Below are 71,093 nucleotides of genomic sequence, written 5' to 3'. Positions count from 1 at the left end.
ATCAAATTATAAATCCATAAAAATATAAAAAGAAATATAAAGGGGTAATTTCTCCTCCATACTGAGGACTTTGTCGTGGTGATATTATCAACTATATGATATTCAGAGCATTAATATAGCAGCAAACAACTATTTGATATGGTGTAATGTCTACCAGAGAATGAAGCTGCTCTCCTTCTGTGGGTGTTGAAATCCAAGCTTTTCATTGCTTTGCTTACATGCTTTCTTTGCGCTGTTAGCACCGTTAGCTGCGAGTCGCCGGCTCAGCCGTTGCCATGTTGAGCATTAAGAATCAATGGACATGCTCTCAATTTTGGGTTCAGCACCTGTAAGTAACATTTTGAATGCAGGAGTTTTAAATGCCTCACAGAATTTCCACACTTTGGTGTTGCTACTCTTTAATTTCCTGTCTAAAAGATGTGCAATAGATATCACTTCATTTGATTTTAAACCGTTTTTAATTGTTAATTCATGAATTAGACATTATGCACATAATTATGCAAGGCAAGGCAATTTTATTTGTATAGCACCTTTCAACAACAGGGCAATTCAAAGTGCTTTACATAAAACATTAAAAGCATTGGAGAGAGAAAAAAACATTAAAACAAGCCAATAATAAAATACATTTTAAAATTAAAATAAATTATAATAGAAACAGAAACGTACATCATATTGTTTTATTTAATATGGATATGGTATTTGTTTTATCTGTTAGGTTCATTGTAGACTGAATTGCCTGTCTCGAGGTGCCAGCCCTGAGAGAGGTTGTTACCCCGTCCTGGGTTGACTCTGATCAGCCCAACAGGCTAATCTGTTTCAGATAAGAGATCGTCTCATGCATTCCACTTAAAAGCAGTTAGAACAGGACTGAACTAACTGAACTTCAGCCACAGCAGGGACACAACATAACCATGAAAACATGCAGTCAAACAACATGTGGTGTTAGTGTGAACTGTGACTGTCATGTAATCGGAGCTGGGAGAAGCTGTTGTCGACAAGTAGAGGGGTTATGGGTTTTCCTCAGTAAGAAGCAGGTTTCCTGAGCTCCACACGTGACGGAGAATCTGCCCAGCCGACAGCCAACAAGGTCTGAGTGATGCCCCACTGAAAGAAAATACAGCCAGTAAGTAGCGGACCAAATACAAGGGAGTACTTCAGAGAGAGCTAGAAAGAGAGAAGCATGAAAAGATGAGGTCATACTGCAGCTGGCTGAGCATTCGAGAGACATTTCGATTTTGCAGCTTGTTGAATATCCTCTGCTTTCTCACAGCTCTGCAACCGAATAGATTTTATTTCATTTATGAGAAGCAGGGCAGAGACGGAAAGGTGAAAACCTCCAACTTTGTGAAAATCAAATCTCCCAGCACGACTTTCTTCTTAAAGTGTGCTGAGAGTGATGGAGAGAGCTGGTGCTGCCTTTCAACTGAGTCACTGTAAAAGAAAAACATTTTTGATTCACTGAGCAAGGTACATTAACCATTAAATATGTAATTGTAAAGTTGTATTTGCGCCTCTGGACCCAGGATTATAAGATTCTATCCAACACGTTCACATCGCATCCCTACGCCATCAATTCTAGTTTAGTGTGGCATCAACTTTTACAACATAACATCAACATTTAAGGTATGAAATTAATCCTAGCAGCAGAAAAAAACATGTCCTATGCGATGCATTGCAACATTAAGTTATAAAGAGTTCTGACTCACTATTTCCGTATCCCCATGTTTTCTGATGTAACAAGGCAAGACAGGTTATACTATATAGCACATTTGATTGAATAAACATGGAAATGCATAAAGCAACAAGTAGCATAAATAGAAGAAAATTCAATCCTAACTTAGAATAAATCAAACAGATAAAGATAGGCAATGATTTGAATCTACTTAAAAAGCAATAAACTCCCATTCTCCTTGGAGCAGACAGAAAAAGCATAATAGCTTTGATATTTGTAAGGTGATAACTGTTAAATTCCTAAAAAAGAGTTGGAATATTTTGTTTTCAGACACAAGCCTCCTATTTAAATGCATCAGTAATCACTTTTGACCAGGTGCAATGATTACATTATGCCTCTCAATTAGGTGAAATGTATTTTGATAAAAGTTCACAGAATAACAGTATAATAATAGTTTGACAATATCAAATTGTATCACAACAACTAACATTGCCAAAAAGACTAGGTTCATTTTCAGACCAAAGAGTCTTAGTTTCATGTAAAAGTATCCTTAAGTTGGTGCATGCTGTATATGTGCAGGTGCAACACATTGAATAAAACAACCTGGACAATGCATCAATTCGGAGTAGGACTGTCTTCAGGCTGATTATTAAAATGATGTAAAATATTGCAGAGGCAGAGAGGAAGTGCCGGGACGTTGGCTTACTAATGCGGGCCTTGGGCATAATCCTTTCTGCTGCAGACAGCCTGTCAGCTATATCTTTCAGCCGGAGCTGTTTTTCACAGAGGCTGCCATTGGGAAAAGGCTATAAATGCTCTGACAGAGGAGCACCTTTATTTTATTCTCAAGAGGCTGCACCCGGATGCTGACCACACTGCTGCTGGATAACCTGTCAGCTGTTTAGAGGCAGGGTGGTAGATTTATGTGGGGTGAGCAAAAATTAACATGAAACATTTTAACCCTTGAGTGGTGTTCTCAGCATTGTTCGCGGGTCTGGTGGACCCACTGCATTATTGGCTGGTAAAATCAATACAGCCATAAGAAAATATGCAAAAATACTTTATCTCAATTACAACCAAGATTGCATATACGGCGAATATTTGCCATTCATATTTATAAATGCATGTGCAAATATATATATATATGAGTGGAATAAACTGTGTTTATCTTGAAGAAATATAAATGACAAAATAAACTGACAGAAATTGTTTATCCATGACATCAGATTGTTTAATAACACATTATCATATATTACGTTGAAACTGTTCTGACAATTTCTTGAAAAACTTTGAGAAAACCAGTCATTAAAATATTATTGTGACAAATAGTCTCATCTAATGAGCTACTCAATTCATTGAGCCACATCACTGATTTAGATTTTCTGTCATTGAATTCAAAGTACATTTGAACAAATGGAAAAATAAAATAATATTAAATCATTAATAAAAAAGTATTTGCCTTGAAGGAAAAATGTTTTTTTATGGATTAAAAAAACCAATCTGGTTTTGTCAGGCCAATTCATGAAAAAATAATTTGATTCACTTTCATACTTTCATTCAGTTTTTCATTTTTAATTAGTTTTGCTCTTTTAAGAAATCCATTGATTTATATGACTCCATGTTTGTCAGGTGAGGGGTCGATGTCATGAGGAAAAGAACAAGTTCACTATTTGACAATCAGGTCAGGACTTCAGCTTTGAAAGCAAAACAGTATGAAAGTACTGATATCAGCAGGTCAGAAAAACAATTCAATTCTATTTCATTTCTAAAGCATCCAAATCACAAATTTTACTTTATAATCTGTATCTGATAAGACATTTTCCTCATATAGATTACCTGAAACCATTTGCAAATGAAATGCTGATTCAAACACAGCTATTGTTACATAATAACAATAATTATGTCATTTATGGGGGCTGTTTTTCCTCAAAGAGTACTTTCCCTTAAATCAGTTCATAATCATTTTATTTTCATAGGACGTTAAATTCAGGACTTTTACTCCTAATTGAGTATTTTTATATTAACTGAAGTATAAAGAATTTCAATACTTCTACCACCACTGGTTGAAAGTGACTGTGTATCTTCTGGAAACAATGAGAACATTTCTGGTATTTTATGTAAGAAAGCAAGTTCAAACTATTTTCATCAGTATAATGCAAAATATAAGATTTACTTCACCTCCCTTTTCTCTGTTTTCTCTCTTCTTCTCTTATGGATCTCTCTTAGGATCTTATTTTATCTTAAATATTTAAGTGCACATTTCAGGTACTTTTTACTCCATCATATTTATTTGACGGCTTCTTTTTTACAAATATAGATATTTGCGCACAAAACACCCAAAACTGAAACTATTAGTGCATTAAATCAATGACACTCGACTACATCTTCTAAAGTTAGTATTTTCCAGATGATTTACTGCCATCAGGAATCTAATCAGTGCTCAGCTTAATATTGCTTTTATTTAAACATATCATAGCGTTTGACTGGACTCCGCTGTGGATCAGTCCATAGCAGAGCTCAGCTGCAAATCTTTATTGCAGTCATGTCCTACGACAGGAACTCTGAGGATCCATCACAGCAGAGCAGGATCTTTACTTCCCCACTCTAAATGCATAATCAGTATTCAGCCCAGTCACTGTGATCATTTTCACTTCTTCCGTGTCTATAACTCCTCCCAAATTCACACCATAATGAACCTTTACATATATAACTCCACACAAAGAAGCCCTTTACAAAGTGTCTAGATCACACTGAATAGTGAGGTCAAGTGGACGACAACATTCTGGTTCACATTAGGTCAAAGCTGAGACGTTTCACACAGTAATCTGAAATGCCTTTTTATTGGTATTAAGTGGTGTTTACATTTGAAAATGAAATCTGATGAATACTCCGCTTGTCATGCGTTTGGAAGAATTCAGCTAAATCAGCAGGGAGATACTGAGACTGATGATGAATTCATCGTCATCATTTTTGAAGACTGAGTTCATCATGCAGAAACATACTCATTCAATGTTCGCATTGAATTTCATAACATAGAGCAGAGTGGTTATTAATCATTAAACTTCTTTAAGTTAAACTTGGTCAACTACTTTAAAGGCCAATACAAAGTCAGATTATGGATTTTGTCAAGATTTAATGCCAATAGAATATCATTATCAGGTGAAGCTGTAGCCTATTATGAAACTAGAAATTACTCTGGTGTTACATTAAAAACATTATAGGGAACAAGTGAACTGAGACAAAAGAAAATGGAAATGTTTAGTAGATAAACTCTGAAGTTTCGCCTATTGGCCACTTGGGGGCAGACATGGTGACCGCACGCGTAAGAGTGGGTGAAGAAATGAAAGCGATGAGTGAGGAGTTTTCTCTCTGTGTGGGTGTTTCCCGATTGATACATGATACATGTCCTTACATGAAATCAAGATGAACAGCATTAGCGGTAATGAGTATAAATAGATCGCTATCCACAGTAAGCGGTTCTATGGTGTAATGGTTAGCACTCTGGACTCTGAATCCAGCGATCCGAGTTCAAATCTCGGTAGGACCTTGGTTTTCACGCTCGATAATTACACATCTAGAAATGATGTACTGTTTATGGAACAGGATAGGCGCTAAAATAAAGAATAACTGTTTACAGACTATCCTAAGTAACATATATTTCTGGCTCCCAAAAGTGAAACTTCTGCCAACCAAAAGTGAAACAAGTAATGCTGAAATACAAGTACATAATACAGTGTTCACACACCAGTCCACAGTCATCGGTGTCTTACTAAAGTTCAATGAAAAATATTTAAATAACAATCATGGAAACTGGAGCTTGAAGAATGACTCCCTTTGTTTTACAAGGCTACACTTGAAGGCAACAGGGACACTTTATTTTATGAATTATATTAGCTTGATCTGGTATGTAAATGTTGACCCCTGGCTTTAACAACAACACATTCTCTCACAAGCTTTATCATGTTGTTGTGCTAATGATCTGTAAGCACTCAAACACCTGATGCCTGACCGTCGCCTTAACATACTACTCTTAAAGTTGATAACAGAACACATAAATAAATGTTAAAAGTCACCGCCCTGAAGGTGGCGTGACTTCCACGACATATTATCGCCGCTGTGTTGAGCTTTTTGTATTTTCTGATATACATAATCTTCCGTTCTTCCAGCCCTATTAAAGTTAATTTAAAGACATTTAAAAAAAAAATGCTTGATTCCACTTGACGATGTAAATGACCATCAACAATTCAGCTCAGACCATCAATGGAGCAGTCCATTAGCAGGTAATTGCATCTGTATTTTTCAGCAGGGATATTGGAAGAATTCAGCTAAATCAGCAGGGAGATACTGAGACTGATGATGAATTCACAGGGTGGTCATCATTTTTGAAGACTGAGTTCATCATGCAGAAACATACTCATTCAATGTTCGCATTGAATTTCAGTCAGAAATATTTCATAACATAGAGCAGAGTGGTTATTAATCATTAAACGTCTTTAAGTTAAACTTGGTCAACTACTTCAAAGGCCAATACAAAGTCAGATTATGGATTTTGTCAAGATTTAATGCCAATAGAATATCATTATCAGGTGAAGCTGTAGCCTATTATGAAACTAGAAATTACTCTGGTGTTACATTAAAAACATTATAGGGAACAAGTGAACTGAGACAAAAGAAAATGGAAATGGTTTAGTAGATAAAGTCTGAAGTTTCGCCTATTGGCCACTTGGGGGCAGACATGGTGACCGCACGCGTAAGAGTGGGTGAAGAAATGAAAGCGATGACAAGTGAGGAGTTTTCTCTCTGTGTTTCCCGATTGATACATGATACATGTCCTTACATGAAATCAAGATGAACAGCATTAGCGGTAATGAGTATAAATAGATCGTTTTTTCACAGTAAGCGGTTCTATGGTGTAATGGTTAGCACTCTGGACTCTGAATCCAGCGATCCGAGTTCAAATCTCGGTAGGACCTTGGTTTTCACGCTCGATAATTACACATCTAGAAATGATGTGCTGTTTATGGAACAGGATAGGCGCTAAAATAAAGAACAACTGTTTACGGACTATCCTAAGTAACATATATTTCTGGCTCCCAAAAGTGAAATTTCTGCCAACCAAAAGTGAAACAAGTAATGCTGAAATACAAGTACATAATACAGTGTTCACACACCAGTCCACAGTCAACTGCGGTCAAGCCAGCCGACACTTAATCTCCGTTGTCAAGCCAGCCGACACTAAAATGGAAGTGCCCCCATATACTCACATTGACGGTAGACGCATGCAGATTGCCCAGATCGGGAGCGAGCGTCGATCTTTACAAAGTTAGCGGAAGGAACCAAGAGCGACAACTTCCGGTTTCAAAATAAAAGCTAAACAAATCGTATATTAAAAGAAGCAAATAACAACTTCCGGTTTCAAAATGAAGCCAAACAAACTTTATAAGAAGCAAATATATTTTTATATATGAATTTGAGTTTTTATTCACATTAACTACAAATGTGGTATATTACAAAGTAAATGTCCTACATTTGTACAGAATACGTTGATTTATCAATGTCTGGGGTGCTATAAAAACACCTTTGTCAATAATTCCAGAATGACACTGATATATTTGTATTGAGGACATCTCTGACTACATACACACTGAAAATCAAGCATTTTTACTGTACCAATTAAGAGAAATTACAAAATAAATGTCCTACATTTAACGAAAAATAAGTTAAATTATGAATATTTGAGGTGCTATAAGAATACTTTTCTCAATAATTCCAGAATGACACTGATTGATTTGTGTTGAGGACATCTGTGGCTGGCTTGGCCGCAGTTGACTGTGGACTGGTGTGTGAACACTGTATTATGTAGGCTACTTGTATTTCAGCATTACTTGTTTCACTTTTAGTTGGCAGAAGTTTCACTTTTGGGAGCCAGAAATATATGTTACTTAGGATAGTCCGTAAAGAGTTGTTCTTTATTATAGCGCCTATCCTGTTCCATAAACATCATTTCTAGATGTGTAATTAACGAGCGTGAAAACCAAGGTCCTACCGAGATTTGAACTCGGATCGCTGGATTCAGAGTCCAGAGTGCTAACCATTACACCATAGAACCGCTTATTGTCGACAGCGATCTATTTATACTCATTACCGCTCATGCTGTTCATCTTGATTTCATGTAAGGAGTTGTCGCTCTTGGTTCCTTCCGCTAACTTTGTAAAGTTCGACGCTCGCTCCCGATCTGGGCAATCTGCATGCGTCTACCGTCAATGTGAGTATATGGGGGCACTTCCATTTTAGTGTTGGCTGGCTTGACAACGGAGATTTAAGTGTCGGCTGGCTTGACCGCAGTCACAGTCATCGGTGTCTTACTAAAGTTCAATGGAAAAATATTTAAATAACAATCATGGAAACTGGAGCTTGAAGAATGACTCCCTTTGTTTTACAAGGCTACACTTGAAGGCAACAGGGACACTTTATTTTATGAATTATATTAGCTTGATCTTGTATGTAAATGTTGACCCTTGACTTTAACGACAACACATTCTCTCACAAGCTTTATCATGTTGTTGTGCTAATGATCTGTAAGCACTCAAACACCTGATGCCTGACCGTCGCCTTAACATACTACTCTTAAAGTTGATAACAGAACACGTAAATAAATGCTAAAAGTCACCGCCCTGAAGGTGGCGTGACTTCCACGACATATCATCGCCGCTGTGTTGAGCTTTTTGTATTTTCTGATATACATAATCTTCCGTTCTTCCAGCCCTATTAAAGTTAATTTAAAGACATTTAAAAAAAAATGCTTGATTCCACTTGACGATGTAAATGACCATCAACAATTCAGCTCAGACCATCAATGGAGCAGTCCATTAGCAGGTAATTGCATCTGTATTTTTCAGCAGGGATATTGGAAGAATTCAGCTAAATCAGCAGGGAGATACTGAGACTGATGATGAATTCACAGGGTGGTCATCATTTTTGAAGACTGAGTTCATCATGCAGAAACATACTCATTCAATGTTCGCATTGAATTTCAGTCAGAAATATTTCATAACATAGAGCAGAGTGGTTATTAATCATTAAACTTCTTAAAGTTAAACTTGGTCAATTTAAAGGCCAATACAAAGTCAGATTATGGATTTTGTCAAGATTTAATGCCAATAGAATATCATTATCAGGTGAAGCTGTAGCCTATTATGAAACTAGAAATGACTCTGGTGTTACATTAAAAACATTATAGGGAACAAGTGAACTGAGACAAAAGAAAATGGAAATGTTTAGTAGATAAACTCTGAAGTTTCGCCTATTGGCCACTTGGGGGCAGACATGGTGACCGCACGCGAAGAGTGGGTGAAGAAATGAAAGCGATGACAAGTGAGGAGTTTTCTCTCTGTGTGGGTGTTTCCCGATTGATACATGATACATGTCCTTACATGAAATCAAGATGAACAGCATGAGCGGTAATGAGTATAAATAGATCGCTTCCTACAATAAGCGGTTCTATGGTGTAATGGTTAGCACTCTGGACTCTGAATCCAGCGATCCGAGTTCAAATCTCGGTAGGACCTTGGTTTTCACGCTCGATGATTACACATCTAGAAATGATGTTTATGGAACAGGATAGGCGCTAAAATAAAGAACAACTGTTTACGGACTATCCTAAGTAACATATATTCCTGGCTCCCAAAAGTGAAACTTCTGCCAACTAAAAGTGAAACAAGTAATGCTGAAATACAAGTACATAATACAGTGTTCACACACCAGTCCACAGTCAACACTGATCATCGGTGTCTTACTAAAGTCTACCTGAAAAATATTTAAATAACAATCATGGAAACTGGAGCTTGAAGAATGACTCCCTTTGTTTTACAAGGCTACACTTGAAGGCAACAGGGACACTTTATTTTATGAATTATATTAGCTTGATCTTGTATGTAAATGTTGACCCCTGGCTTTAACGACAACACATTCTCTCACAAGCTTTATCATGTTGTTGTGCTAATGATCTGTAAGCACTCAAACACCTGATGCCTGACCGTCGCCTTTACATACTACTCTTAAAGTTGATAACAGAACACATAAATAAATGCTAAAAGTCACCGCCCTGAAGGTGGCATGACTTCCACGACATATCATCGCCGCTGTGTTGAGCTTTTTGTATTTTCTGATATACATAATCTTCAGTTCTTCCAGCCCTATTAGAGTTAATTTAAAGACATTTAAAAAAAATGCTTGATTCCACTTGACGATGTAAATGACCATCAACAATTCAGCTCACACCATCAATGGAGCAGTCCATTAGCAGGTAATTGCATCTGTATTTTCCAGCAGGGATATTGACTAAATCTCTGGCTATAATTCATAGCGCCCTTATGAATCGTAACTAACGACAGGCTGTCTCACAACTCAAAGGTGACGGATTGTGTTTACATAAAGACAGGCCAAAGTAAAGCTGTCACAGAAATGATTTCAAATCTCAAAATAAGCCTCAACCCACAATTCTTCTTCTCTTTTTCAATCCAACCCCTGACTATCCAAAACATGCTGTTCCTGTGAAAACGCATTGCCTCTGTCACATTAAAGGAGGTACCGACATGTTCAGATTTCCCTGTTGAGCTGAGATCTACTCCTTCTCTTTGTAATCCAAATAGGCTGTTGCCATGGAGGCTGTTTCCCCCTTTTGACAGCAGATGTATTGTGGGTATTGACAAGCCTTCATCACAGAAACTGACTGGTTTTGATCTATAGCTCGGTGTTTCTGCAGATGCTATAATACAGTAACCAATGCAGAATAGTTTGCAGGTAATAGAGGAAGATAATGACTGACCATAACATCAATCGCTTTATAATCTGTCTTTAAAAAATCTGCCCATGAAACCGTTTTTCTGGCTGTTCAATATGGACATTAAGTGATGGCTTATTAACCTGACTCCAGTGTAAGTGATGGGAGACACAATCCTTATTTGGTGCTAAAAATGTATTAAAGCATTTATCTGTAGTTAATAAAAGGCTTTAACAGTCAGAGTAAGAGAGTACACAATGATTCATCCAACTTTTCAGTTAAGAATATTAGTATCTGCCAGTAGCATGAAATCAGATTTTAGTTGCAAAAATATTTGTTGTTAGATCATAAAACAAGTTAGTGATCTTGTCAAGAAAGTGAATGCAGCTACACATAAAAAAACACTGTTCCTTGAGGCTTTATTGAATGTGTTTATGTGTTTATCCAGACAACACTGTCCTAGTTGGAGACTCTGCTGAATATATGACCTGGCTCCCCTCACAAACCCATTTATAGTATTTACAGCAATGGTGCAATCATAAAAGTAATCTTTGAACGTCTTAAATGAAGAAGGTGCTCCATATGATGGAACGTTGGACCTGTCCAGCATCGTGTCTCTCTTCTAATTTGGAGTATTTAGGTTTCTCAACTCAAATATAACAAAGTAACCATGCGAAATGTGATGAATCATTCATATTCCACTTTCTTGTTATTCAATGTTAGTAGCCTACCTCAACATCATTTCTGTCATGTGGATTTCATTGACATCAAAGATGACACAGCAACACCTTCGATCCTCTGCTATACAAATATGCTTATTTTAATATTCTAACATAACTGTATGTCTTGGTGATCACCACACAAGGGCAGTAGAGGGCAAGAAAATAGCCATGATGTCTCTGGCCGCAGACGCCGCTGCTTTTCTGCACCAATTCAGCCTTTCCAACCATAACCATGAGGTCACGTTTAAGCGAAACACTTCATTGGTTAATCATTTGACAGAAAATCTATCTGCAACTATTTTCATAGTTGAATACGTTTTTTTCTTTCATCCAAAGATTAACCCAAAAGTTAACTGTTTTTGTCTTTGTCACAGATGATATCAATTAAATATCTTTGGGTTTAAAGTGTTGATCGGACAAAAAAGCCTTGACGTCACCTTGACGACTGGGAAATTATACAAGGTATTACTAACATTATATTGACAATGAATAAATACATCGACGATGAATTTAAGTTGCAGCCCAATACTGTAAATAGCTTACCTACATCTTCTTGTCCAAAGAAATATCACTCAACGGGTTATCTGGCAGCATAAATACATTTATGAAATTCATATCATACTGGATTTTTTGTTGCGAGCAGGTATTCAGTATTTCCGGTCAAAAACTTCTCTATTCCAGTGCAGTATACATTTGTAAATCTGACCAAACATTTCCTCACAGCCACATACGTGCTTCTCTGTCACAGCCGCCAGCAGAGTCACCAGTGACGTAGGCGAGGGTTGTAATCAGTCACGTGAGCCGCGCAGGTCAGGATAAAGCGCTTCTCGGGACTACACGGGCTATTCGGATTCACCATCCTACTGTGAATTAGATATTTTTTGATTTAGCCTGAGATAAATAAAAATAATAATAAATAGCCGAAGCAAACACCGAGGAATAATATTTCTCATCAACAGAAACCCGGCTTTGGTTTCGACGTTATTCGGCAGATCATCTTTTCAATCGCGATGTGAGTAGATTCGTCTTCTATTGAGAATAAAAACAAACGACGCCCACACACCCAATCTTTGTAATTCTGCTGTTTTAATATGCTTATTTGACAAAATGCTGTGATCTTTTTTATGATTATGTGTGTTCGCGTGCAAACGGCATCCTTTGGTTTATTAGTTTGATGGATGGTTGAAGGTAAACATGTTATATTATTGCCGTGTAGCTTCATGCATTACAATCATTTAAAGCATCCCAGTCTGTGTGTGATTCACTATATTTCCAGTGCCGTCCATGGAATCTTATTTTATTGCATTGCGTTTTGCTCCATAAGATGGCTTCTTGTGATGTGGGCATAAGAGGAAAGCCCTTCTGTAGTATCGTGGTCGCCATGGTCAGTTGTGTTTTTCAAAGGACTAAACGCTGGCTTTGCGGGAGCTGCACGACATGCACGCTTTGCAAGCTTATCACGCAGGGTTCGTTGGCTCCAGCACAGAGTGTAATTCTCCTTCATCGTTATGCTGTATTTATCTTGGGCGTGTGTGGTTTCCTCATCAAGCAGCCAGGGTCCCCCCTGTCAAACATAAGGAATGCAAATGGCTGATGAGGGTGAGGGTTGTCTTCATGGCTAAGAGGGAACAGATGCTGAGTGAAATGTTGTGGTGTTTCCCTCCCCAGATCAGATTGCCCATCCTCCCTGCCCTCCTGCTGTTAACACAGCCCTCTAATCCCTGCACAGCCCGAGTCTGACTGTCCGGCAGTATGCCTTGGTCTCTTGGGCCATCATTTCAGAAATGCTGGTGCTCAAAGCAAAAGTCAAAAGGCCTTTTTTTCTCAGCACAAAATCACATGTAGTGTTCAAAGGTTTCATGTCAAAATCTATCTTAAATGTAGAAAAATAAATGTTCCTTCCATGAATTACCAAAGACAAGACAGGGGGTAATCTAATTCAATCTTTAAATATCTTATCTTAGCATGTTTTATTATTTGTTTTGATTTTTTCAAATGATTTTCCTTTCTTATTTTAGATCTTAGTCAAGACGACATTTCCCTAGATATCACATAAGTCAAGGAAAGGGATTTAAAGTGATTAACTGTTTAGACATGTAATAATGGTGCAACCACAAAAGGCATATTAAAAGGCAATCGTTTAAATGAAGCACTGGAACAAGCAGGATATGAAGTGTGATGTTTTTATTTTATTTAACCTTTATTTAACCAATTCTCATTAACAATGACGACCTGGCCAAGAAGCAGCAAATCTTCTCAAATCGTGTGGGAGAAATCAAAGTTTGTGGCTCCTTCAAGGTGGAATTAAAATATTGGGAACATGGGTCAAGTGGTAAACAAATTACTGCAAAACTGACTCGTTGGAGTTGACTCATAAAAAACAATAAAGGACATGAATAGGGAAGTTGGCTGGTTAACTGACAAGAAGAGGAAATCCGCTGTATCCTTATTTGTGCTGCTCTTATGAAGAAAAATGTGGTCAAAGAAAAGATTGCAATTTCTGGAGAGACCGTCGGTGACTCACTTCCAGTCCTGAGGTAACACCGGATTGCCTGCAATGACAGCAGGAAGAGAAAATCTTGTAGAAAAAGAAATATAAAGTCTGTTCAAGTCAGACTTATTTTCAGCTTTTTGACACTGAAGCAGGATTTTAGAAGTGTTTCTAGATTGATGGCCTAAAAAACACAAAAAGATGCGATACTGTGTACAAACCAAACAAAAGTACAACACGTGATGGCAAAAGGATATCTCTAATGTAGAGCAGACGTTACGCACCATCAGCCGTAGACGTTAATGGAAAACAAAGCCAAACTTAATGCGGCTTGTTCACTGAGAGGTGAGATGAGTTGGAATAACTTCAAATTTAATACAACAAAAAGACCAATAACAAGGGATACACATGTTCTATCCATTTTCACATTCAGGGCACATGTGTTATATAATATAAAATGTTATTCTCAGGCTGTCTCAGAGACGTCTTTCTGAGCAGAACCTGTGGTAACGCCAGTCATTAGTCCACTTGTATTTAACCAGAACAATGTTCCTGGCTCGCTTCTGCATCAGAGTGAGACATGCTCTGTCTTTCATTTTGCCGTTCAGTTTTAATGCTGTTGCCATGGCGAGGATTACGTATAATTTAAGGCCTCTGTGTCCTGTTGAGGGGGAGGAACAGACACGGTGGAGGATGTCGTCGTAGTTAGAACTGCAGATTACATCTATATTTAATCCTGAACCTTCAAAGTATCATACGACACATCTGCCATGTCATCAGCTGCATAGCAGCATTCCTGTGATGCCACCTGAGAGCAGGTGAGCTACAGAACAGAAACATGTTGGCCTTATCTCCTTAAAATAAATTGAATGGGTTGTAAACCCAGATCACAAGGAAAATATGCATCTTGATTTTCATCCTTAATCACTGTTTGAGAGATGTTGTATACAAACCCCATTTACAGAGAAGTTGGGTCGTTTCCAAATGCAATGAAAACTTTCTAAAAGCATTTCATAAACTATCCATACTTTTCTTGGGGGTTTTATTTACAGACATTATCTGCTGTCAAAATAAAGCTTGATTTTGTCGACAAATCTGTAGAGAAAGTTCATTCTTTTTCTGGTACTCTGCTAGAAAAAAAATGTTTGTGCCACTTGTCAAAGGATTAGCAGTAACAGTTAAATCATGTGAAATGTGTCAATACCTGAGACTTTCTGTTTTTTCATCAATCGTTATAACAAGTCATAAACATTCATCTCAACACAACTCAATCGTTTTTGAAAACCAGAGTGAAGCAACAATGAACTAAAAAACCTTGCGTGATGTAGCTCTACATATTTTACCATTTAATAAAATCCAATATTGAAGGAGATCAGAAAATCTCTTGTTGCAGAGTCATCTGGTTGACCCTCAAGGCTCAACATTGCGGAGCACAAATAACTCTCATCAAAACAGCCTTCAACTAATCAGGGGAAACACTCATACACACATGCAGGCCAAAGCACTGCACGACCATAAACAAGCTGATGAGTCATAGTGTGAAAGGATGTCTCTTACTGATGTGCAGAGCAAACCAGCTTGTTAAAAGGGAAATATGGTCATTTGTTTTTGGTGGTCCTCTGGTTTCTGGTAGGCTCACATATGGGTTTGCTGCTATATTATCCTCTGTTTTCACGTTAGTGGGGACTTTCACACCATATGCCGGTAATCAGCCCTGAGCTTTCTGTCCCACCACACAGCCCACAGCTCCATTAGCTCTCAAAGTCGTGGCAGCCAAAGTCCTAAGTGGGTGAGATATGGTCAAAGCTTCCTGCGTGCCATGGTTCCTAGCGGTGACGCATCCAGCACAGAGCAAGGGGAATAACTTTGTGTTCACTCCTTTGCATCCAAGCGGGGTAAATAATAGGCAGCTGTTTATCAGTTTGCTAGTGAGTGTGGAGGAACTGCTGAGAGAGATAAAGCAGGCTCTTCAGCTGAAGCACAATAAGCCGGCCCAGCGATGAGAGGGCTTCCAGGGCTTTGTGTCAATAACAAGCTGACTCACATGCGCTGGCATTATTCCTTTCTTCATCGCAACATTGGTGAGATCAGAATATAGGTTTCCTGAATATCACTTCACTGGCAGCTCAGAAAATACATTTCACCGCACATCTGTACAACATCTCTTCATTTCCCAATGCTCAGTTACAGTTTTGGTACTTTTCATTCCAGCATATTTTTCTTTCTTTTTCTTTTTTTCCCCACAAAGGCATGCGTTTTATTTTACATAATCGGTCATGGCATATAGCAAGGTCATTGGTCGAAAGCCCTCCCATGTTTCTAGTTGAAATATGGTGTTTTTGCAGACAGGAATGCACCCTGAATGCTTCCAGATGCTCTCCTTATATTCTGTTGTTTGTTCAATATAGTATGCATTTGCAATGTAGCTAATGTCTATTTTACAAACTGCATGGCATGCAGCGGCGAGACAATTAACACGCTGCTCTAAGAGAGTAATTATAAAGGTGATTCTGACTTAGCCAGTTTCCTGCTCCACTTTCTGGTGTTTGGACAAGACTAGTCAGCGATATGATTTAAATGCATAATAGAAGCTTTTTCACCGTTCTCTCCTTCTCTATTTTTCAGCCCACAGTTTGGGAATGGGAAATGATGGAGGATAAAGGGCCCCGTGTAGCCGACTACTTTGTGGTTGCTGGCCTCACTGACTCGTCCAAGCCTCTGGAGGAGGAGCTTCACTTCGACGACGCCGGCCCCAACTCTGTGAAACCAAAAGCCCCCATCACTGACGTAGCTGTTGTGATCCGCTCCCTGGGTGAAGAGGTACCCCCGGGCTTCACCTGTGTTGAAAGCACCCCCTCAGGCCTCTCTGCAGAGCTCAATGGAGCCAGCCTCAGGGGCCCGCAGATATTCTTGTGCTTCAAGCGAGGCAGAGATAAGCCTCCACTGACAGATCTTGGGTAAGCAGTAATCCTCAGTCACTGACCCTTCACTCAACCCCACACCACTAATCACTTCTCTGCATTGGGTCAATCTGCTCTTAAACACATCCTCTAGTCTGACATCTTTTTGATGGATATGCTGTCAAACCGCTTTAGTTGTTTTTTCCTTACTACCTTGTTTGGAAAGGATCCTAGAACGTCTAAAATGTGTTTCAGGGTTCTGTATGAGTGGAAAGAGAAGCTGAAACCTGGATGTCACATCGTCCAGACCACGCCCTCAGGTCGCCCTGCCAACATCAGCAGCTCGTCATCACAGCGCATCTACATCACTTACCGCCGCGCGCCGAAGAGCCAGCCCCACACCTCGCTGGCTGTCACCGATGTCTGCATCATCATCCCCGCCAAGGGGGAGACGCCTCCTCACACCTTCTGCAAGGTGGACAAGAACCTCAACAGCAGCATGGTGGGACAGAGCTGAGATCACGGTCATATCACTAACGTGCCTGTGTGAATAATGCTGGTTTTGATTGATCTGTGATGTATTTTCTCTTATTCCAGTGGGGATCCTCAGTCTACGTCTGTTATAAGAAGTCTCTGGCTAAAGCAGACACAATCGCATACAAAGCAGGTAAAGAGGCGCGAGCTAAAGCTGATTCAAAACTGAGGAGTTGACACATTTATTCAGGCCTGTAAAAATAAAGGACTGTGTTTGACTGTGGTGTGTGTATTTGTGTCCAGGTCTGCTGTGTAGGTACCCTGAAGAGGACTACGAGTCCTTCCCACTGCCTGAGTCCGTGCCTATGTTCTGTCTGCCCATGGGGGCAACGGTCGAGTGCTGGCCAGCGCACACCAAACACTCCCTGCCTGTTTTTTCCACATTTGTACTGACGGGTGCCTCCGGAGAAAAGGTAAAACCTCCACCTTACATTAACGCCACCAATAACCTTCTTTCTTCTACATTTTTAGAATAATTCCTCTTTTTACACAGAAACCTGCAAACATGCATTCTAATTCTACCAAGGAAACCACCACTGTCTTCAGAGTCCTGCTTCATTTCATTTACATCATCATTAATTAAGTTGGCATATGGTTTTCTCCCCTTAATGCATAAATCTTCCCTTAATTGCTTCATTTCTGCCAGTGTCTCCATCTGTATCTCAGTCTCTCTCTGTGTATTAGCATCCCTTATAGAATAGTTTGTCAGTGTTTTAAAGAATACCGGACAGTCTTAATCAGTGTTTCAACTCTGACTAGAATCAAACATGTCTAAAGTCTGTGTTTAGAATACTAATGGTCTTCAAGTCTTTGGAAGCAATGCCTCATAAAAGACTTTTTGCAGCTCGTCTATTGAATAATGGATTGCTCATACACCACATGCTTCAGTGCTCTCTCCTTATTCCCTGCAACCCCTTGTCTTCTGCAGACTAGTCTCCTGGTACGTCATGCCTGGGATGATTTGATTATTTATTTGGGAGGAACAACTTCAAAGGACAATTTATCATTCGAATGATTGCGCTGATTTATTATGATGAAAATTCTCTAGCGACGGTTGCGTCTGTCACGTTTGCATCAAGTCTTCTTTGTGTGCGTACTTGTGCATGTGTTGGATATTTTTTATGTGGATCGCCGGACTTATGCAGCGATCCTTTTCCCTGCAGGTGTACGGAGCGGCCATCCAGTTCTATGAGCCTTACTCGGAGGAGAACCTGTCTGAGCGTCAGCGCTCGCAGCTCGGCCTGCCAAGCACTGATCTCGGAGATGATGGGACCAGGAGTGTTTACAGCAACAAGAGCATCTGTCTGCTCTCCCACTGGCCGTTCTTCCACTCCTTCAGGAGCTTCCTCACGTTCCTTTACCGATACTCCATCTCTGGACCACATGCCCTGCCTATTGAAAAGTTAGCAGCGTTTTCTCACTCGGGTTCAAAGGCCCAGGTTTAGTTTTAGTCATGCCCTCACTGCTTTATTAAGTGATTTATTTTATTTTTTTCACCCACAGGCACATCTCTCACTTCATGCAAAATGTGCCATTCCCCTCCATTCAGAGACCACGCATCCTGGTGCAGGTGAGCTTTAAATGTGATTTTAATGAATGAAGTAATATCGGTTCTGTATGCTTGCATCATTCGGCAACCATTCTTAAGCAGAAATTTCGTCACCAACGTTTGCTTATTTGGGATTTGTTCTTAGGTGAGAACAGAATCTAAGCACATTTGAGTGCAGTCGTGTTTGTGCAAAATGAGTGGTTATTGCTTTTTTTCAATTCTACAGTTAAAGTAAAGTATTTTTTTATCAATTGTTTTATCAATAACTTTTTTAAATAGTTATTTTAATTACAGTGGAATCCGTTTATAGTGATCAGGGTTACAGTGATCAGATGTCGAATCACTTTTATACAAATGCGAAGAAAAATGCAGTCACAAGCCAAATGCCCACTGATGCTCTAACACTCTAACACTCTCCTGTGTGTCTTCCAGCTGTCTCCACATGACAGCCTGATACTCAGCCAGCCGGTGTCCTCTCCGCTACCTCTCAGGTAGAGAAACATCACTCACGTGTCTAATTATAACATGAAGACATACTATATTTACCTCAGTCTTGATCCTGGACCACATTGTTTCATGTGTCTAGTGGTGGAAGCCTCTCCACATTACTGCTGAATCTGGGCCCGAAGAATGCAGCCACTCTGCTGGTGCTGGCCGTCACAGAGCACAAGATCCTGGTTCATTCCCTGCGTCCAGCTGTGCTCACCAGCGTTACAGAGGCTCTTGTGTCTGTAAGTCTTTTGTTCTGTTCCTTTATTTTTTTTTCTCATAATACCATTAAAGAGGGTAGCCTTTAATGTGCTTATAACTACAATGGTGGATGAGGTAAGAGGCAGAGCTACGGAGTCAATGAACAACCCATAATCACATCATAGAAGAAGTATTATGGATGCAACAAGCATTTCCTGTGAAAAATGCAAAGAAATATGCATATGAAGGAAATAAGATGTCTGACTAGTGCACTGTTTAAGTCAACCCTGCAGTGTATTGATCATATTATAATGTAGCGATCCTCCCTTTCAGATGATCTTCCCCTTCCACTGGCCTTGCCCCTACATCCCTCTGTGCCCGTTGGCACTGGCCGGGGTGCTTAGTGCACCGTGCCCTTTCATCGTGGGCGTGGACTCCCGATACTTTGACCTTTATGTGCCCCCCTCTGACATCAGCTGTGTGGACTTGGACACCAACACAATCTCCCAGTAAGTGACCTATGACCTATGCTCTGCGATCGATGGCCACCTTCAACTTTAAGACACACAACGCGTGTTTGTTTAATGTCGGATGGTGGATAAGTTCTTCCCATGGTTATCGGTGTCTGTCAGTTAGAGCCTCTTATGTAACGATACAAGCTGGAATGTGAAATGTTCTTACTGTACATAAATGCATATTTGGGTAACCTTCATCCCACACATCAATTCAAGAGCGATTTTAGAGATTAAATTGTCAGCGCCGATGTCAGTGAATCTGTCTCCCTCCTTATATCTTTTTGCAATGTTCCTTGCCTGTCCTCCCAAGTAATGAAAACCATATGGTGTGCTTTCAGAAAAGATGACAAGAAGGCTTTAACGTGGAAAATCTTGCCCAGGAGAGCCTGTAAACATCTTCTGAATTCCCTGAATAAGCTGTATCAGCAGCTCACTGAGGGTAAGTCTGAGTCATTTTGTGTGGTTTCATGAATAATTAATTTAGGCTACTTGAGCCTGATTAGTCAGCCTGTACAGTACATTTTACAAGAAAACTCATTGGATGCTTGCACTGTTATGTGAAACCAACAATGTTAAGTGCATCTCAGCAGATATTAAGTGTTAGTATTTACCATGATTCCCAGAATGACTTTTGTCCCTTTACTCAAGTGTCAGCATATCAAGTGGCTGAATGTCTTGAGATCTATCTGTCTGCCTCCTAGTATGGATTTTAGTTTTCTTCGGGATGATTAAACATCAAAGCAAAATTAAGTCCAACCTAGAAAGAAACTTCTTCAAACAGATTAACATTTACTGTGTGCTGTGGCTACCACACTACTCTGGATGCAGAAATACAATGATGTTATGTCAGTTTGGCCAGTGAAATAAATGACATTTCAACCATTGCTGTACTTTGTGTTAATTGCTAATTACCAAATGCTAGCATTGTAAAACGAGCAGTACAGCCTCACAGAACCTCTCGCTGTTGTGTTTTTGTCACAGCTGTGTGCTGGTTAAATAGAGTAACTGTTTAAAACTCATTTCTGTCTGCACTGTGTTGTTTTCTTCTTGTCCTCCGATTAATATGTTGTGACTTAATATGTGCTGCAGCTGTGTGGTTTTTAATAAGCAATTAATTAGTTGCTGCCATGCGCTCTTTGGTTTGATACGATGTGCTGTTGTGTGCTGTCAGGTGGTCAGCTGGACCGTGAAGACGTGCAGATGGAGCACACAGTGACCGACAGTGAGCTCAACGGTGGGAAGAGCCTCCACACTCTGGAGCTGGAGATCCAGGAGGCCTTCCTGAGCTTCATGGCGGCCATCCTACGGGGCTACCGTTCCTACCTGCTGCCCATCACCCAAGCCCCCTCGGAGAAGACGACCGATGCCAGCTCCCTCTTCGACATCCAAGGTCCACTTCAGTCTTATTATGCAATGTATATCCTTTCCTCATTATAATGCGTATATGCAGTCACAAAAGCACGCTGACAAGCTATTGTTGCTGTGCCTATGCGTGATTCAGTGCTGTAGTAGATCAGGGGGTTGTGGTCTGAGTACTGCTGCACTCAAAGTGAGGCTAAATCACTGCTGTAATGACTGATGCTTCGGCCTCAGCCTCAGTGGAAATTAAGTTTGGATGACAAATCAGAGAAAACCGCCATGATTAACAGCACAGTGTCCCTGCACATCTGTGTGCTCTTATGCAAGCGGAGCAGCAGAGAACAAATTGTTTCATACCGCAGTTTTCATTTCCTGTAAATGTTGTTAAGTCTGCATGTTAACCCCCACAAATGTTCTGTAACAGCTTGATAAGGGGAATGTATAATCCCATATTAACAACCACTTGTCATGTGTGTTATTACATAATGTGTTTTGTTTCGCAGGCTTCCTGAAGAGCAGGGACCGCTCCCACCAGAGGTTTTACTCCCTCATGACCAAGACTCAAATGTTCAGCCGTTTCATAGAGGAGTGCTCCTTCGTCAGTGATAAAGATGCAAGCCTGGCGTTCTTTGATGAGTGCGTTGATAAGGTGAGCTTTGCAGCTGATCCTGACTGGATTTTCTGTGTCAGAGACCATCCATCAGAAGTGCTGCATCATTCTGCTGCCTAGAAACTCCAATAACAATATTTTGACTGGCCTCCACCCGCTTGGAAAAGAAACAAAGCCGGGGCTTTAGGGAAGATTAATAACACGCTGTCTACTCAATTAAGATGTCTTATTAAGGTCTTGGCTTAATGTGAAGCAGCTAATAAGCAAATAACAGGAACTAATACAAATAAACAAAGAGTAATTAACACTCCATCGTTGCATCGCTTGTTAACATAATGAGTTCAGTCCTTTTAAAGTGCTTCTCTACCTTCTGTTTTTGTTTTTCTCCTGCTGTCTTCTCCTTCTTCACTGATTTCCTGCATTTTGTCTTTTCTGCTGCTCCGTTTGTCGTCATGGCTTCTGCCCGGTAGCTATTCACCACTGGAGGCAAGGTAAGCCACCAGAGCTCGTTTTGTAGTTTAAACCTTTTATGTTTGTGATGGTAAATGCTTTTTCCCTTCTTTTCCCTTGAGCTGTTGTTGAATCAGGTACCCAACTAAAGTGTTTTCCATTGTTCTTAGTGCGTGACTCAGCTCCGAGTGTCTTGTGTGTCTGTACTGAATAAATCAAAGTGAGCGGGGACTAAAAGTGCAGGAGAGGTCTTGAATGTGAGGATGTGCATTAGTTGTCTGTGTGTGTGTCAGCAATCTGCATTATTGAACCAGGTGCCATTAACATGAAGCACACAAAGAGGTTATGCAGAACTGTTAGCGACTGAGGTGACACTGAGACAGTGAGATTATTTATTTGTGCTTGCCTTTCCCTGGGATGACTGTGCACTATCCCAACTCTCTGAAATATACCATTGAAGAATGATGGCGAAACCCTAATTTGTCAAAATGCAATTATTATTCTTGAAATTGCACAGGATGTGGACTCGTCTTGCTCACTGTCAGTCAAACACAAATCCTACAAAAAGAAACCTCTCTGTGCTCGCAAACTTGTGCAATCAGGAAGTTTACATCCTGCGCGAACAGTGGGAGCTCCTGTACGAGCGGTCACTTGCGGTTATTATTGAGAAGTGGAAGCATTGATTCATTCGGCTTCAGTGCTGCTGAAGTTGACAAAGAGTGCGTGATTGAGTAAGACCTCTTCGGTGTAAGAGGAAGGGCAACGAGCTGAGAAGCACTGAGCAGAATCCGAGCGAGGCCAAATAGGTCATTGGGAGTACGTTGACTGAATCATCCACTTGACTGAGTGGAACAAACCCTGTAATGCAGTAGCACAGGGCAGCTATTCGGGCGCTGCCTAATATTCACATTTTTATGAAACTCATGTCAGAGATAAACTGGTAATCGATTCGGATAAGCCAAGTGAAAGCACATCAGAGTAGCAGGCTTTTCATGATCTCCCAGACATGCAAAACAAAGGAGTGCTCTTAGTGTCCGACATGACAGGAAGGCAGTGGAACTGTGCACACCTTTCTCCATAAAACAGATCTGAAGGAAATGTGTCAGTTTCTTATCAAGCACTGCTGCCAAAGATGTACAGTTTAATTTTTTCATGTCCCTAGAGCAACATGGCATCCTTTGTGTCCAGGTCACTGCAGCCTGGATTCATTTAGTCTTGGGGGGGAGGGGTCATAGGATCAAACCCCTGCCCTTTTAGATAACTGGAGTGGGAACATGGGCCATATTCCTGATAGATGGACTCATTAGTGACATCTGTTTGTCCTCACGGACCCTCAGATCTGATCTCAGGGCTCATAGAGGATCAGATGCCCACGAGGCCACAGGCAGCATTAGCATCTAGAGATGCATGTTCATAGCAAAGATAAGGAAGAGTAATGACAAATGTGTTTTTCTCATGAAAACCAGATGGACAGTGAACGGCCAGAGGACACCAGACTGATTGAGCTGGATGAATCCCATCGCAGCGAGCACACGGTCTATATCAACCCCCCAGAGCTGCCTCCACTGCCACAGGGAGAAGAGCATCCTCTGTGCTATAGGTACCTCACTGCAGATCAATAAGCTCTTAATGATGGTATAAAAGAAAGAAACATACCATATACTTATATAGATATAAGTACCACACGTCTAGAGCACACTGCGTCCACACAGTCCAGAAGGAGAAACATAGTGTAAAGTGCCTCTGTTGTTGTAGAACGCGTCACTACTTTATGATTATTTTGAACTAGAACACAGTCCATGTCACTTGACTTGCCAGTGTTTATTTGGAATTGGTGTCTGTTTCAGTTTGTGTGTATATATATGTGTATATATTGTGTATGTATATATACTAAAAATGTATTTCCACAGCTACTCTGGATTCCCTGTGCTGAATGCTGAGCTTCTGGAGCTGCTGGAGGGATCAAATCCTCCGTCTGCAGGCATGGCCTCACGCCACAGCAGCCCAGCCAGCCCTACGGCCATCTTTAGGCGCTCTAAACAGGTCAGCCGTAAGAGTAGTGAGATTTAAGTCTCGGTCTTAGAGGTGAATGATGATGTATTGTTTGAGAAACTATATGAAGACCTTAATTTTCATGATTTTTATGTCTTGTAATAGCTTTTTTTATTATAGATAAACACAAATAAGTTAACTTCATTGTTAGATCTGATCCTTATATCTGTTAAACTCATTGTATTGCTGCACTCTACATATTTTTTTTTATCTCAGGAGATCAAATCAGCTCAACGGATGGCCAAAACCTATTCATCGATGCCCCAGATGTGGTCCAAGTGTCTGCTGCGCCACTGCTATGGCCTTTGGTTCATCTGCCTCCCAGGGTTTGTTGGTAACTGCCACTCAAAGGTGCGGGCTCTGCGTACAGCTTACGATGTGCTGAGGAAGATGCAGGACAAGAAGTTACAGGCTCCAGATGAGGTGGGAAACTGCTAATATCACACTACCATATAGCCAACGTTGTACATATTTACTAGTGTCGATTCATTTTGAAACCCCGGTGTTTTCTCTCCAAGGTGTGTTACCGTGTGCTGCTGCAGCTGTGTGGACAGTATAGCCAGCCAGTCCTGGCTGTCCGGGTGTTGTTTGAGATGAAGAAAGCCGGAGTTCAACCCAACGCCATTACTTATGGATACTACAACAAGGTGTGTGCTCTTTTTATGTCCTCACATATGTACAGGGATGCAAGAAATAAGCTCATCTGATTGTAAATGGAAGTCTGAAGATGTATGACCACATATCCTACGTTCATTGCTCTAGGCGGTATTGGAGAGCACCTGGCCTTCCACCACTAGAGGAGGCTACTTTCTGTGGGGAAAGCTGAGGAACGTGGTCCTCGGCGTGGTCCAGTTCAAGCAGGCGGGGAGGAAACAGCAGACGCCACACAGAGATCCTCAGCTTTCAGGTAACAACACTGATCTCCTGCTATCATTTTTAAAACTGATATCTGTTAGCCTCATTTTCATGTTCATTTTGTCAACTTTATTTTTATTCTATTTTGATATTTTTCATTATATTATTAATAATTCCCCACAGTCAACATTTACGTTTTTAGAAATACACAGGGATGTGAAATGAGATTTATTCATTTAATTTTGTTTCAGAAATGAAAACCCACACTTGTACACTAACAAATGAATCACCCACTTATAAAATCACTGTGATGATGATTGATATTGCCAGTATCAATGCCAATGTCAGTGTGATAACTGACACAGTAACGGTATATCATCCACTACCACACACACTGCCTGCAAATACTTAAACACAAGCCAGTAGTCGTTGTTTTATAAGACTAATCAGGTTGCTTTCTAGAGATTGCATTAAATGTGGTGGTAATTTATTTTCAATTGCACACACATTAAGTAAATGAGAGGCTGAGAGTATATTATCTTACTTACTGTAGTTGGTAATGAAGAGACATGTAAATTAGAACCTGATCCTGTTCCAAGATGTGATCTTGTTCCTTCTTTGAGGCTACTTTCCTGCTCTCACAAGAAGGTTTATGCAAACTCCAGCCTCCTCCAGCACATTCCCATCCATTCTATAATGACACTAATTAAATAGAGGAGGTAGGTTTTCCTCCCCAGCAGTCACAGCACACAGGTTGCTCTTGATGTTAGTCCTTAATCCCCATAACAGCCCAGTTATTACCGAAATGGCTCTTTGTGTGAGGGACTCTAATAACATCACATCAGTTAGATATACTGTAACCTCATTCTTTTTCTTTATTTGTAAAACTTAAGAAAATAGTAATGTGATCATGTTGAGTAGCATGACCCTTAAGTTATTTCAGTAAATCATTCTGGGGGAAGATAACAACTCTTCAACATCATTTTTCATTCAAAGCATCCCTGCATCTTCGCAGTAATAATGATTACAACACTATCCAGGGATTGTTCATACAGAGCTCTTATACCAGCTAAGCTCTGTCGTTTGTTTTCATCATCCTTTCCTTTTTCTGTTACCTGCCTTCAGACGGCAGCGACCTCGACACAGTCAGTCATGGCAGTTTGGACAGCGCTAACGACTCTGCTGAGCGCACTTCCATCGACGCCGACTTCACTAAAATGGACTCCAGTGATGATGGATTTAGTACAGGTAGGCTGCACCGCTCCGCTTCTTTCAACTATTCCACTCTCATCCTTTAATTGTGTCACAGTTGTTCCTCGTTAATTTGATTGAATTCACCGCCTATAGCCACGCCGCATGATTCATAAACCTTCATTTTGCATTCCTCTACTTAAATGTCACCGTAGTCAGTTCAATTGTTTTGATGTCATTGCACATCCTGACAACCACAAAAATAAGTCTCCAGTAAAACCATGTCACCTTTAACTAGTGAGTCTATGAAGTGACAAATAACGTAAATGTAAAGTAGGCATTCATCAGGAGGAGGCACATGCACACCCAGAAACTCTTTGTAGGTGCTGGATAACAGATATAGCATCATGCAAGGATTTCTTTGTAGTTTTGCAAAAAAAAAAATGTAAAATTAGAACAAGTGGAATAGTTGCCTTGGCGACACTGTCAGTTTCTTCTTGTCTTCCTTTTCTCACATTATGACTACAGTACAGTAGATAAATGGGAGTAGAGACATATAGTTGTCCAGCAGCAAGATATTGCTCCTACGCTATCATGGATTTTAATCTCGTGTTTCTTATCCTTCAGAGGACAACAACTAAATAAAGCAGAAATTCTATAAGAATGAAATAAATCACAGCAGAAATGTGTGCTTTTGCCTGCGGTTTGACCTTCTGAATGAAGTTTTCAAAGACTCTTCCTCCTCTGTGGTCCTGCTTGTCTATTCTGGGAGTGTTGCGTGCTGCACGCTGTAGGGAATGTCACCGGGCTCTGTTGAAGAGAAACCCTCAGATCAGTTGTCACTTAGAAAGTAATTGCTTTATAAGAAAAAAATGCTATTTTTTTATCCACTCTTTTTGAAAAAGGAAACCAAGCAAGGTTAAAAAAGAAGAAGAAAAATCTCTTTTTTTGTAACGCCTCTTATGGTTTTCAGGTGGACAGTCAGACCAAGGCTATGATTCGCTATCCAAAGAGGAGGAGAGGATGTGCAGCAGAGAGAGTGACAACACACTGCCAGTAGAAGACAAAGGGCCGATGCAGTCCAGTGAGTTACCTTCTATCTCTAATCTTTGACCATTTGTGCAGAAGGAAAATCACCTCTTACTGGCAGCAAAATGAGCACTGTCTCTTTAAAAGCTGCAGCATCATATGGCAGCGTGGGTGTTTTGTATTCTCCACCCACATGTGCTGCTTTATTTAAATGTTTTTGAGAAATAGATTCTGGGGATAGATGTTAATGTTATGTAAGCAAGTGGGGGTTTTTTTTTGCATGACAGGATTTTTCTTGAATTCTATTGCTAATAACAACCAGCCGTGTCTGATGCAATCCCTGTTCCCACTTTCATGATTAATAGTCCTCACTAACTGGCATGGGAAGTGCTTTAACTGCTGACTTCATGCCTTGGATGACAAGACAGTCGTATTTTAAGAATAACAGCAGTCCCATAAGGAACCATGCAGCTGTCAGCTTTACCCTTCTTCTCCCCACTGTAGTCGCAGAACTCCAGCAATTGATGATTTATTATGTTAAATGTCGATTTTGCACAAATATTGTATAGTAAGAGATTTTAATAATCGACCTAATACTAAAATATATATATTTTTTTTTTAAATCTCAAGCAAATGAGATCGAGGTTCCAATCAGCAGCATCTCTCCTTCTACAAATAAGTGCAAATCAACAGATATCAGTGCAGATTTATTTAACAAGAAGAATATGGAGCAGCTAGTATGATTGTGTATAAAAGCCACAGATCTCAGACTCTTTGGGAGATTAATGTTTTTGTCATGTGTTTTTGTCACAGGCAACTGCAACAGGCTCGTTTCCAGTCCATCTAGTGACGCCTTTCTGTGTGGACCTCTGCCAAAGACAGAGAGGCCAAACTCTCTGGACTTGTCCGGTGGACAAGGAAGTCTTAGGCTCGCCGTCCCACAGCTCGGCTCAACAAAGCATCATCACCCAGCTGCTGACAGACTGCACGGCGTAGAAGAAGAGGAGACGGACATAGATAATCAGAAACCTCTGGTGGAAGGAAGTGTGAGCTGCAGTACTGGGACTGTGAGGAGAACAGGGATTGAGAGGGGGTTTGATCCCCTGTCGCTGTTGGCGACAGATACGGTACCAGAGTGTGATCGAGGTGCCGGCGACACGCCCACAGCCCGCCGTGACCTCGCCGAAGAGATTGAGACATACATGCAGAATGGCAACAGCCCCCTGAGCAGCCGCACGCCTAGTATGGACCAGCAGAACCCATCAAGCCCTTTGTTTCGATCCGCCTCGTCTCCTCACACCTCACCCCGACCCCCCACCCTGCTCCGCTCCAACACCCACCTCCAGCTGCCTGTGAAACCCAAGGAGAGGCTGAGATCGTCGCCGTCTCTTCCTCTGGGCGTCTGTACCAAAGACAGGGAGAGGCCTTCCTCCCTGGTGTCACCCTCCTCACCTACTCCGTCCTCCTCGTCGTTCTCCATGGATTCACTGTTCGCTCCAACTCTGGACATCTTCAAGAGCAGCGTCATATCAGCAGGGAAGGGCGTGGCTGAGAAGGCCAGCCGCTTCTACTCCCGTCTGTCCTCCCAGACTTCTTTAACACAGGTTGGTCCTGCTGCATTTCCCCCCTATATAATATTCCCAATACAACTAATGATAAAAATACCTCCACATTGATTTCTCTCTTCCTCCTCTCCTGCAGGATACAAACTGTGACCGGATAAGTGTGTCCTCACTGACCTCAGGAGAGGCAGACTGCTCCTCGCTGCTTGATAATGACTCCTGTCTGGATCCAGATGGCTTTACCTCCCCCCAGCACGGCAGCGTTTCCCGACTCAGGAGGAGCCCAGTCGTGGGTCATCCCAACCTGGGCAGCCCCAGCAACCCCGACAGAGTGTTCAGACACAACTCCTTCTCGGGTTTGTTATTGTTATTGTTATTATATTGTTGTTATTATAATATTGTTGATATGTGGAATCTTGAAATGATTGCTTGAAATGAAATAAGTGGCAGCCTTTATGAAAGTGCATACAATGTGAAAAAGTCACTACTTTGAAATGCAGGGCTGTATTGGTTCCCTTCTTTGAGGATCTAAATTTAGAGCAAGGCGTAAGAGTGTAAGGCTCGGTAATGGAGAGCGTCGGGCGTTCTGTGTGAAACTAGGCCAGCAGGCATGAGGGTGGATTCAGTGTGTAGGCTTCTCTGCAGCGAGCCACGGGCCCAATGCTAAACATAAACATGTGACCACAAGTGCACATTCCCAGACATGCCAGTGTTAAACACAGATTTGTTATATACCTGCACAGCAAAAATAAATCCACTACACCGTGAATAATTCTTCATTTAATTTTTCCATTCATGCTTTATTTAGTCCAGATATGTATAGCTTTGATTGTTGCTTTTAAATCTTGGCTTTGTCTCGTGTGTCTAATTGTATAATCCTCCTTCGTATGCAGGTGGTTTGGCAATTCCTCCTAAAACCCCTCACACTCCAGATTCCTCCCCCGACACCAGCCGCTTCCAGCATCCTCTCAATTACACCATAGAGGTAAGTTACCCTCATATGAAAAAACCCTTAAAGTCACTCCTTTGTAGACAATCATGATGGAGAGTTACACTACGTCTGCTGCTCTTCCTCGTAGGTGCTGATGTCCAGCTGTTCACTTTGTAAGACGTGTGACTGTCTGGTGTACGATGAGGAGATCATGGCTGGCTGGACAGCAAATGACTCCAACCTCAACAGCACTTGTCCCTTCTGCGGCACAGCTTTCCTGCCTTTCCTCAACGTGGAAATCAAAGACCTGAGACCACAGAGCAGGTAAATGCTCCCGGATCAGTGTGTACACAGTTTTCACATCATTACACAAACCTTACACAAAAATAATTGAGCAAGTGCTTCCATCATTTCATACTGAATTCACTGACAATGAAATCTGGGTGTCTTTGATCTTTTGTGCTGAATTGTCTATTTTCGTAGTAGCTAGCTGTCTGGCACTTTCTCCCAAAGTGCTGCTGACACACATGCATGCACACACACTCAGACGCACCTCTTTAAACAAATCCACTCCGTCTCTCCCCTCAGGTCTTCTAAGGAGAGTAATCCTGTTACAGAGGAGGTCACGTCGGCGGCTCTCCATCCTGAGGCCAAACCGTCGGCGGCAGACTGTCCAGACCCGTCATCTGCAGCTCCCCCGCAGAGTGGCGTGAGCGCTGGGCCGACTCTGGTGACGGTGCCCTACCTGAGCCCTCTGGTTCTGTGGAAGGAGCTGGAGAGCCTGCTGGTAAATGAGGGCGACCAGGCCATCTCCTGCCCGAGTGTCGTCGACCAACACCCCATTGTCTTCTGGAACCTCGTGTGGTACTTCAGAAGGCTGGAGTTGCCGAGTAACCTGCCCGCTCTTATTCTGGCCTCCCAGCACTGCAGCCATGTAGACCAGGTAAACATGCAGGTGTGTAGACTGGCCCATCAACCAGAAAACCACTATATTATCAACTTGATTTTAAAGGAATAGTTTGACATTTTAGATAATACACTTTTTCACCGTGTTGCCTTGAGTTAGATGTGAATATTGTTACCATTCTCTCATGTATTTATGTGTTTTCTTGGTGAGAATGCAACTGAGCATATTTCCCAGAATGTCACATTATTCCCTCAAACCTCCTGTGTGTATGGTTTGATGCCCCCTAGTGGTGGTTTAGAAATAGAAAAAAACACAAAGACAAATTCGCTGTGATTGAACTTTTTTTTACAGTGTAATATGTTTAACCCCTTGCAGACTTCTCAGAGCATTTCATCTGAGGACAGCAAGCAGGTGCTTGTGAGAATTATGTGGGACAACCTGAAGTTGCACAAAGACAAAGTCCAGCCCTGCTACGTCCTGTGGAACACACACTGTAAGTCACTCATGTGTTTGCGGGGTTTAATATATTTTCTAAAGCTGAAATCATGTTCAGAAAATGATTCCAACAGCAAGTTTGATCAAGGTCAGACAGAATTTGTATGTAAATTAAATAATGCATTTGAAGTAACTAGAAAGGCATGCATAATTCAGGCCTCCTATTGCTCATGCAGCCCTTATCAGTGCTTTACTTTCAGAATTGATTTTGAGCGATGGTGATGAATGAGCCTTTGAACAGGGGTGACTTTTATCTCTTGGTCTTTGCAGGTGCAAACTCCCTGGTTCGCTCTGGCCTCTGTGAAGAAGGCCAGCTCTTCACAGTGGAGCTACTGCAGGGTTTTGTGAGGAGCATTAAGAGGAGTGATGTCTATCAGCCCATGAGCCAGATCATCCAGCTGCTGGGGCTCGAGCTGGGTTTTAAACGACAGAGGTGGGGGGATAAAGAGTTTAGTGTAAAGCCACGTGTGAAAGATCATTTGAATGGAAATTATAATTGTTTTCTCTCTCTCTCTCTCTCTCTCTAAAAGGAGTCTCTACCGAGATGTATTGTTCCTCGCTCTGGTGGCTCTGGGAAAGTACAACATTAATATCAGTAAGTCCAGCATGATATCCTTTACTTCCTACTCCTACTGACTTTTGCTCTAGCACCACCGGCACATCAAATTCATTTATCCTGTGAAATATCTATGAAATAAAAAACACAAATTTAAGTACAGAAATGTACGTCCCACTCAGGAAGAATACTGGCTTTATAGACCAACAACCTGCAGAACTAAAATAAGATAACCGTAAACATTATAGAACTGTTCTTTTGCTTTGTCAGATACATGCTTTTATCTTCTCTCTTTACAGATGCTTTTGACCGGGAGTATAAATTGGCATATGATCGCCTCACCCACAGCCAGGTTAAACTGACACACAACTGCGACCGGCCCCCCGGAGCGGGGGTCATGGAGTGCAGGAGGACTTTTGGGGAACCCGGTCTGTAAACTGCTTCTCCTCTTGTGACCCTTTATGTGTTCACTGTAACCACGGTCACTACTGCTCTTGTTTTTGGACTGCTCGTCAGACTCAAGACCAGCTCCCCCCGACTGGAGCACGGAGCTCTAAAGCACAAAGGGAAAATAACACTTAATGTAAAGCAACTGCCATGAGTTTCACTGTTAGAGCTGGGAGGCGTGGAGTGATGGCCTTGTGTTTGTAAATATTTAGAAAAGCCACAGTATTTTCAGTATAGCTACGGTAAAATGTTTGTACAGTTATTACACAGTTTATTTTATGACTTTGTTTCCGTCCAAGCTGTGAGTAAGTGTGTAAATGTAAGTGTCCAAGCGTCCAAATTCACAAGTGGTCCCGGTGACCTTGTTAAGACTGTTGTTGAGTGCGTGTATAATAAGTTCTTGCTTTTAGACATTTGTGTTTTTACAAAGCACTTTGACAAGATGAGCTCTTGCCGTTCATTCTCATTTCCATAATGCAGTGGCCCAGCAGCCTACACTTAAGTGAGTTTTTATTTGGCAGCTGCAGGACTTACTGCCCTGTTTAATATTTCCATGACATGAAAGCAAAGAAATTCCTCCTCATTTGCACCCAAAACACATAGCAGGGCCACGCTCATATGCCTGAATTCACTAAACTAGAATGGTAACATCAAAAAATGATAAAACATAATATCAATTCTTAATCACGGATATAATCATGTGCACAATGTTAATTTGTAAATCTCTTTTTTTTTCTCGGTACAATGTACCAAAAATAACCCAAAAGGGAATAGTACTTGATTGATTTATTTACAGTTTTTTAAGCAATACCTTTTTTAATGTGAGGATTTATGTATTATATGGGACCACTAAGGATAGATTTCCTTAACACGAGTACAATCAAACGACGAGTAGATGAATACAAAATGTTTTCTGTTGGTTTAAGATACATAATTTCTTTATATCAAGAAATGTATTTATTGACACCGTAATGGATTTATGAAAATGTAAAGAGTATTTGATTCTCGTTTTTTTTTGTATGTTTCACTGTATTTGACAACAGTGCAATGTTTAATGTAACATCCAGAGCAAAAAGGGACATTTTAAATCTTTGAACAGATTCTTTGCACTGAGCTTATTAAAAATATGAGTTAGGACAATAGAGCTCTGACCTGCCCTAATTCAAAATCACTTCCAAGTTTGATGGTTCACTGTGTTAATATTGTCTTTCACTTTTATCTGACAAAAACCTGCCAGATTCATAGTCGTAGTGCTCCACAGGTTATTACTGGACTTCACCACAACAACGTTTCATGTTATGATGCTGGATTAGACGAGGCTGTGTGCTTGGAATAAACACCAACATCGCAGTGTGTAAATTGCATTTTAATCACCTTGTAAGTTGTAACAAAAAACACTGATGACCAAAACATAATTGATGTGTACATGTTGTTTACACAATTTGTCAATTTAAACAATGTTTATGGAGTATTATTTATCGTTTGTATAACAGATACTAATTTGTATGATTTTTATATAAAAACAAATCAAATTCTTCCGTGGCTGGATCTATAGTTTGTTTTCATTTATGAATAATCACGTTCCAAACCGTGTGTTACAGCTATGCCTATAAGTCACATATGTGACGTTCTTATAAAAACTGATGTGCATGTCAGAACAGTGAATACAAGCAAGCTCAGGCTCTCTATAATGAATGTTATAAAACAGTTGGCGCACGTGTTACATATACAAAATTCACATTTAGAAACCTTTTCAAAAATGTGCACATATTCTATATTTCTATCGACACTCTGTAGATGCCTTTTGTAACCAGTGAAACAACTTTTACATCCCTGTTAGTGTTCGTTCTTATAGACCTACACTATATCAGACAGTAGTTCTGAATCTCCCGGTAATAAGTTCTAGGACATGTTACACAGTCATGGTCATGAGATCCGTTCATGTTCATCAGTTCTATAGAGTCACACGTTCATATGGAAACAGGACAAATAAGGATGCGATCCTCCAGCATCACGCTAAGCACCAGAAAGATAAAGTAGAGCAGGAACATGGTGGAACCCAGCAGCTTATTCATTCTCCACTTACAGTATGCAATGGAGATGGTGACAAAGAGGAGCATGATAAAGAGCAGCACAATGGCACAGAAAAGCCCGTTGCTGCTGACGGCCACCGGAGCGAAACCGTGGAAGGATGAGTACAGGAGCCATGGCACTGGAAGGCTTTGGAAAGGAGAGACAAAAATGAGGGACCAAAGTTGTTTATTAGCGTTTCTTTTTCGTGACAATCAGCGAATCAGAACTCACCCCACTGTGATGTCAAAGATGTTGCTGCCCACAGAGCTGGACACAGCCATGTCCCCCAGGCCTTTACGAGCCACTATCACACTGGTAATGAGGTCAGGGATGGACGTCCCTGCAGCCAGGATAGTCAGGCCCATTATCTCCTCTGAGATGCCGATGGTCTCACCCACCTACAAGAGCAAGCTCGAGTTCAGAGTTCAGGATAGACGCTGCAGAAATGCAAAATTCCTGCACTTAACGGTTTTCTTTTTTTCATCAGGACTGATTCAGGACACAATCTAATTTTCACTTTCAAAACGTAGGCAAACAATATAATATGTCTAGCTGTTACCACAGCAGCTGACCTGATGGGCCCACCACACCATGAGGTAGGAGAAAACAGCGATCCACATAATGGAGCCCAGGAACGTGACCACAAAGAATTTTCTGGATTTCTGTTGGACAAAGTAAGCGATGTTATAGTAAACCACAGTGTGGGGGGCATTTAAGATACGACAGCAGAGAATCATCCGAGTTGTTACCAGGTTGCGAACATCTGGAACTGTGAGCCACAGAGGGAAGATAATGGGCAGCAGGAAGAGGTAGGTGGCTTGTTTACGTGGTGTGTCGGGCCACTCTAAAGACAGAGGTTCGTCTTCTTTCTCCCCCTCTTCTTCTTCATCCTCCTCATCATCATCTTCATCTTCTTCTTCACTGGACTCATCGCTTTCTTCATCACTGTCATCTTCATCACTGTCAGACCCGCCTGACCCATCATCTCCTGCTGGCACATCTTCCTGAAGTGTTGGGGAAAGAAATGATGATGATGATGATGATGATGATGATGATGATGATGATGATGATGATGATGATGATGATGATGATACATAGAGAGGTATCAAAGACTGTCTTCTGGCTTGTTAATCACCAGGACATGGTTGGAGAGTACCTTCTTGTCCTCTGGTTGCTCCACCTTCTCTGCTCCTGGGGCCGGGGCACCCTCTGGCTCTTTCAACGGCTCACTTTTACTTGCAGCGTCTGCAAAAGGAATCCCAAAACTCTTGTGCATTTCCCTGATTCAGCTATCTAAGAGCACGCCCATGACATTTTATAACCCTTCATGACGGGTGGAGCAATGCAGTGAATGTGTTGTTAGGACTTACGTGATAGTGTTGTTTCTGTAGGCTAGTCCTCCGTTTATATGTTGTTACGCATATGCAATTGGGGTCTTGAATTTTATTTACACTACCCTTTATACACTTCATACTTTACTACTGATCATCCACCTACAGTAACTGAAGACACTAAATGCAAGTTTTCCCATCGGCTGCAACAAATCTTATATAATTCTACTGGAGAATATGTATTATAGACATCTAATCTCTCTGTTGTCACAGAACCTTAACATGCTGAAGTATTTTGGCTTCAGGCTTTTTGCACCGGGAGTAACGAGCAGCTTTCCGACTCTGTTCATGAGCAGACTCTGAAAGCTTAATGAAAGGCGCCTGATGAGTGGATGACCATCACACCTTCCATGTTACCTGCACTTTTGTCTTGACTTTTGCTCTCTGCCGTCCGTCTAGCCACATTATTCAGAGTCTCAGCCTTATCCATAAATTTGCCTATGAACAATCAAACAACCACATGCAAACTTAGAAGAATTGTGCGATGAGTTTCTGAATTATGTGACAATAGCAACAATAAGACAAATAAGCACAGTCACATCATCCACGAGTTGCAAAATACTGGCAGTATCACATCAAATTGCATCATAGTCCTTCCTGCAGCACAGAGCGATTTCATGAGAAGATGAGTGAGTTTATCAAAGGGATTGCACAAAAGGCATTACACAAGATAAGACTAGACAGAATGTTCCTTTTTCATTCCTCTCCATTACACACTATATTGTACCTGAATGCCACTGCTTCTTTGTCATTACTAGCAACATTAAGCATTTTTAAAGGATGCCTTGAGGGGGGAATTTGCTGTTGACCTCAGATTGAATACACCCTCCTCAAGCAAGCTCAAAATGGATAACCAGACTATTCACAGAACATCCATTTGCCTGAATGACAAGCATCGTTGCCATGGCCGCAGGTACCCAAACTGGGACACACTGTCCCATGGTCTTGCTTCAGGCAACTAGAGAACAGTGTGATTGCCATCGCATGACGCATTTATTTTTTCTACAGTAACCTCAGAAACATAACAGGAAAACCACTAGGGAAGCTGCCCAGTATCAGTCTTTTACCACATTGTTTAACCAACAAGTAACAAAACAAAGTCAACAGATTGCCTTTTTGTTATCTAAGCTATTTAATAGAAATATGAACACTTCTTGGTACGTCTCTTACTGATTAGAAAATGTTTAATAACCATAAATAATGTAATAATTATTACGGGTAAACCATTTTTTCTGAGTAATACCATAGTATGTCTATGTGTATCCTAAGAATGTTTTTTATTCACTGTGGGCCTCCAAATGGATCCCTCCATAGACCGAGTTAGGGATTTATCAGCTTGTCAATCTGGACTTGGTGCTGTCTTCATTTGGGACACTTTGCTTTCCATTTTACTATCCACAGACTAAGCCCTTTAAAAGCAGACAATGATCAATCATTATGGCAATAATTGTGGAGATTTGCCACTCACCCTCTCCTATGGGGTCTAATGTGTGGATCATAAGTTGGAAGATGGTGTTTCTCATGGTGCTGTTGTGTAAAGAGGCTGAGCTTCCTCCTCGCTGAAGGGATGGCTTCAACTGGAGAAAGAGGGGGCTGAGGTCACAAAAGCTACTCACAATAACAGACAGTGACATGTACCAGCACTGAATGGAGACTTGTTTGCATGATGATGACTGTAGAAAGGTCAATAACATGTAGACAAATGAATACTTGGAGTGTCTATGAGGATGTTGCATGTTGTGTCTTTCTTTTTGTAGGTTGGTTGGTTTGATTTTAGTACCTTTAACAGATTCTTGTCCTCTGGAGCAGGATGGGCATTATCTTCGGCGTCCCCATTCATCTGCATGCATCAATGTTTTTTTAGTGATAATCGTTCATTAGTAGAGATAATATGGTCTTATACATTGCTATTTCACACAGTGCACACTCAGGGCCTTGCTAGTGTTACATGTCAGTAAAAGAGGTGGAGCTGTGTGTAGGATTAAAATTTGGTGAAAATATCCCTTATCATGTTAAAACAAAAACAAAAAACACGATAGTATGATTATGTATGATGTGAAATAGCAATTTCAACAGATTCAATAATTCAATTTGCTCATTGGGAACACAGCTCCAGCAACACATCGGCGTGTGCACAAATACCATAGCTTTACCTAGCTTTACACTTTCCAGGGTTACACAGTAAATGTTGACGCTACAACACGGCCAGAGCCATAGCTTCTGAAAGGATTACTTTTCTGTAACCAAGGGCTTTGCAAGTAACATTCCACTCTTTTCTCAGTGTGCAAGTAACAGTGCTTGTGACAAGAAACTACAATCTGGCACAGGGGCCCTTACCTTTTCAGGTTCAATAATTCTGACAATGCTCTTGTTTTGAAGGAGTAGGCTCTTGAAGGTCTGCTCTATTTGCACATTAAACTTCATGAATGTCACATAGAGGGTGTAACAGGCCATCAGCATCATGCTCTCCCACCACATTATGACATTATCCAAGAAGAAGATGATGAGCAAGACGAGGCCGACTATGTAGAAGGACACGTCTCTGAAAAGTGGCCACCAGGTTAGATGAAGCACCTCCCGTGAAAACAAAGCACACATTCCAATCACGAACAAAATGTTGAATACGGCAGAACCAACGATGGTGCCGATACCCACATTGCTGTGGGCGATGAAGACGCCAATCAAGGAGGTGAAAAGCTCAGGAGCAGAACCGCCTGCAGCCATGAAGGTGGCTCCTGCTACATCTGCAGAGATAGCTAACTTGTCTGTGATTACCCCCAGCGCAGGAACAAAGAACTCATCGCACACAATTGCAAGTGAAATGAACATGTACATCATGCCAAAAATATGGAGGATCACCCAGCCTTGTCTACGGTCTTCAATAGAAAAAATGTCTTCAGGGTATTCACCCTTCATATGTGGAGCTTCACCAGGAGACGCTGGAGTGATGGTGGTCACAGGAGGAGCTGGTGTGGGTGTGGGTGTGGGTGTGGGTGTCTCCTGTGGAGGCTCAGGGGCCACATAGATGCAATGCACAAGAGTCCGGTTTGTTGTTGGCGGTGGTGAAGATTCAGTGGGGGTGGATGCTTTAAAATCTGAAGTTGTATCCGTGTGATGTGCCACATGCATCCCTGGTGTTGTTTGATCTGTGGTCTCTAATTCATGTGTTGCAGTGAGAGGTTCTTCTAGCCCCTGTGTCTCCACTGTGGCGTCCTCAATCCCCTCTGTTGACCCTTCTCCAAAATCCTCGCCAATCTGAGGCATCGGCAACGGTTCATACAGTCTGGCACTGATGGTCAACTGGTAGAGGGTACAGAGAAAAACCCCGGAGAGGAGAAACAAAACCCGACTCAGCTGCAGTCGCTTCCTTCTTGTACAATACATTTTGCTCCAAAGCAGTGATGATACCGGCTATGGAGAATTAAGCTGCATAAATGGGCTTTGGTAGAGGACAAGTCCAGCACTCTCCCCAGCAGACCAGGGGTCAGAATCTAAAACTTCTGAGGCAAGATTCATGTCATCTCATTTCCTTGGAAAATCCAGCCTATTGAGAATGAAAAGAAGCATGTGAACTATTCAGACAATGCAGCTGATCATTAGATAAATCATTTCTGTTATAGAATTAGCAATAAGCCCATTTAGAAGCTGGTATGTATGATTATTTTGCACGTCAGTGGTTGCTCTGAAGCAAAATGAATAAAATGAGTGAAAACCAAACAATATAGACAAATAAATAAAATGCACATAGAAAACAAACTGGATAGCAACTCAAATAAATGTAATTTGGCAAAAAGATTTAGGTTTTCCGTATGGATCACAAGGAAAAGAAACAACACAATGCATTTCAATTACAGATGCACTCTTACCACAGAGCCAATGTCTTGCAAAGTCCAGTGGCAAAATTCCTCAAAAGCAAATTTCCCCAGTTGGTTATTACTGCACAAATAAAAGGGCAAACTGCTGCCAATGGCCACAGGGTTATGTAGGACACGGACACGTCTTCACAATGGATCAGCATAATACCTGAAGTCTTTTAAGAGGATTATGTACATTGTCTCACTCTCACTTTACCATAAGCTTACCAACGTAGCAATTTGCACTAGAACAACTAACTTCAAACTCCAGCCCAAAATGTTTAACACTAAGTGAGAAGGTATCTGTGAAATCATGGCATTCCTCTGGGATTTTTTGTGTCTATTTTTTTAGTATAGGAATATGAATTTTCTTCTTTTTTTTTTTTAAATTGTAGCGTTATCACATAGGATCTATTTATTCTAAGGTTGACTGCTTTAACCCGGATGGAAGTAATGATGTAGGCCTACATCTCAATACAAATTGATGCCGTGAGTAACACTGAAATACACATATATTTTGATTCTGATTTATGGAAAAGTGTTTGCTTTCACTCATAGCAGCTTAACTGGAACGTTTCAAATCAGTTAGTTTACAGAAACCAATGTATTTCTGGCACAGACTGGTTTTTGTTAACGTTATATCCATGAATGGCATATTCAAGCGTGCTGTTATTAACACAAAGATACATTTCATGGTCCAAAATGAAACCAAACATGAACTAAGTCAAATCTATGAATTCATCCTGCAGGCTCTACAGAGCTCAACTTCTAATTTAACCTCTGATTTATACTTATACTTTTTTATACTTATAATTTATTTACATTTTATTTACATTTTATTTGCATTTTATTTACATTTTATTTAAATAATGTCTGATCTTAGTAATGAGGATTAAAGTCTGAGAGTTTTTTATTTATCTGTGAGTCCAGTGAAAAAAAAACAAAGTGGAGGGTGACCTGTTCCCTGTGCCCCCTTCCGTTTACGCCCTAAAAACCGGGCTCCTGCTTACTAGGTGCAAAAAAGCAAATTCTCACTTCAAAGGCGTGTGGGCATGGATTGATACTTCTTAGATCAAACTCCAGCCTTGCATTTATAAAGTGCGTATCGACTTCATGTTGAAATAATTTAATTTCCCCCTTCATTTTCTGTTGATTTTTTTAAGCAGATACGTGATAGGCTACAGACCACAGAGATATTTCCAAAGATCTAATAGGAACTATTAATTTCAAAGTACGCTGCTGCCACCCGGACGGAAGTAGTGCTGCACATTTCAACACAAACACTGATGTAGAACGAAACGTTGAACGGCACGTATATATTTAGTTGTTATCATATTAATCACTACTGTATAGTTTAACGTATGGGTGGTTGTCTTCTCACAATCTACTAAACTAAACTTTCTTCCATTGGGTCCATTGTTTTTTATCGTTACGTTACAGAATGCTAGCGTGTGTTAGCCGAACAACTAGCCAACATAAGCTAACAGTACTCGGCTGTGACATGTTGTCTTCTTCTTAGCTATTAACGTCGTTAATGGTCGTTGTTGTTTTTTTGCATGTCCTCTAGTGACAGGAAGAGAAGCTATGCGACGCTGACTTCTCATTTAATCTTTTTTTCTTTATTTTCCTTCAGCGGGAGCACGTTCGTTTGTACTTAATCCGCTGTAGTATCGTCCGTCTATATAAGCAGCGCCATGCCGACCGTGGTGTTGATGGACGTGTCTCTGTCCATGACACGGCCAGTGTCGTTGGATGGCAGCGAGGAGTTTCAGAGGAAGAATCTGGCTGTCCACGGACTAAACATGTTGTTTGAACACATGGCCTCAAACTACCGCTTGGAGTTCACATCACTGATGGCCTTTTCTTCCCTCTGGGAGCTCTTGGTGCCTTTCACCAGAGATTACAATGCATTACAGGTAAACAAAAAAAAAAGTTTTACCTCAACGAGGCTGACATTTGGAAAGAGTTGGGGATAAACTAATGCATGCATTTTCTGCACAGGAGGCTCTGGGCAACCTGGAGGACTATGACAAGACCTGTGTTGAATCCGCTCTTAATGGAGTTAGTAACGTGGTACAGCAGGAGTGGGGGAGTGCCTGCCCATGTCAGGTAATTTGGCAGGTCCTTTATACAATATAACCACACCTCCTAAATGTATGTAAATGTACAGTGTTTGGAACCATCTGTACCTGTTTTTTGTGACCTAGTCATGTTTATGTACCTCCTTCATTTGTCCTCTAGGTGGTGCTGGTGACTGATGGATCTCTTGGTATTGGAAAGGGTTCCCTACGTCAGTCCCTCCAGTCACTGAAACACCGTGGGGATGACAAGAAGTTCCCACTCCCCTTCCCTTTCCCCACCAAAATGTTCATCATGTCTGTAGCCAATGCAGAGGAGGTACTGACTGAGTCAATAAGTCATTTCTAGGTTACTTGGACCGTGATCTGTACACAGTGAGGATATGACCATGGAGGAAATTTGATCACATACCATGCAACTATAGCAGCTAGCTAGCAGCTATAATCTATGTCTAAGGTGATGGATTCTACTGAGCCTTGATAATTTAGTTCACATTGGAGAAAACGTAGGAGGAGAAACTGGCATTTTGACAGTTGTTACTACCATCATGTTTGAGCAAAGACCATAACTGTGATATTACAGTGACTCCTAGTGACTATAGTGGTTGTGGGACATCTGTTACTGTTTAGTTCTGTGTTCCTGGGGAGCAGCCACGCAAACATTAAAGTTCATGGCAAGTTAGCACTTGCAATTGATTTGCTGGGTGCAGCCAATGTAACTCCCTGTCTTGTGGAATTTCAGTTACAGATGACTGATGCCATGGACAACTTGGAGGAGCTACTTCGTCTCAGTGGAGGTGATGGACAGATCTTTACTATGGAGGGGCCACTTTGCATGAAGAGTGTACAGGCCATGTTTGGGTAAGACTCTTACTAGGGAAATAATCCAGAATAAAATGTACTTCTCATGTTTTATATGTTAACCTGGGAGGCTTCGGCCATCGTTTGTCTTCAGGAGGCTCATCGACCACGCATACTCTCCCTTCCATGCTGTCCTGCACTGTGGGAACTTGTCCTCAGATGTTCAGGTGTTCCCACGGCCTGAGCCGATTGTGATGGATGAAGAGGTGGAGCCCATGCCCCGATCAGTCAATACAGGTACCTTGCTGGCTTCAAATTTCACAATTTAGAGTCAAAGTCAAACAATTAGTTTCCCATCTTCATTCTGTACTTATTTCTTATTTCAGATTTGGAAATTGTGGGCTTCATTGAAATTGCTGACATTTCCAGTCCTCCTGTTATTTCCAGACACTTGGTACTGCCTATTAATGTAAACAAAGGTTAGTGTTGAACATTTGTTGTGTTGTTTTAAAGAAAACCATTCATAGACGAATCAGCGGTATAGCTCATTGCTTTTGGTGTAACATATTTTCACAGAAAAAAATCCCCTGCATTATTAAAAGCTATGGTTTACAAGCAACAACATCATCAGATAAATTAAAGTGAATACAAAACAATTAAGAGTTAAAATATAAAGTGTTTTTGATGTCCCCTTTCATAATCAAAGTAAACACCTTTTTTTTAAATAAAAAAAAAAATCAAAATCAATGAGCCCTCAGTATGCCACATGTCAGATTGTCGTATTTTGAATGTATTTTATTTATATTGATTTTCAGAGGTGGATGAAGTCGGCACAGGAACCACCGATGAGCTTGAGGAGGAACCCTCTGCCAGTCAAATGGCTGGCAAAAGTCCAAATTTCTGTGTTCTTTTACATGGCAGCCTTAAAGTAGAGGGCATGGTGGCGCTGGTCCAGCTGGGGTGAGATGCAACAGAGCTGTTTAGGTTTAACATATGTGAATTCTGTTGTGTTCAGAATGTATCACATTTAAATATTGAGACACCTGCAGAGCAAAACAAGTTTATATATGAAGAAATGACCTAAATCGAACTTGCCTTTCTTCAGGCCAGAGTGGTATGGCATGCTGTACTCCCAAGCAGACAGCAAAAAGAAATCGAACCTGATGATGTCTCTGTTTGAGCCGGGTCCAGAACCTCTACCATGGCTGGGCAAGATCACACATTTGGGACCAATATCAGGTAACCATTCACCACTTCTGGTTTCTTTGGCAGAAAACATGTTGAACAAGAGAACAGCAAATCTACAGGGTTACTCTAGCATGTTATACATATACTCTAGTTTCTTGTTCCTGAAAGCATACTTTCAATAGTATGACGTGTTTAGGCTATTGCAAAACATTACTTTTTAATGTCACTTATGACACACTAACCCTTGTACGAGTACACGATCGTACACGAGACTAAATGTCTATCTGTTCATTATCAAGCAGTTAATTTACACAGCTTTTATTTGGCTGACTTTGATTGTGCTACTGACTTCACTCTGATGTTTCATGACCTTCCTGGTGTTTCAGAGGCGGTTGAAAATCCCTATGGAGAGGATGACAGTAAAAGTCCTTTCCCTCTGCAGCCCCCGGTCAAACGAAGCTATGCCCAGAATGTCACTGTGTGGATTAAGGCCAGTGGATTACAGGTGCAGTAAAACCAATGTATATAAGCACTATTGTTTGTTGATATCTTAGGAGAAATGGCAGATGGATGGTTGGTTACTGAGATATATAGGGCGAGAGCCTTAACCATGCTTATAGTTAAAGTAAGCTCTGGAACAAATATCAATGCTGTCATTCTCCAGACTGATGTGCAGAAGATCCTAAGGAATGCAAGGAAATTGCCAGATAAAACGCAAACCTTCTACAAGGTAAATATCACTCAAATTACCGTGAAATATGAATTTCAAATATCTTTGACGTAATTAAGTTTTTTTGTTTGTTTATTTTTTTTATGTGATAATGCCAGGAGCTGAACCGTCTTCGGAAGGCTGCCTTGGCTTTCGGTTTCTGGGAGCTCCTGAAGGGAGTGGCTGACCTGTTGGAGAGAGAATGCACACTGCTGCCGGACTCGGCCCATCCGGATGCTGCCTTCCAGCTCTCGCATGCTGCGCAGCAACTCAAACTGGCGAGCACTGGCGACTCCCAGTATGCGGCTTTCGATCACAATATTGCTCCCATGCATACTGACTTCTCCAGCTGAGCCACATCTGTAAACATTTGCCTAACATATAGTATCCTCAGCCTGCGTGCACCAATGTTGAGACAGCATCTATGCTGCTGTGCTTAAAGAAGTCCAAGAGGCCGCTTCAAGAACCTCCATGTGGAACCTACAGGTGTCGGGTTTAGAATTGTGTTTAGAAATTGCTTCTTTGACACCGCTTAAACTTGGCAAAACATACATGATGAGGTGTTTGTAAAATGTTGGTGTGTACATATACATTTCTTTTTTTACATGTTCCTTTTGTAGGACTTTTTTCACAAACTGACCAGGTTTAAATGTGTTTTCACTGGCAAATAACATTAACACGGAAGCCTGTGAAATGACTGTTATTGTTGGGATTTAAAATTCAGGTGACTGTCAAAATAATTTAATAGCCGAGGAGCGGAGAAGGCATATAAGGTATACACATTAGGCTATCATTGAGCAGAAGGGACACAAAACGCTCTGTATTTTAGCAGTCATAAGTGTAATTTTCCCTGAGGTTTGTGATGTCAATGTGAACAGATACAGTATTTGTTAAGAACGTTGTTGCTTTCTACATAAATACACAAAGTACTGCAACTCAAATGACCACAGCAGCATTACCACTGCATAAAAAAAAGATTTAAAAAAAAAAATAAACAACCACGCAGGATCAATATCAAGTTCTATGGCTGTTGCAAAATACATCTGCTTATGCTCAGACTTGGACACATCATCAGTGTTTCCTGGAGTCACTAGGGCTGCGTTTCAATAACAGTTTGAGTCGCCCTCGCTCACTTGCCCTCAGCCCTTGCTATGACGTCACACGGAGGCCACTTGGAGGGCGGAGGGAAAGTGGGTGGAGGGGGAGTGAAAGAGGTAAATGGAACACACCTGCCCTCGTTCACTAACAGCCCAGACAATCATGGATCAACCACACGTTGTTGGAGTAGCGCTATACTGCCTATTCCAAATTACACAAAATATGTGGAGACTCAATTCATTGAGACGAAGACGTATTCTGCGCTTGATGGCAATACGGCTGCTTATATACTTACACTTGTAAACGGTGGGCTCTGCCATAACTGCAACAGACAGTCTAATTGCACAATTTAAGAAAATGAATTCAATTCATTTTCTACTTTCTTCTTCTTCTTTGGTGGTGAATAGACAGCAGACAATGGTGTTTGAGGTTCATTATCGCCACCGCATGGACATATTTTTCGTGCACCACTGCAATGCATTGTGGGTGATATACAGCTCTGAAGTGGACATCGTTGTTCACTCGATCACTCAGCCCTCAAGGGTCGATCTCACGGAGTTCACTTCAGCTGTTCAGGGAAATGGAGCAGCCCTTAAGATGGCGGCGGGGATTCCCCCGAGGGCAAGTGCTTAGGGCAAGTGAGCGAGGGCGACTCAACCTGTTATTGAAACGCAGCTCTGGTGTTTCGGGTCTCCTCCAGGCAACCCGACCGAGGCTGATCAGACCCTGGCCTGTGTCCAAGTGGCCTACTGCTACCCCGGCTGCTCTCCCCTCTTCAACCAGAGCCATCTGGCTTTTTCCACTGCCTCCATGTTGTTGCCTATGGCTCTTCTTCAGTTTGCACCTGTTATTCCCAGTGTTCCATAGGCTTTGCTCAGGGAGTGACTGGTAAACCCGCTACTGCCCACTTCCACTGGCATACACCTGGTCTTCCACCCATTCCTCCGACAATCCTCCACCACCTCCTAGTACTTCTCCTTCTTTCTTTCGTGAGCCTCTTCATCCTCTCTTCCCATGGGACCGTCAGTTCCAGCAAGAAGAGTTGTTTTGTGGCCTCTTGGGATCTAGATGATGTCAGGTCTCAATCTGGGCTGGGTGATGTGTGGTGGAATTTTCAGCTGCCTCTCCAGGTCAACTGACATCACCCAGTCTCGGGCCGTGGGGAGCAAACCAGCAGAGCGGTTCTTCGGCGTTTTCTCCGGCCTTTGTCCTTCCTTGACAAAGAGAATGGCCTTAGCTGTGGTTTGGGTGTGTCGGCTGCCCTTGATCCCCTTGCCGATTGCTTCAGCGGTGGCCTCCATCGATACCGACCCTCACCCACTGCCTTGGAGCAGCTGCTCAGGATGTGTTGTCCCTATCTTGGAACACAGAGGGCATGCAGGTGTTTCTACGCTGCTCAAAAAAATAAAGGGAACACTAAAACAACATAATGTAACTGCAAGTCAATCATGTTTCTGAGATATCAGCCTGTCCAATTAGGAAGCAGCACTGATTGGGAATCAATTTCACCTGCTGTTGTGCAAATGGAACAGACCACAGGTGGAAACAAGCAAGACATCCCTATAAAGGAATGGTTCAGCAGGTGGTGACCACAGACCATTTCTCTGTTCTCGGCCTTTCTGGCAGATTATTTTCTATTTTGAATTTTGGCAGTGTTTGCACCACTAGAGGTAGCATGAGGCGGTTTCTCCAACCCACAGAAGTTGCCCAGTTAGTGCAACTCATCCAGGATGGCACATCAATGCACACTGTGGCAAGAAGGTCTGCTGTGTCCCCCAGCACAGTGTAAAGAGCATGGAGGAGATTCCAGGAGACAGGCCAGTACACCAGGAGACGTGGAGGGGGCTGAAGAAGGACAACAGCCCAACAGCAGGACCGATATCTTCTCGCGACGCAGCAGAGAACGTTCTGCTGCCTGCAACATCCTCCAGCATGACCGGTTTGGCGGTGGGTCAGTGATGGTCTGGCGAGGCATTTCTTTGGAAGGTAGCACAGCCCTCCATGTGCTTGCCGGAGGTACCCTGACTGCCATTAGGTACCGGGATGAGATCCTCAGACCCACTGTGAGACCATATGCTGGTGCAGTGGGCCCTAGGTTCCTTCTAATGCATGACAATGCTAGGCCTCATGTGGCTGGAGTGTGTCAGCAGTTCCTGCATGATGAAGGCATTGATGTTATGGACTGGCCTGCCCGTTCTCCAGACCTGAATCCTATTGAGCACATCTGGGACACCAAGTCTCGTTCCATCCACCAACGCCATGTCACACCACAGACTGTCCAGGAGTTGACTGCTGCTCTGCTCCAGGTCTGGGAGGAGATCCCTCAGGAGACCATCCGTCATCTCATCAGGAGCATGCCCAGGCGTTGTAGGGAGTGCATACAGGCACGTGGAGGCCACACGCACTACTGAGGATCATGGATCGTGACCTCCACAAGATGAGGATTGCACATGCAACGCATTGCACTTTGTAATAAATAAAGATTTCCAACTAGAATATTATTCATTGAGAACTAGCATGTGGTGTATAGGTGTTGCCTTTATTATTTGAGCAACAGAAATAAACATTAGTATTGCAAAAAATACTACACTCACTACTCTACTCCTAGGGATGAAACCTTTATATTTGTCCTTGTGGTTCTGGGTAGTGAGCACTTATCTTCGTCTGATTACTGCATTACTACAGTAAGTCAGCAAGCAGGCTTGGTGTTTGTGTGTCATCCAGAGGTCCAATAGCTGATGCTCCAAGCTTGGTCCTAGAATTCTGGCCTGTAAAGTAACAGACTTGATAAGAGGTTTTTATTGAACAGAGCTTTATTGTCCTCAACGAGGCCTTTTATCCACTGTACATGTCAGGTAGACTACACAGAGAACACTGACCAACGTATCGGCCGAAAGCCAGGGAGGTTCTGCAGCTGTTGCAGACGATATGGCTGAAATGCACTGAAGTTTATAAATAAAACTAAAAGCCTTATTGCTATTTTAGCACTGCCTGATTTAGTGGTTAGCTAGCCAGCTGTTGCTAACTAGCCAGCAATAAGTTGCTGCATCGTAACTCCATTTTCAATATTTCGTAACTCCATTTTCAATATTTCCTAATACTAAGACGCTAGTTTGACATATATGCCTAGCAACAGCCATGTTAGTTGTCTATGTTTATTATGATGATGTTAGGTGTTTTCTGGGCTGCACGGTGGTGTAGTGGGGAGCACTGTCGCCTCACAGCGAGAGGGTCCCGGGTTTGTTTCCTGGTTCGGGTTCCTTCTGTGTGGAGTTTGCATGTTCTCCCCGTGTAAGCGTGGGTTCTCTCCGGGATGGATGGATGGATGGATGGATGGATGGATGGATGGATGGATGGATGGATGGATGGATGGATGGATGGATGGATGGATGGATGGATGGATGGATGGATGGATGGATGGGGGTTTTCTTACTTGTCAATGTCAGCTAACAATGTTGTGCTCCTTGTCCCAGCGATCTTGTAGAACGGGCGCGTTCACATGTTCTGGGGGGCGTGGCTTTCAACAGAGGTCTGAACCAAGCGTACAAGATCTTTCATAAATTTCTGTGTTTTTTTCAAAATTCTAAGATCACCTGTAATACCTTTAACTCTGTTTCAGTAACAGTTCACACAGCAACATCTTGTATTGATTACTTTTCTTCCTGATGTTGTAAAGACCTGCAATGTTAAACTAATTAAATAAACAAGCTGTATATGTTTATTTGGGTAGATTAAACGTGAGCAGATGTTCGTGATGAATTTGGTCGTTCTGAATTGAGAGGTTGAGTTTCATTAATTCATAGAAGTGAGAGGTTGGTGTCTTATTTGACCTGATTGTAGTTTTGAGACAACGAGACAAATTCATCAACAAGCGTGTTAAATAACAAGAAACTGTGATGCATCTTTAATATTTTTTACTCGTTTTCAGCTGTGCAAACATCTACTAAAGAATCACAGCAAGACATGGCTGAAACCCCCACAAAAAGCAGGTAAACTGACCATGAGTCTCAACTACACAAGACTGAAGAAGAGGAGGATGAACTGAAACAAAAACAGATCAGCTACAACATTTTGAACCCAAACCGACGTCGGCTCCGTCCGTTACCGCCAAATCCGTTAGCGACAAGTCCGTTAGCGACGAGTCCGTTAGCGACGAGTCCGTCTGCTGGGGAACCACCAGATATTTCACGGCCCAGCTCAGCAGCGACTCGGCCACCTTGAAGCGAGTGAAATCCTGCAGGTTGTGTCCGGAGGCCTGGTAGGAGTAAGAGAAGCACCGGCCATCGCCGTGGATGCCAGCTCTCTTCCTCGGGACCGGCCCAGCGGTCTGACCCTGCTTGTGAACGCGGCCCTCTTCGGGCCCGGAGCCCGCCTGAGTGTCAAAGAGCCAAGATGGAGGGCTCCCACTGACCCGAGCCTCCTCCTCCACCGAGGCGTTCAGTCCTCCAGGTGTGGGCTCACTGCTCGTTCTCTTTCTGGATTCTCTCCCAACATTCTCCTCCAAGTCTTTTTCCAGAAGGTCCAAAGTGGGCAGATGTTGTTGCGTCGTATTGGTGTGGCGTCGGTATGTGGGAGGCGACGGGTTCGACAGTCCGGTAAAAGGCTCTGGTGGACATGCGGGAGGTGAAGGAGCATTGATGACGCTGGTGGAGTTTGGTACTTTCTGGTAGGGTGGCAGGCTGAGTTCTCCCTTGCTGTGCTCCGACGTTGAGCCGTGGACAGGAAGCTGCGTGCTGGTAGACGTCACACAGTGGTCAGACACGAGTTCAGCGGAGGCGGGGCTGTGCAGTAAACGGGTCAGCGTGGCTTCTGGTGACGCGTCACAGGATGAAGAGGTGTCACATGGCGGAGGGAAGATGTCCCACGGGTTGGATAAAGGACTATCCATCGTGTCCTCGTGTAGCACGCTGTCCTCCACAGGACACGGTGAAATCTCTATGGCGTCTTCATCTTGCTCTACAGCTGCGGTGCGACACTCTGCTTCATCAGCAGACGGCCGTGTGGTCCCTGAAGGTCCCGTTCTGTCCTCAGAGGCTGCAGGAAGTCCGCCGGTTGTCCTGCTTCTAACAGAAAGTGGAGTTTGCACAAGCTGGACATCTTCCTCTGGGATGAGAAGACACTTTATGGGGACGGTGAAGCGCTCGCCTCCCTTATACATGACCCTGTCGACCTCCCAGCCTGTGGCGGTCAAGGTTCCAGGGTTAGTCGACGATGAGTTGCAAGCAGAGGTGGAGGGCTGTGGATCCGCTGCCATCAGCCTCTGGTGGATGTCGTCCAGCACCGCCTGCAGACAGTCGTGCCGCCACTCCCCCAGCAGCTCTGAGAGTTCAAACCCACACTGGCTCCTCTGGGAGTCGTGACTCGTCTCCTGATCCAGCAGGGTCCGCCACGTCTGACAGATCTTCAGCCTGACGGAGGGCAGCGTCGTGCTGCACGGCGTGTTATCTTTGACCGGACCGGCTGCGGTCATAGCCAGCTCTCCCACCGACAAGACGAACCTGCACTTAGTCTGTTCCAGGGCCATGTGAAACTGCAGCTGGTAGTCCTGGATGTAGACCGTGGTGTTGACCAGGCTGGTGAAGCACTCGCGGTCCTCCTGCTCCTGAAGGTGCTCCCAGGCCGACGCCGTGAGGATGGCGGGGATTTGAAGCTCCCCATCGGACAGGAAGAGAAGGCCTGTGGGGCCGTCGGAGCCCTGAGCCTGAGACTGATTCATCTGACCCACGCCGATGACATGAGCCTTCAGCCACCCAGCGCCCACACCACCGCCGCCCTCCTCCTGACCGCTGTAGCTCAGGATCACACTCTCAATCCACGGAGAAAGTTTGCCCAGATTGGGGCGATGCATGCTGGGAGGTTCACACTGTGCGTCTCCAGTTATGTTCCCTCAGGCAAACACGCACTGGAATCAAAAGGCATTCCACATATGAGCATAATAATAATAAGAATGTGTTGGTCTCACATTCTGATTAAATTAAGGGAACTTGCCAAGACTAACAGATTACTTCTCCACTGCAGTCATACTTCATATATTCATACTGCTGCATATAATATAGTTTGTTTGTTTTTCCTGTCACGTGGACAACAAACTTAATTTCGTTGCCCAACTGTGTCGCACATGACAATAAACGAACCTCGTACATTGACTGATTATTCTCTCTTAACTAGCATAGCATCATGATAGCCTAGCTACATTGTCGTCAGCGCTGTTACCTCTGTCTTCTTCTTCTTCTTCTTCTTCTTCTTCTTCTTCTTCTTCTTCTTCTTCTTCTTCTTCTTCTTCTTCTTCTTCGGTGTTTGTGTTCATGTTCGTCCACAGTTATGGCGGCGACACTTTTTTCAAGTCACCGAGAGACAGCAAGGGTTAGATTTTCCTTCACATTAAAAGCTCAAATGTTACTCTACGTACACTAGGTTTCATAAACTAGAATTACCGTGGATATACATGCAGTAAGATAATATTCTCTATTTAATTGTCATATTTATTTATATAATTCACATTAATTTACAAAGCAATACTTTACTCGTAGCTGGGATCGGCTCCAGCCCCCCTTACCCTGAATACAGGATAGCGGTAGACAATGGATGGACTTTACTCGTGTCGTGTTAGATGGTTTTGCTCACACCGGAAGTACTATTTGGTGGTATTCTCGGTAGCTTTAGGTCGGCAGTTGGTTTTATGGCCGCGTTCGGCTTTATTCGTCTTCTCACTTCTCGAAGTTTCTAACTAGACCCCAACCCAGTGAGATATTACTTTATTTGCCCTAATTTTAAAGAAAAACGTATTTTACAAATATATTCCTATTTTCTTACTAATATCTGTTGCACCTGTAATGTATCCGCGATCTTGTTGGCACGTAGGTTGCCACAAAATAATTGGAACCGTGTTTATCTGCGTTCTTTCCGCCTAACCCATGCTGCATTCAGGCGCCATGGGAGTTCTCACAACCACCATGGCCGTGGTAATACAGTTTCTTCGATTGCTAAACGACAGTGGGCACAAATGCAGCTACATATGCAAAACTCTAACACAGTCTGCGTCACCAACAGTCACCTGAGCCAAACAGTTGACATCAGCTGCAAAACAAGCTCAGTGCAGCGAAACACTGTGAACAATCCGCATGGAGACGACACACACGGTCACTATGAACACACTGAGAGGAAAAACATTAACGTCAAACACCAACACACAAGTTACACACTTTTCTTCTTTACAGTTTGAATTATTTGAGTGACTTCACACAAATCAATATTTTCTTTAAAGAAGAGAGTGAAATTATTTTACATGAACATTTATATTTTATAGCATACCATTTTTAGGCAAAACAAGAAGGAATGAAAATCAGCAGTTCGCTTTGATATATATTTTTATTTTGTCTGTAGTAATTTACTAATGCTATTGTTGACATTCTTCTCCCTCCACCAACCTGTCTCCCTGCCTGTATTCTGCCTCCACCAACCTGTCTCCCTGCCTCTCTTCTGCCTCCACCAACCTGTCTCTCTGCCACTCTTCTCCTGTCTTGCTTGGTCCATTTCCTAAAAAAAAGTATTTCTTCTCTTTTCCTATATCTATATGTGTTCACTACCAAGTCTAAAACAATGAATTAGCAATGCAAAGGGAATTAGAGTTTGGTCCACATGAACTGCTGCTGTGCAGACTGTAGTTAGAGTTTTACACATGTAGCTGCAGTTGTGCCCGCTATTTTTAAGCTATTCAACAAATCTGCTATGTTTGATCACAACACAACTTCGCATGTAGATGTGTTTATCTTTTATCTTTACTTAGATGGGTTTTAAAAAAAACTTTATTTAGAATTCAATTTACAAATATTAATCTCAGTTAATGAATGTACATTATACACATACAAATACAATTCACATAATATGGTGGTAAAATAACAATTTGTAACAATTATTTGTTACAAATTAAAGAGACTCAAAGTACATATCAGTTATAATTAAGAATAATTGAAAACATGGGATTGGTTGAGAGAATTTATCTTTGTGACTATGAAACTTAATAAAATAGAAATGTTTACAATAAAACATACGTTCCTATCTTTACATTCGAAATAAGTGATCACATTTTCCCCTTCAACTGTCGTATTAGAATATCATTCTCAAATAATGAGCAAACATAGAAAAGATGAGTTAACTATTCATGCTCTTGTCTTACAAAAGGTGCATCAACAAGCATTTCGAGATAAGCACGTAGGTCTTTTTGCAATATGATCTTTATTTGGGTGGGTTGGTGGCTCATATGAGCGAAAGTTGCATATTTCCGTATTTTTTGTTGTACAGTGAATGCAGCACATCGCATGTCTCCGCGTCTAGTTTTCACATTCTCGCCGGAGGACTCGTTGCAGCCCAAACCCACAGACAGGTCTCAAGGTAAGACACTTACAAAGCCCGTGTTGCACTAGTACTCAAAAGAATAAAAAACATGACGTCACGAGTTTGCGCCGTTGTGAACGTAAAGCTGGTGCGCGTGCAGCTGCGCCCCATTCGCCAGTGACGTTCAGTTAAATCTGCTAACAGAACCAGTCTAACGTTAGCAAAGGTGCCTCTCTCACTGCTGGACGGTGAACCGTTTCACCTGCTCTCGTCTTGTGGCTTCGGAGCTGTTGTTTCTGGATGTTGTCGCCTGTTTAGCTAACTTACTAGCCTAGCATTTACGTAACGCGTTCACCAGCAACTTCATTGAGCGACCTGACAAGTTGCAAGTTGTCTCAGGAAGGTGTGAAGTATTTCCAATCTGGATCACAAGTGGTTCACGTTTGTATGTGTTTTTGTAATGTTGCCACATTGTAATAGGCCTACTGTAACCCTGTTCCATTCTTCTAGGTGAAGCCTAGACATGCCCGATCCTGTATCCAGTGAAACCGGTTCGAGGGTTTCGGACCCGCAACATTCCCAGAAGCTCCTCAGGGTCCTGCGCACCTTCTGGCAGGAGCAGAGTTTCCACGATGCTCTGCTGGTGGTCGACGGAGAGGAGCTTCCTGTCCAGAAGAACATCCTGGCCGCTGCCAGCCCTTATGTGAGGTCAGTTGACCCGGCAGGGAACACTGGACCTGGTCTCACACCAGCACCACATCCCATCATGCACTCAGTTATGTTGTCCTGTTTGGTTGCATAAGAAAACACACACAAAACCAAACTATCTTACATGTGGCGGGTGGAGGAGGAGCTTAGGAGACTCCAGCTGCTCTGAAGTCAGGTGACAACAACACCTGCGCATCTCTTCCCAGAATGCAGCAGGGGGAACAGGTTGTGTCTGCGTGGGTTTTGTCTAGCAGGACAGGGTTTGAGATCCTGGATGTGTCCACTGTCAAAAAACAAATTATAAAAGTGCTTCAGGTTTATGTTTTCCATTTTATAATCAGTTCTGTTCATGGTTCCCCCATTAGGACCAAGCTGAACTACAATCCCCCAAAGGCAGACGGGTCCACATACAGGATCGAGATGCAGGGGGTCTCCATGCCCATCATGAAACAGATCCTGGACTACATCTTCAGCGGTGAAGTGAGTAGTGTCATGCTCAGGTCATTGGTCCCTGCCTGTCCTGTTATACTGTCCTGTTATACTGTCCAGTTATACTGTCCTGTTATACTGTCCTGTTATACTGTCCAGTTATACTGTCCTGGTACACTGTCCTGTTACACTGTCCAGTTATACTGTCCAGTTATACTGTCCTGTTATACTGTCCTGTTATACTGTCCTGTTACACTGTCCTGTTACACTGTCCTGTTATACTGTCCTGTTACACTGTCCTGTTATATTGTCCTGTTGTATTGTCCTGTTATACTGTCCAGTTATACTGTCCTGTTATACTGTCCTGTTACACTTACCTGTTACACTGTCCTGTTACACTGTCCTGTTATACTGTCCAGTTATACTGTCCTGTTATACTGACCTGTTATAATGTCCTGTTACACTGTCCTGTTACACTGTCCTGTTACACTGTCCTGTTATACTGTCCTGTTACACTGTCCTGTTACACTGTCCTGTTGTATTGTCCTGTTATAATGTCCTGTTATACTGTCCTGTTATACTGTCCTGTTATACTGTCCTGTTATAATGTCCAGTTATAATGTCCAGTTATACTGTCCTGTTATACTGTCCTGTTACACTGTCCTGTTATAACGTCCTGTTATACTGTCCTGTTGTATTGTCCTGTTATAACGTCCTGTTACAATGTCTTGTTATGTCCTGTTGTATTGTCCTGTTATAACGTCCTGTTACACTGTCCTGTTATAACGTCCTGTTTATACTGTCCTTTTTATACGCATCTGTCCCGTCCGTACCACCCAGATCACGCTCAGTGAAGAGACCATCCAGGACATGGTCCAGGCCTCAGACCTGCTCCTCATGACCGACCTCAAGTCCCTGTGCTGCCAGTTCTTGGAGAGCTGCATCACGGCGGAGAACTGCATCGGCATCCGGCTCTTCTCGCTGCACTACTGCCTCAACCACGTCCACTACGCCGCCACCAGGTTCCTGCAGACTTACTTCGCCGACGTGGCGCTCACCGAGGAGTTCCGGGAGTTGCCGCCAGCGCGGCTCCGCGAGGTCCTCGCCATGGACAAGTTGAACGTGGGCAACGAGAAGCACGTGCTGCAGGCAGTGGTGCGATGGTTCGCTCATGACTCGCAGGATCGCAAGGTAGGTGGGGGCTACTTCAGGGTCCGCGTGCAAACGAGGCGATGGGGTGCCTCATTAGAATCGTATTTTATGTTACATTGTTAACCTTTTAAACTTTTAAACACAGTTTAAAAGAAACACAGTTTAAAAGTATCGCGATACACGGCCAGTAAAAATGGTACAATAACTTTCTTGACATGCAGAATTATATTTTAAACTGACCGCCTCTCTGTTTGCCAGGTGGAGAGAGACACGATGAATGATAGTGTATCTCTGTGTCTGCCAGATGTGCAAACAGGAAACGTGTTCACTATATAAAGTTTTAAACACGGTGGTGATCCGTCCATGTCAGGTTCTCTGCTCAGCTTGTCCCCAAGTGGCCGAAGAGTTGATTTATCCAGCTGTTGGTGCTGAAAGTGAGTGTCTCGTCTTCCTTATGTGTTTGTAGGTGCACCTGAAGGAAGTGATGACTGCAGTCCGGCTGCAGGCGCTGGACTCCTCCTACCTGAGAGACGAGGTAGGGAAGCTTCATGGAATACCGATGTGAGTCCCAACTCGGACTAGCTCGGCGGCTTACCTCGCTGTGTGGTTTCCCATCAGGCCATGGGAGAGCCGCTGATGAGGGAGGTGATCAGAGACCACTGTCAGCAGGTGCTGGTGGAGGGTCCGCCGCAGGGGACGGCTCTGCTCTCCGCCTTCAAACCCCGAGGTTACTCCGAGTGCATCGTCATCGCCGGGGGAGAGGATCGCAAGTGAGTCTGTAGTTTTATCCCTTTTTTATCTTATTTGGACTTAATTTAATTATTTGTCACAATAATGGTTCGGTTCCATGGAGGCTTTATGACCTACACAAGAAGCGTTTTGGGGGAAGAAGTTAAATTAGTGCAGAGTTCAGCCTAGGGCTGGGTATCGCCACTGATTTCCCGAATCAATTCGATTCCAATTCACAAGGTCCGGATTCGATTTAATCTCCGATTTGATTTGATTCGATTCAACATCAATTTGGTTAGGGATATTTCCGTTACAATACCAATTTTGCTTGGATATAAAATAGATTCTAACTAATAGGCAAGGCAACTTCATTTGTATAGCACCTTTCATACACAAGGCAGACTCAAAGTGCTTCACATCATAACATGTCATACAATAAAGTGAAAAAATAGAAGAATTAAAAGAAAATAAAGGCAAAATTAAAATGCATGACAGAGACGAGGAGAATAAAAACATATTTGCAATACAATGGACAATAAAAAATACAAAATAGTGGAGACGTTAAAAGATTTAATGATGTAAATTGTACAAGGAACCCTCTAACCTGGTGCGTTATTAAAAATATGAATGTTTACATTAAGAATTGACCCCAAAGCAGATACATGAATGTACTTTTTATTAAACATGACCAACAGCCTGTCAGGCTTACATTATATCTTATTTGTGTCTGTATGGAAGTCAAGTAAGTTCTGTAATTGCAACAGGGAGCAGTGTTAAAGGGATAGTTCGGAATTTTAGACATAAGACCTATTTTCCAAGTGAGCCGGTGTGTTCGAGACGTCTGGAGACGTTTTCAAGAAATTTCATTCAGTTCTTCTAGTTGCCGAGTTTGCTTATGCTATAGCTAGCGCAAGTCAACGGTTCTTAGCTAGACGGGCATTAAAAACAGTCTTTCCCACTCCACAGTTAAAACACTAGACTGTCGATGTACATATCTGTGTTGATAGAATAATATTTGAAACAAAACTAACCTTGCATCGCATGAATCATCCATTTTTTGAGGAACTAGTTTCTCAGCAGCAGCGGAACTTTACTTTGCTCCGTAGGACTCAAAACTCTAAGACGCGCCGCCCGAAATACTGCCCGTAAATAGGCAATCGAACCGGGACGAATTGTCGGGACTCATGCCCTCAGACCTGCGTGAAAAGTGCTTGGACCTCACGCAAACACCGGGCAGCTCACGGCCACGCGAACCCACAATTACGCACTGCGAACCCAGACCTCTGCTCCGTCCGTAGACCCGTAAACCCTCGGACGTGTTGCGGGGATTCCCTCCTGGCACCACCAGTCTCCGTTTGTTCGGTCCCGGTTCTCAGCTCCAGCGGGGGCTATCTCGGTCTCCACAGACGCTCGTTCACGTTCTGCCCTTTGAGCATCCCTCTCGCGCAATTCTTCCTATGTATATTCAGGCTCGTACAGGTACGGTTGGGTTTGGGTGGAAAAAAACTCCTCATCAGAGTCTTCAAAAGTTTCAGTATATTCTCCAAAAGTGTCCATTTCTGTGAGATTGAAGAAACTAGCACTGCAGGCTACTCTGCGTCTGTAGCAATGACAGCAGGTAAACAAACTATTATAGAACCGGTAACTTATAAGTGCTAGGTGATATCACTCCGCCGCTGCCATAGCCTACTAGGAAGTATGACACGCTGCTGCTGCTGCTGAGACATAAATCCTTAAAAATGCAAGGTTGGTTTTATTTCAAACATTCTATCAACACAGATATGTACAGCGATAGTCTGCCGTTACGATTGATTTGCCTTGGGTGCACTGTGGAGTGGGCAAGACTGTTTTTAATGCCCGTCTAGCTAAGAACCGTTGACTTGCGCTACCCATAGCATAAGCGAACTCGGCAACTAGAAGAACTGAATGAAATTTCTTGAAAACGTCTCCAGACGTCTCAAACACACCGGCTCACTTGGAAAATAGGTCTTATGTCCAAAATTCGGAACTATCCCTTTAAGTGTTGCTTTAAGTCCACAATAAATTCCATTACATCCAGGCTTCAGGAGTGTAAATGTTTTATTTGATTGCAAATGTTCAATCTTGTAAATTCTCTTAACTAATTTCGAAAATTCAAATGTGACGATGTGTTTGTAACTTTACGTGCTGCCATTCTTGGCCAGGTCTCTCTTGCAAAAGAGATCTTGGATCTCAATGGGACAAACCTGGTTAAATAAAGGTTATAATAATAATAATAACCACTCTGAGCTGGTTCTGGATCAGCAGAACTCCATTCAGACAACCAGGAAAACAACGCGACTCTAATTAGCGACCAGATGTTCTGATAAAATGAGACTCAGCATCTTTTCTGAATCTGTCCAAATGTCTCCTGTAATCCATCCAACACATAATCCACCAGAGACCAGGTGTTGAAGTCTTGTTTTACCGGGTTTCTCAGGAACCTAAAGTGGACTGAAAGGAAGAGAGTGACGTTCTCTTCACAAACACCACTTCACCAGAACCAGAGCTTTCTACACTTACTGTGGTGTCTTCCTGCCATTAGCAGCTTCCCATCATCAACTTCTCACAGAACTTCATCTGGATTTATTATCATTTAGTGGCTTTTTGTCTCCGTGCTGCAGTACCACTCACCACCTGAACTGGTACTGATGAGCTGATGGGGGCGCTGTTTTACAGACTAAGACTTATTAAACTCTGATTAATGAGCAATCTGTTTCAAATAGGAAGTTAACTATAAAATAAATCACAAACTCAAGTACAGATACATCATATTACTGCACATATGTACATTTGTAATTAATACAATTTAACATTTTTAATTAAATGGAAAATGTAATTTAAATTCCACGTTCTGTCATCATTCCTTTAATATTTCTTTCTATTATTTACAGATGTTTCAGATTGTTGCTGTGGTAACGTTTCGGTAGCAACATATTCAGGTATCTGCTCTGATGTGTGTTTGTACAGAAGCAGGAAGCCCACCGCCGTCACGCGCTGCATGTGTCCGCTCTATGACACCAACAGACAGGCCTGGATTGAGCTGCAGCCCATGAGCGTCGCCCGCCTCGGCCACGGCCTCGTCGCTGCCGGTCAGTGCTGGCTGGGCTTGGACAACACGCCCACCAAACTCACCTGTACCTCATCAATGAACAACTGTCATTGGGTTCAGGGCCGAGCTGAGTAATAACGTGTTTCCTGTCTGTTAGAGGGCTTCCTGTTTGCGATGGGGGGAGCCGATGACCACAACACGGTCCTAGACAGCGGAGAGAAGTACGACCCTGACGCCAACACCTGGAGCCCCATCCCCACCATGCTGCAGGTAAACTCACCCCTCTCTGAGACTGGGCTTCTCCTGAGGGTTCAGCACTTCAGATGATCCTCCAGTATAAAAACCACCGACAGTCTGTGAAGAACAGTTTTTATTCTTTCCCCTTAAGGTTGAAAATTAATTAATTAGCAATAATCTATTGGAATTTGTAGCTGTTTATGATTTTTAAGTAGGAAAACTTATCAGTTGTTTCTGAAGCTGTGTTACAGAACATCTCGGACTTATTTTAATTTTAATTTTACTTCATGACCACCAGGAGGCAGCAATGAAACGTTGTGCGACTCCCGTGTGTGTTGCATTCACACCAACGGCTGGTGCGCGTCACGAGTCCTCATGGTTACTTTCAACAGTTTTATTCTCACAGGAACAAGTTGGCTCTATTTTTTTTAAGAATTATACAACAATAGCTAAATATAATAAATTGCAACTATGTTTTGTAATTTTCCCTTGCTCCCGCATAGGAACACATTATTGAACACTAATCCATAAATATACATATATAAATGGGGGTCACCGATTCCAGGGAGGGCAGTTGCATTCGTGGCGTTCAGGTGCAACGACAGACGCAGGTGCTGATTTTCAATCACATAGAACTGCTCATCCCCTTTGCGCTGCATGAGTTTATGGTACATGTAGGGACTGTTAATCCTGATCCTACAGGGTCCTACCCAGACATCCATATATACTTCCCAAATCGCTGTTGGAGATGTAAAAGTGTAGCTGGATGTCGTTGCTTTAAGGGGAATCTCAGATTTCCAACACACACATGAGCGGAGCATTTAAGGTCAAAGGCCTTATGGGTAAACGAGTATGTGAGACTGAGGTCTGGTTCTCGTGTGCCCAGGCCCGTCAGAACTTCGGTGTGGTGGAGCTGGACGGTCTGATCTACGTTCTGGGAGGAGAGAGCAACGAGGTGGAGCTGATCACTGTCGAAGTGTTTGACCCCCACTGCAACACCTGGAAGATGCAGACCAGTATGACAATGATCCGCAAGGTAATAACACACACGCTGTTGGACCTCTCAGGTCCTAAGGGTCCCCAGGTCTACAGAATGTGACCCAGGGACTTGTTTGAGCTACGCTGCGTCCTCTGATGCAGCGACAGCCTCGATAACGTTTTAGTTAGGGTCCGTCTACTTCTAGTAGGTGAGATTAACTGTTCAGAACCTATTTAAGTTGTAAGAAGGCCTTCACGTAATGTTTCCTCCATCAAAGAACCTCAAAAATCAACGTAGTCGACTTTAACTACAGTTGATTCCAAAAAGCTTTTGCAAAGGTTTGATCACTCGATCAATAAGAATGCCATAACTAATCACATAATAGTAATAAAAACCAATTGTTTGATCTCTGTCATATGAATTGATTATGTTTGCATTTTGTTGTTTGTCTGTCAGTCCTGGTAGAGGAACCACCTCTGTGAATCTGCCTGAAGTTTCTTCCTTTATAGGGTTAAAGGGTTTTAACGTTTGTGATTTGAGGTGCGACTAAGAAATAACCTTGAGGTCCTCTCCTGTGATATACGGCACAGAGGAAGAAGCCCGGTCCCTCCCATACCCGGTCTGACTTTTACGCACCAACTTGCGTGTCACATCCTTGGATCAGATCCAGGATCCTCGTGGGCTGACTAAGGGACCAGTTCCCTGCAGCAGAGGAGTCATACGATCAAAAAGTTCTAAAAATCTATCGTAGGAAGTAACTGTTCTGTGGGAGGAGACATCTCTCATCTTCCTTTTATGAAGGTGACGCATGGCGAGGACCACGTGGACCCGTACCGGGCACGTTCGCCTGCCGGCCTCCCAGCACCGCAAGTTAGCCAATGCTCCATTTGGAGGTGCCGGGCTCCAAAGATGTAGATATATATATGAGGCACTCAACCCAAATAAAAGGAGACACCCTTGAAAACAAACACAAACAAACTTCCTGTTTGTGTGGTTGTTCCTTTTTGATCCTAGATTATTATCTTTGTCCCAGCGTCACACTTCACAATGTAACTGAAATGAGGAAGCAGAATGTCTTTCACAGTGAAGCTCCTCCCACACGCCGTGACTCGTGTCTGTCTCCTCCTTCAGGTCGGCTGCTACGCCGCCATGAATAAGAAGATCTACGCCATCGGCGGCGGCTCCTATGGGAAGCTGTTCGACTCCGTTGAATGCTACGACCCCAAAACCCTCCAGTGGACCGGCCTCTGTCCTCTGAAGGAGAGAAGGTAAACACAGACACTCGGTACCTGTGGTGCAGGGTGGACCAGTACTAGACCAGATCACAATGTCCTGCCGTTAAAAAACGGTTCAATACCCCGTTTTATTAGCAGCGCTACTTTAAATATGAGTGTTTGGGGTAGAAGAGCTGAGGCAGTCGGACCATCATGTCCAGGTCCAGGATGTAGCTAGCATAGCTAACTTGAAGGATGGAGTCGACACATGAAGTCAGAAGGAGATTAAAGCAGGACAGGAGACTCAGCATCTTTTCTGAATCTGTCCAAGCGTCTCCTGTAATCCATCCAACACATAATCCACCAGAGACCGTGTGTTTAAGTCTTGTTTTACCGGGTTTCTTAGGAACCTGAAGTGGACTGAAAGGGAAAGAGTGACGTTCTCTTCACAAACACCACTTTCTACACTTACTGTGGGGTCTTCCTGCTTTTAGCAGCTTTAGCAGCAACTTCACACGATGGATGCACCGATATTGATACTCCAGCAGGGGCGCTGTTTTACTAAAGTAAATATAAAGTTAACTATCAAAGAAATCACATAAGCTTAAAGTCGCAGTCGGCAACATTTGTTTGATCACATTCACTGAAACCGAAACTATGCTCCGATAGAACAACATAAATCATCCGGTTTTAGAAAAATAAAACACCTCTACGTGCATGTAGAGCTTGTTGTTTGTTTTGCAAAAATCCACCGCGCCCGTATCATCCTGTCCACTCAGCTCAGTTCACAGTTTGTGCACACGCCACAGATCCCACCTCCCGCTCACGCATGTTACAATATCACAGGCACATGCCTCAAGCTAGGCATACGCTAAATGACGTTAGCAGTTGCTATCTATGAGTTAGCCAGGCTACCTAGCATGTACTCCATGCTTATCGATGAGAGAAGACACGGGCGCGTTCACAGAATCTGGTGCACGCACACTGACGAGCACACGATGGGAAGGAGTGGAGGAGCTCGTGGTAGAGGGGGAGGGGTGTGAGTGTTGGAAACATTAGAAATTTGACTGAGTCAAGTCGATCTGCCAGACTTGCCGACTGTGACTTTTAAGTATAGAGACTCAGATTACTGCACACATGTACATTTTTAAATTTAAAAACAATTTAAATCAATTTTAACATTCTTAATAACTAGGAAAATTAATTTTAAGTTCCATATTCTGTCATTTATTATTCCATAACTTTCCTGATATTTTAGATTTTTGCTGTGGTATCGTTTCAGTGTTATATTGAGATATTTAGGCTTCTTCTCATGTTATTGTCTTGTTATCTTGTTATACACACACTTAACTTCAGCCTGTGATACTTTAGACTCGTGATTGAACAGGAAATGAATCACAACGGCGTGCCCTTTGTTACCCTCCTGGTTGGTTTTACTATCATTTCCCTCAAATGACGCCTGTTGCTCTGGGCGATGATGTAACTGTACCTGAGGCTGTTGAGTCACGCCTCATTGACTGTCAGTCACAGCAGAGCCTAAAGAGTGAACAATCATTCAGCGTGTCTCCTTTTAATACATCCAGTTGTTGCGGGTCATCTTACTTTATAGCAATAAAATAATATATCTTCACGGTTTTGCTTCAATGTGATAAGTGTTTGGAGTTTACAAATCCAGGAATAAAGTGTTCTGTGGTAGGAGACATCCCTGCCTGGATCAGTTTCTCAGCTGCTGGTTTCCCCGTCAGGTTCGGCTCGGTGGCTTGTGGCGTCGGCCAGGAGCTCTATGTGTTTGGCGGCGTCCGGAGTAACGAGCACGACAACCCGGAGCAGCGACAGATGCTGACCTGCAAGTCTGAGTTCTACCACGACGAGATGAGGAGGTCAGTAATACATCACTAGTACCGCTATCTCTGGGTTTTACTCATTTAGTCTTAATGTTGAGGGTCCCCCCCCCTAACTGTTGTGTTGTGCTGGGTCAGGTGGATCTTCTTGGATGACCAGAACCTTTGCATCCAGACCAGCTCGTCCTTCGTCTGCGGCGCCGTTCCCATCGGGGCCAACATCTACGTGCTGGGGGACCTGGACACAGGTCAGTAAACAACCAGGTAAAACACCGGCAGATCTCTGATCAGGTTTTACAGAGTCCGTGTTTCTCGTATGTACAGGAACCAGCTTCGACTACATCCGGGAGTTTCGCCGCAGCACCGGGACGTGGCATCCCACCAAGCCCATGTTGACCACTGACCTCGCCAAGACTGCCTGCGCCGCCCTGCGCATCGCCAACTGTCGGCTGTTCCCGCTCCAGCTGAGTCAGGGCATGTTCCGCATCCGGGTCTGACTGGGGTCTGACCCGGGTACGCAGGGGGGGTTTGATGAACACTAAAGGATTTACAGTAGATAGAGGATCCAAGGGTTTATACTTGACGGGACAAAAGTTAATAACTTATTATGTGGTCATTTTATGAGAATTTTTTTTATAAACTTAAATATTTTTTTTTCTTCTGTGGGATTTTTTTTTTCTTTTTTTCTTTTAATGGCCGTATTTCGTTTGGCATGTTGACTGGTGATCTGAGATTCAAACACTTGATGCTGACAACCTTTGCTGCAGTGGCAGTTGACGGGAGGGTTTGGATGTTTTGAAGTGGCGTTGTGTGAGCTACGTACCTCGTCTACCTACAGTCGGTCGGAACAAAAATGAAACAATCTTAACACTCTTAATGTGATTTTAAACATATTGTGATTTTTTTTTTTATTGCATCTAAAAAAACGTTTAAATTATGCAGTTTGTCCACATGTTTTGTCTACTACGATAAAGTTTTCCCCCGTGACCACACCAGTAACAACTCCACAGCACCATAGTGGATTGAAGAAGCAATTGTTACCAAAAGGGTTAACTTGTATTTGCAACATTAATAGTTTGTATTATTACTGATCCATACTTGTGGCTTTGAGGTTATTTGAGGTACAACCACACCAAGACACCCAAACGGTCCCTTTTAAGGGTCTTTTAGGTATAAATCTTCAGTGTGAGGTGAGACTCTGGCGTCAGACCACTAGAGTCGGAGGGTAATCGGGTCTCCTACACAATAACACGGCTGTAACAAGTTTGTTGCATGTTGTGCTGTTCAGGTCGGCTCAAATAAAGCCTGCACCGGCTTCGGGACCATGTCAGACGCTGGAATGGTTTCTAAGTGACTGTCAACTGGAGTTTATTTTAAGCAAAAATGTATCACTGTAACAACAAACAAAACAAACAAATAGCCTGTGAAACACTAATGCTAATTGCAAATGCTAATTGCTAGCATACACATAGCCCAGCCTTCCAAGTAAACTCAGATTCACAAATGTTTAAACTGTATTTATTTCACTATAACAGACCTCTACAGCACTTAACCTACCATAATGATAACAATAGCCAGCATGTTGTTAGTTAGCGTTAGCAGATGCAATAGCGATTAACACAATACATGTCTGGCTTCGTCTTGACGTAGTAAAGACAAGCCCAACAGTTCATGTGCTGCTGTGTTCTATAACTGTAGCATGGAATTAGCACACTAGCTAGCAAACTAGCCAGTAAAACTGAACAACTTGATGCTTCATTGCTATTAGCATAATAAGTCAATATCACAGATTCATCAGATGTTCTGATGGTTTAATATCGAGCTAACAGAACGGAGAGAAAAGGCTTGAGATAATAATGATACACTTGTTTACTGGATACGAGACAACGATCACAAACGGCCTACGTCGTTGTTAAAGACTTGTTGTCTGTCTTTGGTTGGCAAAGCTCAGAATCAGCAACAACATAGATAACAAAGTGTGTGAGGAACTTAGGTGTTTTTCTGCTTCCAGCTATGCAGCCAATTATTCGTCAACATAGAAAATCACTAACTGGAGGAGAAGATGAAAAATGGGAACATCACAAAGTAAATGGTCCACAAACGGATCCCAGAATGCCTTGCACAGACTGGATCTGAAGGTGGATTGAGAGAGCTGGTGACGTTCACGGAGTAATAAGACAGACTTTATTAATCCCAGACTGGGACCTGTTTTGTGTTGGTAATGGTCTGCAGCATCTGGACTCTCCTGAGCAGCAGGACTGAAGTATCTTCACCACTGAGCTGAATGTTTGCACGTCGGAGCACAAGCACTTTACCTGATAGTTATAATTGTTGCCCAAGCCTTCTGGACTCGGTCCGCTCAGCTCTTTGAGTTGCTTGACGTGTTGCTGCCTCTGCAACCCCTGACCCAACTCTCTTTGAGAACACTTTTGGCATCCCTTGACCCCGTTTGTTCTGAGTTCCAGCTGCTGCTGTCCGTCCTCAGATCAGCGGCAACACATACAATAACACACACACACACACACGGCACTCTGGCCAGTGAAGGCCAGAATGAAGTCATCTTTAAATCCATACTGTTGTAAGAATGGAAGATTAATCACAGAAACAGCAGAATTTAAACAAATACTTGACATTCTTTGTTTAGAAAACAGAGAAAACTGTTGGAATCAGTGAACTGCCATCTTGATCATAATAATAATCCTTTTTAAATATGTTGAATCACAAAATTCTGCATCCTGTTGCACCAGCCGAACCTTTGTTAAAGGAACAAAAATATGTTATTCCTCTGACCTGTAGTGATATTTATCAGTCTAGACAGTTTCTCTGTGAGTTGCCGATTGTTGAGTTGCTCATATTATTATATCTATTTACAGAGATCCATGATACAAGATCCAGTTACTGAAGATACTGATTGAGCAATTGTGGAAATAAATATTTATTTTTGATTTTGGGGTGAACTGTCCCTTTAAATCAGTATTAACTCATTCATGGTAACTACTTAGTTTTATACTGAACTCACCTATTTTACTGAGTCTGTAACTTCTCACCTTAGTGAGTTAAGTTAAAGACCAACGATCGACTGTTCAGTTAAAATGTTTTTGGTTCTGCTTCATCAGTATGTTGAACATCATTTATCTTCAGTACTGCTTTGATCTTCTTTTATTTGACTAAAGTGAAGTTAGCTAAATATCAACTCGCTAACTATTAAAGGCGACCACTAGTAGTGCTCTGGAGCATCATTCTTATCGGTGGGTGGATAAGTCAATAAAGCGTCAAATCTCATGCATTCATTCATCTATTAAAAATAATGTTAACTTATGTAAAGTTTCATCATAACTCCAAAGAGATGAAGTCTGTTTCAGATAATGTTTTCTCTCTCTATACGTTTCAAGGAAAATGTTTGTGTGAGCCCACTTTTCTCTCACCGGTCCGCCTTAACTCCTTAATAATGTACATGCTATTAAAACCTGTTTCTACAGAGTGTAACTCCCATGTCGGGGTATTGTGATGTACTCAGTGACAACAACCATGACATTTAAAAATTAAATCATGATATATTAATAATACACGTGCTGATTTAGTGTAAATAATCCAGCGCCTCTCAAATCATTTCATATGTATGAATAATTATTTTTTTTTTTTTTACAGATTTCCCTATAACTTCACTTTTGACATCACATATGGTGTTCCTCAAGGAAGCATTTCGGTCCCATCCTTTTTTCCTCATCCATGAGCAACATAATTAGTCACTATCGATGTTATGCTGACGACACACAACTATATATATGTGTGTGTTTCACCAAACAACCCCGGTTCTTTGAATTGTCTTTTTAACCGTCTCACTGATGTTAACATTTGGATGAGTAATACGTTATTTTTTAATCAATGAGAAAACAGTAATTACGCTCTCAGGTCTGAAAGCAGGAAGGCATAGACTCAAGCTGCGTTCACACTACACACGTACGTTGGCAGACCGTTGCTGGACGAGGAAAGGTGTGTCCAGCGCTCGCTTGCGGTGTTCGCATTGGAGAAGTTGAGAAAAATTCAACTTTTTGGGCACCGAAGGATCCGTCAGCCAATCAGATTGGGATCTGTAGTGTGAATGTGCCCTCAGTCAGGTTGCGTTCACACTACACCTTGCTGTTGATGGTTCTCATTGACTTTGCTGGGCTTGCGTTACATTATGCCAAAATTAATTGTGGGTCACTCGCATCGGCTGCATCTGCAAATGCATCTCCCCCATGCTCCAGACGCACCTTCCCTCGTCCGGCACCGGTCCGACAACGGTTCGTCAATGTACGTGTCTCGTGTGAACGCCACCTCAGTGTTTGACACACATCACAGATCTGGGAGTCCTTTTAGACTGATCTTCATTTTAGAAGCCATTTAAACAAGGTTGCAATAAACATAACTAACATAACGATGCAACATTGCCCCTCCATGCTTTTACTACCAGCTACTTGGATTATTGCAACTCTCTTTTTTTAATGGTCTCCCTGATAGTCTTTAAGAAAATGACAGTTCATTCAGAACGCTGAAGACAGAATTTGGACCAATAAAAAAAGGAAGCCATGACTTTACCCCTTAGCTCATACACTGATTACCTGCATCCTGTACAGTTGATGTTTAAGTTCTTTTAATGCTCTAATTAAATCTACAACGCCTGACATACCTTTGTATATTAATTATTGTCTTTAATTTGATGTCTCAAACTCAGATCTTCCACTACTGTTCTTTTAAAAATCCCACAAGAACTCTGGTGAGGCTGCTTCCTGTGGAACAGCAACTTAAGAAAACAATTGTAGCTCTTAACTTTAGCTTGTAGCTTTTAACCTGAGATCGTTCTTGTTTTTGTTTTTTTGCTGCTTCTGTGCATGAAATGTTCTACACAAATAGTTTTTATTATTACAGTCATATTTTGACTGCAATTCATTTGCCAAAAATGAGACAAAACACACAATAAACCAAGTTAAAGACTAATTTGACTGAATGCATTCTTATTTTCTTTTATCTATAGACATTGTGATGACATCATGATTGTGATGAGAAGCTCTACAGTATATTGTTCCTTTTCTACACAAGATCAGCCCAAAGAGGTCCTCTTCTACTGGATACCATATGGTCATGCAATCAACCCCCTGAGTGTTATCTGCTCAGTATTCAGCTGTGATTGATCTATTTGCAACTTCAATCTGCTGTTTCTCAGTAGCTATGCAAAAAAATACATGCGATATATTTGTATTTCAATCTACAATATGAACAGCTGTTCACTTTGACTTTAGCCATAAATTGTTTAGATTAGATCAGATTCAGCGTTATTGTCATTGTGCAGAGTACAAGTACAGAGACAACAAAATGCCGTTAGCGTCTACCCGGAAGTGCAAAAAGCAGAAAGTGTTGTGTAAAACACAACATGATGCCATCTGTTCTGACATACAGTGTGAAAGCATTTGTAAATTTGGCAGTAAAATCCATTGTTTTGGTCTTGTTAGCTTGTGTGTGAAAGGAGTTCAAGCATTTGAATTTTGTTAACTGTAAATTTGTGTTAACTGGATGCATATTGTGTGACAGCAACAACAAATGTGTAAATTGTAAAGCTTACACAGTCGGATGTTATGCTAACTGTGTTAAACGTTTAGGAAACTTGTTAAAAGTACTGAAAAAATGTGTCATTGCGATCATAAAGAACTAAGAGGAAGCAGTCTTTCGTTTTAGTAGGCTATAGAATCGATTTGTAAGCAAATTCCATTTACGAGGCCATTGACTCATGTTGTCGTCTCGAACAGGAGGAGCAGGAAGACCGGGTGTAAATATATCAGCCAGGTTTGTAAATGACCTTCGGCGTGTCCGGTATATTTGTAGACTTTGTTGTTTTCGTGTTTGTCTTGTTTTCTCAATGTTTCCCCGAGGTTGTGATCATTTTATACTTTTACATTATAAAGTAGGTGCTTTTATTTTGAAAGGTTGATACCAGTAAGTGAACTTGTTAAATTCACAGAAATAAGGAGTAGAAGGGACACTCATTCACCTCAGCGTAGCACAATGGTCAGATCGGCGGCCATCTTTATGTACCAATTCTGTTGAGGTTTTGCAGTAACGAGTAAAACAAGCAGTGATGTAGTAAAGATGCAAAGCATAGAGCGGGTTCTCCAAGGGGTCCCCAGACCCATAGCTATGGGGTCTGTGAAATAATTTGCTATAAATTATAAAATTGTGCTGTATCATTGTGTCCATTACCCCCACCCACGTTAACATTGGGCCAATAGAAACTCTGATATGATTGTGACACGTCACGTCAATCTGTCAATCACACTTCACTCCCGCTGCTGCTTTGCTTGGCAGAGGCCTATTAGCCAGCTAGCTCACTGGCAACATGGAGAAATATTTGAGTCAGTCCACATCGTCAAGTGACTCTGAGACCAAACTAGCCAAATTGAAAATATGACGACAGTTATATCAAGTTTGGTTTTATTGAAAACAGCGACGGGAGACCAAAATGCATCATGTGTCTTCAGAAGTAGCGAACGAAGCCAGTCAAGCTAAAGCCACATCTGATTACAAAGCACCCGGAATTTAAGGGCAAAACTAAATAATTTCCCAGCTGAAAGAGCGAGGATTACACCCGCCAGAAAACACGGATGGTGAACCTGGCCACAACTTCAGAGAAAGCCCAGAACGTATTCCTATTTGTTTGCTCAATGGATCGCTACATATGGAACTACACAATCGCACAAGAACTCATACTTACAGCGGCGGTTGAAATGTGCTAAATCTGTGTTACGATTATGAGGGGGTCCTTGGAAAATGTTCTCCCCTGTAAAGGGTCCCTGTCCCCAAAGAGTTTGAGAACCCCTGGTGTAGTGAACCACAAAACACAGCGCAACCTCCTACTTGCCTTTCTGAGAAATA

General features: G+C 42.3%; 4 protein-coding genes across 8 annotated transcripts; 3 read left to right on the top strand and 1 right to left on the bottom strand.

Moving 5' to 3' along the window:
* The first annotated feature begins 12,039 nt into the window (after positions 1-12,039).
* Positions 12,040-33,456, top strand: dennd4a (DENN/MADD domain containing 4A). 4 transcript variants are annotated; one of them, XM_084017730.1, is made up of 30 exons: positions 12,040-12,188; positions 16,293-16,624; positions 16,823-17,069; positions 17,165-17,234; positions 17,345-17,514; positions 18,265-18,503; positions 18,605-18,671; positions 19,083-19,141; positions 19,237-19,381; positions 19,674-19,849; positions 20,194-20,294; positions 21,027-21,245; positions 21,718-21,863; positions 22,295-22,315; positions 23,741-23,874; positions 24,185-24,317; positions 24,543-24,749; positions 24,845-24,973; positions 25,089-25,233; positions 26,307-26,429; positions 27,346-27,456; positions 28,215-29,005; positions 29,103-29,319; positions 29,857-29,948; positions 30,043-30,218; positions 30,483-30,837; positions 31,177-31,294; positions 31,567-31,729; positions 31,827-31,891; positions 32,152-33,456. In XM_084017730.1, the coding sequence occupies exons 2-30, from the start codon at positions 16,314-16,316 to the stop codon at positions 32,286-32,288; spliced, it is 5,067 nt and encodes a 1,688-aa protein (XP_083873856.1). In that variant the 5' UTR covers positions 12,040-12,188; positions 16,293-16,313; the 3' UTR covers positions 32,289-33,456. The 4 variants fall into 4 exon arrangements, with proteins under 4 accessions (XP_083873856.1, XP_083873855.1, XP_083873858.1 ...); XM_084017729.1 differs by having other exon boundaries at positions 30,483-30,849; XM_084017732.1 differs by lacking the exon at positions 22,295-22,315.
* A 194-nt stretch (positions 33,457-33,650) lies between these two features.
* On the bottom strand, positions 33,651-39,760 carry slc24a1 (solute carrier family 24 member 1). The gene is made up of 9 exons (XM_084017738.1): positions 39,630-39,760; positions 38,101-39,307; positions 37,544-37,603; positions 37,232-37,340; positions 35,529-35,617; positions 35,122-35,376; positions 34,945-35,034; positions 34,604-34,770; positions 33,651-34,519 (listed from the first exon to the last, which is right to left on the bottom strand). The coding sequence occupies exons 2-9, from the start codon at positions 39,145-39,147 to the stop codon at positions 34,270-34,272; spliced, it is 2,067 nt and encodes a 688-aa protein (XP_083873864.1). The 5' UTR covers positions 39,148-39,307; positions 39,630-39,760; the 3' UTR covers positions 33,651-34,269.
* Positions 39,761-40,903: 1,143 nt separating this feature from the next.
* Positions 40,904-45,458, top strand: ints14 (integrator complex subunit 14). 2 transcript variants are annotated; one of them, XM_084017491.1, is made up of 12 exons: positions 40,904-40,925; positions 41,251-41,533; positions 41,619-41,726; positions 41,859-42,014; positions 42,438-42,556; positions 42,651-42,793; positions 42,883-42,975; positions 43,312-43,456; positions 43,602-43,735; positions 44,071-44,189; positions 44,349-44,414; positions 44,513-45,458. In XM_084017491.1, the coding sequence occupies exons 2-12, from the start codon at positions 41,312-41,314 to the stop codon at positions 44,744-44,746; spliced, it is 1,539 nt and encodes a 512-aa protein (XP_083873617.1). In that variant the 5' UTR covers positions 40,904-40,925; positions 41,251-41,311; the 3' UTR covers positions 44,747-45,458. The 2 variants fall into 2 exon arrangements, with proteins under 2 accessions (XP_083873617.1, XP_083873616.1); XM_084017490.1 differs by lacking the exon at positions 40,904-40,925 and having other exon boundaries at positions 41,025-41,533.
* Positions 45,459-53,860: 8,402 nt separating this feature from the next.
* gan (gigaxonin) lies at positions 53,861-69,164 on the top strand. Its single transcript, XM_084018583.1, has 13 exons — positions 53,861-53,882; positions 54,336-54,533; positions 54,899-55,013; positions 55,803-56,153; positions 56,581-56,649; positions 56,733-56,884; positions 59,832-59,953; positions 60,071-60,183; positions 61,037-61,186; positions 62,261-62,397; positions 64,089-64,223; positions 64,323-64,432; positions 64,509-69,164. The coding sequence occupies exons 2-13, from the start codon at positions 54,349-54,351 to the stop codon at positions 64,679-64,681; spliced, it is 1,812 nt and encodes a 603-aa protein (XP_083874709.1). The 5' UTR covers positions 53,861-53,882; positions 54,336-54,348; the 3' UTR covers positions 64,682-69,164.
* The last annotated feature ends 1,929 nt before the right edge of the window (positions 69,165-71,093 follow it).

Source organism: Eutrigla gurnardus, assembly GCF_963514095.1.
Source record: "Eutrigla gurnardus genome assembly, chromosome: 9".
Taxonomy (NCBI): domain Eukaryota; kingdom Metazoa; phylum Chordata; class Actinopteri; order Perciformes; family Triglidae; genus Eutrigla; species Eutrigla gurnardus.
Note: the sequence above shows the minus strand (reverse complement) of the source record. Positions and strands in the feature narration are given on the sequence as shown.

Bases quoted from the DNA above. Each gene is read 5' to 3' on its own strand.
- ints14 (XM_084017491.1), top strand. From the start codon at position 41,312: ATGCCGACCGTGGTGTTGATGGACGTGTCTCTGTCCATGACACGGCCA. The intron at 42,015-42,437 runs GTACTGACTGAG...GTGGAATTTCAG, and splicing joins CTGTAGCCAATGCAGAGGAG to TTACAGATGACTGATGCCAT. The intron at 43,736-44,070 runs GTAACCATTCAC...CTGGTGTTTCAG, and splicing joins ACATTTGGGACCAATATCAG to AGGCGGTTGAAAATCCCTAT.
- gan (XM_084018583.1), top strand. From the start codon at position 54,349: ATGCCCGATCCTGTATCCAGTGAAACCGGTTCGAGGGTTTCGGACCCG. The intron at 60,184-61,036 runs GTAAACTCACCC...TCGTGTGCCCAG, and splicing joins CCATCCCCACCATGCTGCAG to GCCCGTCAGAACTTCGGTGT. The intron at 61,187-62,260 runs GTAATAACACAC...CTCCTCCTTCAG, and splicing joins GTATGACAATGATCCGCAAG to GTCGGCTGCTACGCCGCCAT.
- slc24a1 (XM_084017738.1), bottom strand. From the start codon at position 39,147: ATGTATTGTACAAGAAGGAAGCGACTGCAGCTGAGTCGGGTTTTGTTT. The intron at 37,604-38,100 runs GTAAGGGCCCCT...TGATGCATGCAG, and splicing joins GAATTATTGAACCTGAAAAG to ATGAATGGGGACGCCGAAGA. The intron at 34,771-34,944 runs GTCAGCTGCTGT...TTGCTCTTGTAG, and splicing joins TGGTGTGGTGGGCCCATCAG to GTGGGTGAGACCATCGGCAT.
- dennd4a (XM_084017729.1), top strand. From the start codon at position 16,314: ATGATGGAGGATAAAGGGCCCCGTGTAGCCGACTACTTTGTGGTTGCT. The intron at 19,850-20,193 runs GTAAGTGACCTA...GTGTGCTTTCAG, and splicing joins GACACCAACACAATCTCCCA to AAAAGATGACAAGAAGGCTT. The intron at 31,892-32,151 runs GTAAGTCCAGCA...CTCTCTTTACAG, and splicing joins AAAGTACAACATTAATATCA to ATGCTTTTGACCGGGAGTAT.